Here is a 72,089-nt window from a genome sequence, read left to right on the forward strand (position 1 = left end):
TAGATTTATCCACATCAGGGGAACACGCAGTATTTTTAAAAGGGGTTTCCAAATGCATTATTTTCAAACCAGGTTATTTTTGCCACGCACCCGCTACCTTCTGGTATTTATGGGGGTGGCCTGCACTTATCTACCAGCCTAGGCCTTTATATTACAAGCTGTAATAAAAAGAAAGGTCTAGGCTAGTGGACATGTGCTGACCACTACTGCTAGCATAAAAACCAGCGTAGATAGTGCCACTCTCAATGCCCTTATAAATAGTGCCCACACTGCTCCCTGTAGATAGTGCCACAGTGCCCCATGTAGATAGTGCCTCACACTGCCCATGTAGGTAGTGCCACAGAGCCCATATAGATAGTGCCACTGTGCCCATTCAGGTAGTGACACACACAGTGCTTATGTGGGCAATGCCACACAGAGTGCCCATGTAGGTAGTGCCACACACAGTGCTTATGTAGGTAGTGCCACACACAGTGCCTATGTAGGTAGTGCAACACACAATGCGAATATAGGTAGTGCCACAGTGCCCATGTAGATAGTGCCACAGGGCTCAAGCAGGTAATGCCACACACTGTGCCCATGTGGGGATTGCCACACACAGTGCCATGTAGATAATTCCACAGTGTCTATATAGGTAGTGCCACAGACAGTGCCTATGTAGGTAGTGTCACAGTGCCCATGTAGGTAGTATCACAGTGCCCAGTTACATAGTGCCGCAGTGCGCAGGTATATAGTGCCACACTCCTGAAGATAGTGCCATATTTCCCCGCCGTCCTTGCCTCTAGCGTTGCAGACCTGGTCTCTTCTGACCTCGTCTGCTCCAGAGCAATGAAGTAAGTGACACAATGACATCAATGCATTGCCTGCGTTACAGAAAAAGTGCAGAATCAAAAAGAAGGAAACTGATGACTCCCTTGCCTCACAACAGCTGTGAATTGTGTCCACGTCCTAATACGCAGATACAATTGAGTCCCTAAGTATGTGAGGGCCATATGGCCCTGGTCACAAGGGCGTTTCGGGCAACTGGAAACACTCCCTGCGTGCACCCCTGCACATTAAACTTAATTTGCTATTTTTCTGTCCACGCCTCAAGCTTCCCCAAATCTCTCTATAATATAGTATTATCCTCCTCTGTGTTAATTACTTTCCAGAGCTTAGTATCATCTGCAAATATTGAAATTATACTCTTTAAGCCCTCTGCAATGTCATTAATAAAAATATTAAAAAGGAAAGGTCCCAATACTGACCCATGTGGAACCCCACTGGTAACTGAAATTCAATCTGAGGATATACTATTAATAACCACCCTCTGTTTTTAATCACTGAGCCAGTTGTTCACCCAATTGCACATGCACCAACCTTTTATTCTGCACAGTAGCAAACGCTTTTGCAAAGTCTAGATACACCACATCCACAGCATTGGCCAGGTCCACTCTAGAACTCACCTCTTCATAGAGTCAAATTAAATTAGTTTGACAGGACCGATCCCTCATAAACCCAGGCTGATGGTGCGTTAACAGTTTATTTTCATTGAGATACTTGAGAATTGCATCTCTTAGAAAACCTTCAAAAATATTACCCACAATGTTGGTTAAACTTACTATAGTTTCCAGGCTCACGTTTTGAACCCTTTTTAAATATTAGCACCACATTTTATATGCGCCAGTCCTGTGGAACAGACCCTATCATGATATAATCCTTAAATATTTTAAATAATGTTCTGTTTCTCACGGTACTTAATTTCTGCAGAACTCTGTTTTTTTATGCCACCCGCACACAGTAATTTGTCTATTATAGAGTTTTTAAGGTGCTGCTGCACTTATTGCTGGGTTAAGCAGCTGACATTTAATGCAGAATTTACTTTACCCCTAATCATGACATCTGTTATTGGAATTTCCTGTATAAATACAGTCAAGAAGACATACATAATTAGTATGTAAATAACTGTTAAACTCTTCATACAGGTGACATTTTTTTTTACCTCTGTCATGCCAGAGGTTTTCAGTGGTCTATAAGCTGGGATCCCCATCAATAGCCAGACTAAGGGGCCCATAGTAGTCTTTTAAGCACTATGTTTATTTGGCTTTTAGCTCAAAGATCTTTGTGTCACTGAGATATCGCTGAACGCAGAGGCATAAAAGAATAAGGTTGTAGATCTCTAAAAGATTCCAATAGCTGCAGAAAAAAAATGTTGTTTTCCTTCTTAATTCAATATATAATATATCCATTGTGTTAATTTTTATATAAGAATTCATTCTTTTGCTTATGTTGCCATTTTTACTATTTTTAGCTTGCATTATGAGATGTGCCATGTGTTACATAAACGACTATTATATAACTATCTATTAACCTCGCCATTAGAGATGAGCAAATCGATTCTACACAAATCAAAGTCTTTAAAAATTTCCCAAAAGTTTCGGATTTTAGTAAATCTGACTTTTGGGATTGTCCGCACAAATCGCTCAAAATGGCGGCTGCCATTTTACAGATCAGAAGCAGACAAAAAAAACAGAAAACCAGGATCACTATGCCCCTTATGATTGGCTTCACTAGAGGGAGGTCTGCTTGCACGGCATTATGGGTAAGTCTGCCAGGTCACCACACGAGGTCATGTGATCCTTCTATGTGTTTTCGTCTTTTTCTGAACTGTGAAATGGCGGGTGCCATTTTGAGCGTTTTGTGTGGGACGAATCGCAAAGTTGTGGAGTCGAGAGAATCCAAAACTTTGTTACAAATTCGATCAATTAACACAAAACCTATTGCTACTACACATTGATGATTTGTTTTGGACTGCTTGTCATTGCTTCTGCCGATACCACCATGTGTATAAACACCAGCAGGCATCTGCCACCAAAAAGGGATTCTTTTTGGATCTCTTGTTAAAAAGCCATTGGTGGGCATTCACTTTAAAACAGACTATGAATCTAATGTGAAGACAAAAAGTTAAGGCAAAATCCTTCTCATATTTAAACTTTAGGGGAGTTTGTCATGACTTCTGTCATTCCGCACTGCCAACACCATTCGCAGGGGCGTAGCTAGGGGGGGGGGGCAGGCGGGGCACATGCCCCGGGCGCAGTTCAGAGGGGGGCGCCAATGCCCCCTCCTCCTGCACTATAATTGTACCTGTGTCGCAAGAACATAGGTACAATTAGAAGCAATGAATGACCGGGCACGTTCCGTGCCCGGCCATTCAGCGCCTCTCCACGAATGAAGCGACTGGTACCTTTTGTACCAGTGACGCTTCCGTCGATGAAAGGCGCTGACTGACTGGCAGGGAAAGTCATCCTGCCCAGCCAATCAGCGCCTTTCATAGACGCCGCGTTCAACCCCCTGGAGACCTGCGCAGAAGAGAGCAGGTCTCCATGGCTGCCGGACGGCGTGGGAGCGGGAATAAGGTGAGTTTGAATGTTTTTTTTTTAAATGTAATAGAAGTGTGCGGCTGTATCTGCGGGGGGAGGGGGGACTTTGTCTACGGGGGGTGTCTATCTACAGGGGAACTATATCTACAGGGCTGGGCTATCTACAGGGGGAATATATCTACAGGGGGGCTATATCTACAGAGGGGGGCTATATCTACAGAGGGGGGCTATATCTACAGGGGGGCTATATCTACAGAGGGGGGCTATATTCAGGGGTGGGCTATATACAGGGGGAATATATCTACAGGGGGGCTATATCTACAGGGCTGGGCTATATACTGGGTGACTATATCTACAGGGGGGGCTATATACTGGAGTGGGCTGTCTATAGAGCACCATATACAGGGGTGGGCTATTGCTACAGGGGGGCTATATAGTATATAGCCCCCTGTAGATATAGCCCACCCCTGTATATGGTGCTCCATAGATAGCCCACCCCAGTTTATAGCCCCCCTGTAGATATAGTCACCCAGTATATAGCCCAGCCCTGTAGATATATTCCCCCTGTATATAGCCCCCCTCTGTAGATATAGCCCCCTGTGTATAGCCCACCCCTGTAGATATAGCCCCCCTGTGTATAGCCCACCCCTGTAGATATAGCAGCCCTGTGTATAGCCCAGCCCTGTAGATATGGTCCCCCTGCAGATATAGTCCAACCCTGTAGATATGGTCCCCCTGTAGATATAGTCCCCCTGTAGATATAGTCCCCCTGTAGATATAGCCCCCTGTAGATATAGCCCACCCCTGTATATAGTCCCCCTGTAGATATAGCCCACCCTTGTATATAGTATCCCACAAATAGCTCCCCCTATAGTGCTCCACAGAAAGCCCACCCCTGTATATAGCCCCCTTGTACATATAGTCCACCCCTGTATATAGTGCTCCACAGATAGCCCACCCTTGTATATAGTATATACAGGGGTGGGCTATCTGTGGAGCACTATATACAGGGGTGGCCTATCTAGTGGAGCACTATATACAGGGGTGGACTATATGTGGAGCACTATATACAGGGGTGGACTATATCTACAGGGGGGCTACATACATGGTTGGGCTATGTGTAGAGCTCTATATACAGGGGTGGGCTATATCTACAGGGGCTATATACAGGGGTGGGCTATCTGTAGAGCACTATAGGGGGAGTTATTTGTGGGACACTATATACAGGGGTGGTCTATATGGGGGCACTATCTACAGGGGGCTCTATGGCAGGCACTATCTACAGGGGGCACAGTGTGTGTGTGGGACACGGTGTATGGTGCTATTATAATTAGAGGTGCAGTGTATGGCGCTATTATATTTCAGGGCGTAGTGTGTGGTATAATAATAACTTTATATTTATTTATAGGTGCAGAAATGTTGGAAAAGTGAGAAGCTGAAGACATCTGAGCGGCAAACTGCAGAAATGGGCTGTGACCGGGAGAAGTCATCATAGAGGTCTGGAGCGGATGGAGAGAAAGAACTAGAATCTGAGACGTCACCGGTGAGTCACTTAATGTAAATGTTTATTCTGCCTCTAATCAGTAATGTAGTCACTGTATGATCTGCAGCGAGATGATTATGATAGGATTTATTTTTTGTGAAACGGCATCTCCCAGCATATTTTCATCATTGTTCGGGCCATGCTGGGAGTTGTAGTTTTACGCCGTACACACCTATGCGGCAGGGGTTGCACTAAATTGAGCTGTATTTGTTCTGGGGCTGTATATATGTACCGAGCTTGGTTCTGGTGTTGTGTATAGAACCATATTGCTTGTGAAATGTACAAATATTTTTATGCTCGCGTTACATAAAAAGAAATGACACGTCGATTGGTAGAGAAAACAAACACGGCGAGGGGGAAGGAGATGTCGGGAAAGAGGTTGAGGGGGGGGGGGCGCCAAACTGAATATTTGCCCCGGGTTCTGGGGAACCTAGCTACGCCTCTGCCATTCGATAGGGTTAGTGGAGACAGGTTTAGGCATACCTACTGTATGTTGGTATTCAGAAGGAAAGCAACAATCTGGAAATTAAGTTTTAATCCTCATGCGCCGAATATAAAGTGACCGGCTTCCCGCTGTAATCCTTCTTTCTGCTCTTGAATGATGGCTCTACTGGTCCTCAGCCCCATACGTCATGCGATCTTAAGAGCTGTCACTCAAGGTCAGAGGGGAGGGGTTACAGTGTGACGCCAGACACTTCACATTCGGCACATCCGGATTAAAACTACATTTCTGTAGTGGCTTTCAGCCGGAATGTCAGCAAAGGTTTGCTTAATCTTGTCTCTCCTACCCCTATCTAGTGGTGTTTGCTGTGTGAGGGGGACAAAAGTCATAACAGACTCCCCTTATGAAAAAAAGCACATAACAAAATCAGTTTCCCAAAAAGTGTAAAAATGTATTTACACTTGCTTAATTTACTGTGTTCTTTATAAGCTTTATTCCTAGAACACATAAAGAATAATTTGTTTCATATCTACTATGTGTCTTCCTTGCATACTGGTGTGATTTAGTAACTTGATTTATGCTAAAAACCAGTTACAAATGTAGAAAACAAGACATTTAATATTTTGATTTCCGCTAAAGCTATAATTTAATTGGTCATAAATATATTGCAATGCAGTAGCATGACAGCATTGCTTTCATTGTTCATATCAAAGTGACACATAGTTAAGTTTTGCAGAAAATTTCATTTCACTGAACCATGAAACATGCCAATTACACTGCCTTAAATTTTGTTACAATGCATGTCAGCAGCAGGTGACAGGAACAACTGCAATACAATGAAAAGGAGAGAAAAAGGAACAACAATGGGAGGAGAAAGACAGTGGGAGACAGGAGACTTTTTTTTTCTTTTTTAAAGAAAACATTCTATAAAAGAATGGAAAAGTTTTTAACTTAGTCAAATCTTTAAAGTATGTGGGTGGTGTTTACTTCCATTAAACTTTAGCAAGGTTGTTCAAGCTGTGTTTCAAGTACCTGTTGTCAATGTGTGGGTTAAATTAGTATGCGTGTGGGCTAAGGTGATGAGAACAAGCTGCTAGACAGTGGGACACAGGTGGAAGACACCTCTCTACTGAATTCTACGTCCACTTGTAGCAATGAAGAATGTTGCATTTACCGACCCTGTTTGTCATCTATTTAATAGTCACTTCTGCATGTAACATCCAATTTCAACATTGTTCTAAAATATGTAATACATTGTAAATGCTGATTTTGTTCAAAGCCATAGTAAATTCCTCGAAAGGTTTTTCTTGTTTTAGGAATCTGTCATATCATGTCAGTAGTTTGCATTAGTAGCGGACTATCAATATCCCCATGAATAGCTAGAAAAAAGGGCCATTGGTGCTCTTTTGAGCACTGTGTCCCAATGGTTTTAAGCTCAGAGATCTCTATATCTCAGAGCTAATGTTAAAAACCATGCAAGACATTAGCTAGAAAATCTAGAGATCTCCAAATAAAAGCCAAAGAGGTACAGTGTTCAGAAGAACACATGGGCCTATTTGTTGTAGCAATTGGTGCAGATCTCAAGTCACAGACCTCAACTGATGTAAAACTTTTAATAAGTCTCTATGGCATTTTAAATGTGTATTAAAGAGGCTCTGTCACCAGATTTTGCAGCCCCTATCTGCTATTGCAGCAGATCTGCGCTGCAATGTAGATTACAGTAACGTTTTTATTTTTAAAAAACGAGCATTTTTGGCCAAGTTATGACCATTTTTGTAGTTATGCAAATGAGGCTTGCAAAAGTCCAAGTGGGTGTGTTTAAAAGTAAAAGTCCAAGTGGGCGTGTATTATGTGCGTACATCGGGGCGTTTTTAATACTTTTACTAGCTGGGCGCTCTGACGAGAAGTATCATCCACTTCTCTTCAGAACGCCCAGCTTCTGGCAGTGCAGATCTGTGACGTCACTCACAGGTCCTGCATCGTGTCGGACACATCGGCACCAGAGGCTTCAGTTGATTCTGCAGCAGCATCGGCGTTAGCAGGTAAGTCGATGTAGCTACTTACCTGCAAACGCCGATGCTGCTGCAGAATCATCTGTAGCCTCTGGTGCCGATGTGTCCCCGCTCGTCTGACACGATGCAGGACCTGTGAGTGACGTCACAGCGTGATCTCTCGAGAACACGCTGTGTCTGCACTGCCAGAAGCTGGGCGTTCTGAAGAGAAGTGGATGATACTTCTCATCAGAACGGCCAGCTAGTAAAAGTATTAAAAACGCCCCGATGTACGCACATAATACACGCCCACTTGGACTTTTACTTTTAAACACACCCACTTGGACTTTTGCAAGCCTCATTTGCATAACTACAAAAATGGTCATAACTTGGCCAAAAATGCTCGTTTTTTAAAAATAAAAACGTTACTGTAATCTACATTGCAGCGCCTATCTGCTGCAATAGCAGATAGGGGCTGTAAAATCTGGTGACAGAGCCTCTTTAAGATTGGAGAGAAACTTTACAAGGGGTTTCTCAAAATTATCATTTATCACCTATCCGAAAGATAGATGATAAATGTCCGATCGGTGATGGTCCGACCACTGGAAAACCCACCTATGCTGAGAACTGGGGTCCCTGAGTACCCGATGTAAATGAAGATGTACTGCGCATGTTCGGCCACCATTTAAATTTATTTTCTAATAATGCCACAGATAGTCGAGCGACCACAGCACCTTTTAAAGCAGCCAGAGTACCCGGTAAAGCCACTGGTGTAGCCCCAGTGACGCCGACACCTCCCTGGGATCCCTTTACCCTACTCCTCCCTGTTGCTACTGCACTGACTGCAGCTACAGTGTACCTCCCTCTGTGCTGTCAGAACAGTGTCAGGTGATGGGATCCCGATGAGCAGTGTCAAGTGAGCTTCCTGACGTAAACTTTTAACGGAGGCCAATGAAACTTATACTTTTTGTACTGGATGCCTCTGAACAAAGTAGCGTAGTTGACTGCGCTATTCTATCCAGCAAAAAAAGGTATACCCGACATATACTATCTGACAGAGACCCAAAAAAAACACTTTGTCCACCGTCGATATAATTTTAGCCCACGTATGTGCATTTGACATATGGAGAGGAAATAATTATGGCCACCATCCTATAGAATTGTACTTATAAAAATATTATATATGGCATTAAAATTAAATATAAAATTGTATACCAGGTAGATTTTTGATGTGGGGTTTATTTCCACTGAGCTATGCTGCAAAACATGGACAAGTGATAGGCCCAATATATTGCAATTTGCCTGCTGTATATTTGATTACATAAACTGCATAGTGTGACAATTTATAAAGGATTCAATAGATTGACATAATTTATTGGCTATTGCACAATTTGCATGAATGCTATACATATTTAAAGGAGTATATCTCAACCATGTTCGTTCCTGTTTATACACCGTTTAGCCATAACATTAAAACCACCTGGCTAACATTGTGTAGGTCTCCCTTGTGCCACCAAAACATTAGCGTCGACAGCCGGCTCCACAAGACCTGGTCGTGTGGTACAGTATCTGGCACCAAGACATTAGCAGCAGATCCTTCAAGTCCTATAAGATGCGAGGTGGGGCCTGTATAGGACTTGTTTTTCCAGCACATCCCACAGATGCTTGATCAGATTGACATCTAGGGAATTTGGAGGTCAGGTCAACAAGTTAAACTCTTTGTTATCTTTTTCAAACTATTCCTAAACTATTTTTTCAATGCGGCAGGGTGCTTTACCTTGTCAAAGAGACCATTCCATTAGGTAATACTGTTGGTCTCCTACAATGTTTAGGTAGGTGGTACTGTATGTGTAAAATCAATATCCACATGAATGCCAGGATGCAAGGTTCAGGATGCAAGCTCATCTTCTAGTGCATCCTGGTACCATTTCTTCCCCAGGTAAGGGACCCGGCCATCCATATAATGTTTAAAAAAAATGGTTCAACGAATTAGGCCACCATATTCCATTCCTCCATGGTACAATTCTGATGCTCACGTGGCCATTGAAGGCACTTTCAGTGGTGGTCAGGGGGTCGGTATTCAATGGCCTGCGGCTATGAAGCCCCAAATGCAGCAAGCTGCGACACGTTTCTATCATAGCCAGCATTAACTTTTTCAGCAAGTTGGGCTACAGTAACCCTTTTGTGGTTTTGGACCCGATCGACTAGCCTTCACTTCACACATGCCTCAAAGAGCCTTCGGCGCTCATGACTTTGTCACTGATTCAATGGTTGTATTTCCTTGGACTACTTTTGATAGGTACTAACCACTGCATACTGGGAACCCAACACAAACCTTGGCGTTTTGTAAATGCTCTAATCCAGTCGCCAAGCCATCAAAGTTTCTCAAATCCTTATGCTTGCACGTTTTTTCTACTTTGAATAACATCGACTACAGAAACTGACTGTTCACTTACTGCCTAATATATCCCAACCCTTGACAGGCGACATTGTAACGACATAGTCAATGTTATTCACTTCAACAGTCAGTGGTTTGCCTGATAGGCAGGGGCATCGCTAGCACCAGGCCTCCGGCGACTGCCACATTCGGGTCGCAGTGGTCGCAATTGCGACCAGGTCGCAGCGGTCGCAATTGCGACTGGGCCGCCGCTGCCCGTGCCACATCTATAAAAGTTACTATAGCAACTGGGGCCTATGTAATAACATACACGGGCCCCTGTTACTATTGTAACGACACATACTTACCCATCCTGCTTCTCGAGTGCAGTGAAAGTCCTGATGTCTTCTCGCATTATGACGTCACGAAGCTGTGCGCCGCGGATGACGTCACGATGCTAGATGGTGTCGGTACACCCGGAGCCGAAGAGGAGGGTAAGTGGAACGTTACAGTCTGCTAGTGTCCTGTATCTAAGTCTGCCTTGTGGTAGGCTTAGATACAGGCTCTAACAGACCGTGTCACACAAGGACCATAAGCCTACCACATGGTATTCTTAGATACATGGCCCATGTCTAATCCTGTCTGATATGCCCTGTATCTAAGCTTACCACATAGTAGGCTTAAATACAGGGCCCCAGCAGATCGTAATCTTATACAGTATAAGATTACTGTCTGCTGGGGCCCTGTATCTAAGCTTCCCCTCTGCTAGGCTTAGATACATAGCCTAACAGACAGTATTACACATGGGCCCTGTATCAAAGCCTACCACATGTGTTACTAATGGTTTTTTTTGTGTTTGTGTTTTTTTACAGGTACAGTTGTTGGACTACTTCAATGATGTCTTTTTTTATTTTTAATAAAATGGTTAATGAGGGTTGTGTGTTTTGTTGATTTAAATAAAGTATTTTATCTATGTCTTCGTATTTTCTTTTAAACTTTATTACTACTGCTTTAGTAATGGCTGCTGGCTGATTGACAATGTCCATTACTAAGGCAGGGCTTAGTGTTAGCCGGTGCAGAGGCCAGCACTAACCCCCATTATTACCCTAGTACCCACCGCCACCTGGGGTGACGGGAAGAGCCGGGTGCGATCCAGCAACCGACCATCTGTAGTGATGGACCGGTACTGGGGTGGCCGCAGTCTGGTATTATTAGGCTTGGAAAGGCCAAAAACCTTCCCACCCTGGTAATGCTAGGCTCCTGCTGCTGCTATGTTGTATCTGGCTGGTTATAAAAATTGGGGTGGAACAAACTTCATTTTATTTATTTTTTATTTTTTTATTTTTAAATAAATAATTGGACAAAACTACATGGTCCTCCCCGATTTTTCATAACCAGCCAGATACAGCCTGCGGCTGCTCCATATCCCGACCATCCCTAGAGATGATCGGGTACTGGATCGTACCTGGCTCTTCCCTGGACACCTGGTGGCGGTGGTTACCAGGGTAATAATGGGGGTTAGTGTTAGCCTCTGCATCGGCTAACACTAAGCCCCGCCTTGGTAATGGACGCTGTCAATCAGCCAGCAGCTATTAATAAGGCAGTAGTAATAAAGTTTAAAAAAATCCAAAGACACAAATATTTTATTCAAAAAAAACAAAAACCCACACAACCCTCATTAACCATTTTGTTGAGAATAAAGAAAGCCGTCATCGTAGTAGTCCTCAAATCCGACATAGTCCAATGACCGAACCTGTAAAAAAACACAAACACAAAAAAAAATAGTAACTCATAAAAAAGCATAACAATTATTATTCTTACCTTTCCTGGGTCCAGCGCTGTAGCCGCAATGTGAGCGAGCTGGGCCCTATGACTAATCCTATCATGTGTAAGACTGTCTACTGAGCCACTGTATCCATTGCTATTGGGTCAGAGTGCTACAGATATGCTGTCTCATTTGCATACACACATACATATACACACATATACATACACGCACATTTGTTTGGGGGGATGGACATTTATTAGTACAAGGATACTAATAGCTGGGGCCCTGTATCTACGTCTATCATATGTGATACTGGACCATGTATCTAAGTCTATAATGTGTGATACTGTCTGCTGGGGCCATGTATCTAAGCCTATCATGTATGATACTGTCTGCTGAGACAAGGTGGGTATGTGGGACTACTTACATGGGACTGCATTGTACTGTCTACAAGGGGGATGTATGGCAGGGGGACTGTGTGTGGAAACATACAGAGGGGTTTGTGACACTATATACAGGGGGCATTGTGTGGGAAACGCTCTTATGGGTATCTTTGATTAGAGCCCCGAGACATAACTTTGTTTGGGGCCCCAGAAATGCCAAATTTGCCCCTGAGGGTTAGTACAAGGATACTTACTGCTGGGGCCTGTATATAAGGCTACACATTGCGTTTTGCATCAGTGTTATTTGCCTGTGGCATGTGTTTTTACGCACTTGCAAGCAATTCTTTTTTTTTTTCAACGTGATTGATGCGTGAACCACGGACAGCACACGGATGGTTTTCATGCACCCATTAACGTCAATGGGCGACTAGGTGCGTGAAAACACACCAATGTAGGACATGCAGTGAGTTTCACGCAACTGACACTCACTATGTGAAAACTCACGCAAGTGTGAATAGCCCCATTGATATGAATGGGGCCGTGTGCTGTGCATTGTTTCAACGCACAGCACACGAATGAGAATCACGCTTGCCTGAATGAGCCCTCAGCCTATCATGTATGATACTGTCTGCTGTGGCCCTGTATCTAAGCTTATCATGTGTAATGTGTGATGCTGAGACAATGCATCCAACTCTATCCAGCAGTGTAGCTATAAGAGCCTTAGTCTTATAGATATGCTATCTCTGACATCTATGTAGAATAATATATATTTTCCGTGGGGGGGGGGGGAATATGTGTCTCGGGGCTTGTGCCCTGATCTTTTAAAACCCTACTGATAATAGGGATTGGGAAGATACAAACATTTTTTTATTTATTTTTTTAAACAAAAAGGCAGCCATGTTTTTAACCCCTTCCCGTCATTTTTCGTAAGTATACATCATGGAAAGCTAGTGCTTCCCGCAAAATGTTGTATATTTATACTGATCAGCTGTAAGTGTTAGCTGTATGTTACACCTGACACCCTGCTGTAACGGCAGGGACCAGTGATAACTCCGATCCCCGCCATTAACCCCTTTGATGTTCGAAAGGGACTGTGGCATCTAAGGGGTTTGTAGCCGATCAGTATCTCTGCGACACATCTGTGGGGTGCCAATGGCAGCTATGGTAACCACTGGACTGACAATGACATGGCTGCCAAGTACGGAGGCCGATTAGGCCCCACTAGAGTCTAATAATCCTGCTGTTAGTGTGAGGGTATGTTCACACGGCTTCTTTTTGGCTGTTTTTTGGGCCATAAGCGGCCGAAAAACGGCCGAAAAATCAGAAGCAGAACGCCTCCAAACATCTGGCCATTGATTTCAATGGGAAAAACTGTGTTCTGTTCTGATGGGGCGTTTTTTTAAAAAAAAACGGCTGCGGAAAAAAAAGCACCCGCGAAAAAGAAGTGCATGTCACTTCTTGAGTCGTTTTAGGAGTTGTTTTTCATTGACTCTAGAGAAAAACAGCTCCAAAAACGGCCGTAAAAAACGCGAGTTTGCTTAAAAACAGTTGAAAATCAGGAGCTGTTTTCCTTTGAAAGCAGCGCTGTATTTTCAGACTTTTTTGCTAAGCTTGTGAACATAGCCTAAGACTGACAGTTCTAATGCATTGCATTATATAGGTAATGCACTGTATTAGAATAGAGATCAGACATTGGGCCTTCAAGTCCCCTAGTGATACTAAAAACAAAAAGTGAAAATAATGTTGTAAAAAAAATAAAAAATTAAATTTCAAGTAATAAAATAAAAAAATTGCCCTTTTTCCCTTATCAAGTCCTTTATTATTGAAAAAAAAAAGAAACTATACATAAGTCATACGGTTGCATCCGCAATTGCCTGAACTATAAAAATATTATGATATGTATTCCGCATGGTGAACGCCGTAAAAAAAAAAAAACAACTAATAAAATATGACAGAATTGCTTTTTTTGGTCACCATGCCTTCCAAAAATTGGAATAAAAAGTGACCAAAAAGTCGCATATATCCAAAAATGGTACCAATAAAAACTATAGCTCGTCGATGAAAAAATGTAAAAGTTATGGTTCTCAGAACTTGGCCACAGAAAAAATACATTATTTTTACAAAAAAGTAATTTTATTGTGCAAAAAGTTGTAAAACATAAAAAAGCAATAAAAATGTGGTATTGCCTGAATCATACTGACCTGCAGAATAAAGTTAACGTGTCATTTATAATGCCAGGTGAATGCTGTATGAAAAAAAACAACAAAATAAAATATGCCAGAATTGCTGTTCTTTGGTCACCTTGCCTCTCAATAAATAGGATATAAAGTTATCAAAAAGGTGCAAGTACTCCAAAATGGTAACAATAAAATCTACAGCTCATCTCACAAAAAACAAGCCATCCCACAGATCTAAAAAAGTTATGGCTCTCAGAATATAGCGACCCAAAAACATAATTTTTTCGTAAAAAAAAAAACGTTTTATTGTGTAAAATAGTAAAACATATAAAAACGATACTGATTTGGTATAGCCATAATCGTACTGACCTGTATAATTAATATGTAATTTATACGGATTGGTGAACATTGCATAGGAAATAAAAATAAAACTATGCAGGAATTTTTTATCATTTTGCATCCCAAAAAATAGGATATAAAGTGATCAAAAAGTCGCATGTGACCAAAAATGGTACCAATAATAACCACAGCTCGTCATGCAAAAAACAGCCCTCATATCACTACATCTATGAAAAAATAAAATAACTTCTGGCTCCTATAAGTCAGGAAAGAAAAAATATGCAAATGTGCAAGTCCGAGGGGAACATTTCTTTTGTTTCAAGAGACGATTATCAGGGCCCTAATATTAGGGAACCAGGAAGGGGAGGATATATCTACTGGAAGCTAGAGTGGCAGTATTATACCAGGACAACACTTTTCCAGCAAAATTCCCCAAACTGCAAAAGTGCAGATTGTGTACCCAAAGGAGAGATATAAAAGGACACCATTTATCAGTGCAACACTGGTCTGTGCATTAAGGATTGCTTTAAAGCATAAAACAAACATAGTTTTATTATTTTTTTACCCCACTCTTATACCACCTTATTATGCCCTAATGTACTCTACCCAGCTTACATATGCACCCACATTATAAACTGAAATACCAGTAAAACTCTGAACAAAACTACTACCAAGCAAAATCTGTGCTTCAAAAATCAAATGGTGCTCCCTCCCTTCTGAGCCCTACATTGTGCCCAAACAGCAGTTTACTTCCACATATATGACATCGCCATACCCAGGAGAACCCTTTAAACTATTTTTGGTGTGTGTGCCTCCAGTAGCACAAGCTGAGCACAACATATTTGCCACTGAAATGGCATATCTGGGGGGAAATTAGAATTCTTACTGCACCATCCGCAGTGCATTAATTTCTGTAGTGAGCATTAACCTGTGGAGTTAAAATGCTCACTACACCCCTTAAGAAATGCCTTGAGGTGTACAGTTTCCAAAATGGGGTCATTTCTATTGGATTTTCTTTTATTGTTTCACATCAGGGCCCCGAAATTGTGAACCAATACTTAAACGCCAAATTAGGCCTCAATTTTGCATGGTACTCTTTCACTTCTGAGCCCTGTCGAATGTCCAGGCAAAATGTAGGGTGTTTCTAAAACCAGGAAACACAGCATAATAATTAAAGAGCTGTTTTCTCAAGGTGGTACAAGCTGGGCACAACATATTGGATACTGAAGTGGCATATGTATGGGAAAGTTGCCATTTTCACTCTGCAACACCGAGTGCACACCAGTTTTTGGGAAACACCTGTGGGGTTAATAGGCTCACTACACCCCTACAGTAGGTGAGTACCTTGAGGGGTGCAGTTTCCAAAATGAGGTCACTACTCAGGGGTTTCCACTGTTTTGGTCCCACAGAGTCTTTGCAAATGCGACATGGGGCCCAAAAACCAATCCAGCAATATCTGCACAAAAGCCAAATGGCACTCCTTCCTTCTTAGCCCTACCGTGTGCCCAAACTGCAGTTTATTACCACATATGGGGTATTTTCGTACTCTGGAGCAGTTGATTTACAAATGCTGGGTTTCATTTTCTCATTTATTTGCTGAGAAAGTGAAAAAATTTTAGCAAATTATTGGAAAAAAATTTAATTTGTTTTTTCACTGCCCAATTCTAATAAAATCTATGAAACCCCTGTTGGGTCAAAATGCTCATTGCGCCCCTAGATAAATTTCTTCAAGGAGTGTAGTTTCCAAATGGAGTCACTTTTGGGGAGTTTCCACTGTACTGGTACCTTAGGGGCCTTGCTAAAGCGAGACCGTGCCGAGAAACCAATCCAGCCAAATTTGCGCTCAAAAACCTAAATGGCGCTCTTTCCCTTCTGAGCCCTGTCGTGTACCCAAATAGCACTTTATGACCACATATGGAGTATTTTCGTACTCAGAAGAAATTGCTTTACAAATGTTGGGGGGGTGGCTTTTTCTCCTTTTTCCTTGTGGAAAGTAATTTTTTTAAGCTAAAACAACCTATTTTTGGGGAAAATTTTTATTTTTTATTTTCATGTCCAAATTCTAATAAAATCTATGAAACACTTGTGTGGTCAAAATGCTCACTACACCCCTAAATGAATTCCTTGTGGTGTAGTTTCCAAAATTGGGTCTTTTTTGAGGTGTTTCCTTTGATTTGGCACAAGACCTTTTCAAACCTGACTTGGTGCCTAAAATATAATCTAATAAAAAGAAAGCCTCAAACTCTACTAGGTGCTTCTTGGCTTCTGAAGCCTGTGTTTCAGACCGTTAGCACACTAGTGCCACATGTGGGATATTTCTAAAAATGTCAGAATCTAGGCAATAGATGTTGACTTGTGTTTATCTGGTAAAACATTCTGTGTTGCAAAAAAGAATAGATTAAAATGGAATTTCTAAAAAAAAAAATTAAATTTGTAAATTTCCCCTCCACATTACTTTAATTCCTGTAAAACACCTAAAGGGTTAATAAACTTTCTAAATACTGTTTGAATACTTTGAGGGGTGCAGTTTTTAAAATGGCATGATTTATGGGGCTTTATAAAATTTACATCCCTCAAAGCCACTTCAGAACTGAACTGGTCCCTAAAAAATAGGCTTTTGAAATGTTCTTGAAATAGTGATAAATTGATGCTAAATTTATAAGCCTTGTTACATCCTAGAAAAATGAAAGGATGTTCAAAAAACGATGCCAACATAAAGTAGACATATGAGAAATGTTAATTAGTTAACATTTTGTGTGGTTTAATTGTCTGTCTTACAAACAGATACATTTAAATTTAGAAAAATACAAATTGTTGCAAATATTCTATACATTTTTGTGTTTTTCACAAATAAACACTAAATGTATGGACCAGATTTTATCTCTGACATAAAGTACAATATGTCACGAGAAAAAAATCTCAGAATTGCTCGGATAGGTAAAAGCATTCCAAAATTATTACCATGAAAACTGTCACCCACAGATTTGAAAAATGAGGCTGTCAGGAAGGTCAAATGTGGCTGCAGCAGGATGGGGTGAAAATAGTTTTCAGACTGTTAGCCTGATACAAAAAAGCAATGAACTTGTGATAATCTTTATGATTTTGGAAAACAGAAAACAGGACACCACCTCCTCAGGGATGCTGTCAGGGATGTCTATCTACTAGCACAATACCATGAGGTTATTTGACCCTGATGTCCAAACAATTTTTTCATAAAATGTTGCATATTTTTTGTTCTTTTATAGTAACCAGTTTGTCCCAGATTACTGAACTGTTAAGCTTAACGTTTGAATGACATTGTGCTAACAGCAGAAGAGAAGAAAAGAATCTTGGCAGCGGTCATGCTGTTCCCTATCTCAGCCTAAATTTGTTATCTGAAATATATGAACACAAATGTCATGGATGTTGCACTGTGCTTGTTTTTTTTATTAATATATAATATATATAACAAAAATAGTACAACTTTTTTAACACAAAATCTTTGTCTATTAAGCCTTCCATCTTCTCAATGTAGAATTATTTCGAATATATTGGCACCTTTGTATGTAAAATTGTTTATTTATATATATATATATATGTACAAATATTTAAAAGCAGTAATAAAATCTTAAAAAAATACAAAGTTTGAACGTGCTGTTCAAACTTTTGTGTTGTTTATGTAATTCATATATGTGGGTTTAGTGACTGCCTCCATTTTTTGATCATGCACTCCTCACATTCTGCCCTGGGAGAGTTTAATTAGTTTAATGCTGGTTCCTACCATCCCCAGATATATGTAGGCTTAGTCCCAGTTCTGGGTGTATGTGCAGAGTAGGTTCCCACCTATACAGGAAGCCTTGTTGTGGCAGGTGGGCCCACAGAATTTGATCAAAATGTGCGCTAAGAACCTCCCTATTGTAAGTAGATTTAGTAGTAATGCATATTTATTTATATTTTGTGGCTTAGGTGACATTTGTGTTCGCAGTGTGCTGTCGCTATTTTCTTGTGTGCTGTATAAATTTGCAGTCACAGGTGTTCCTGCACCTGTATACACGTTTTGTTTCATTTTGTTGGAATGTGCTGTTCAAACTTTTGTGTTGTTTATGTGATTCATATATGTAAGTTTTGTGACTGCCTCCATTTTTTGTTCTTGTACTCCTCCCATTTTTCCCTATGTGATTTTATGTGCAGAGTAGGTTCCCACCTATAGTGATCGCCTTGTCGTGGCAGATGGGCCCACACAATTTGATCAATATGTGCTCAAAGAACCTCCCTATTGTAAGTAGATTTAGCAGTAATGCATATTTAATTATATTTAGTGGCCTCGGTGACATCGGTGTACGCATTGTGCTGTGGCCACTTTCTTGTGTCCTATATATATATATATATATATATATACTACCGTTCAAAAGTTTGGGGTCACCCAGACAATTTTGTGTTTTCCATGAAAACTCACACTTATAGTTGCAAAACGACTAGAAAATATAGTCAAGACATTGACAAGGTTAGAAATAATGATTTTTATTTGAAATAATAATTTTCTCCCTCAAACTTTGCTTTCGTCAAAGAATGCTCCATTTTCAGCAATTACAGCATAGCAGACCTTTGGCATTCTAGCTGTATATTTGCTGAGTTAATCGGGAGAAATTTCACCCCATGCTTCCAGAAGCCCCTCCCACAAGTTGGATTGGCTTGATGGGCACTTCTTGCATACCATACGGTCAAGCTGCTCCCACAACAGCTCTATGGGGTTGAGAAATGGTGACTGCGCTGGCCACTCCATTACAAATAGAATACCAGCTGCCTGCTTCTTCCCTAAATAGTTCTTGCATAATTTGGAGGTGTGCTTTGGGTCATTGTCCTGTTGTAGGATGAAATTGGCTCCAATCAAGCGCTGTCCACAGGGTATGGCATGGCGTTGCAAAATGGAGTGATAGCCTTCCGAATTCAAAATCCCTTTTACCTTGTACAAATTTCCCACTTTACCAGCACCAAAGCAACCCCAGACCATCACATTACTTGCACCATGCTTGACAGATGGCGTCAGGCACTCTTCCAGCATCTTTTCAGTTGTTCTGCATCTCACAAATGTTCTTCTGTGTGATCCAAACACCTCAAACTTCGATTCGTCTGTCCATAACACTTTTTTCCAATCTTCCTCTGTCCAATGTCTGTGTGCTTTTGCCCATATTAATTTTTTCCTTTTATTAGCCAGTCTCAGATATGGCTTTTTCTTTGCCACTCTGCCCTGAAGGCCAGCATCCCGGAGTCGCCTCTTCACTGTAGACCTTGACACTGGCGTTTTGCGGGTACTATTTAATGAAGCTGCCAGTTGAGGACCTGTGAGTCTATTTCTCAAACTAGAGACTCTAATGTACTTGTCTTGCTGGTCAGTTGTGCAGCGGGCCTCCCACTTCTCTTTCTACTCTGGTTAGAGCCTGTGTGTGCTGTCCTCTGAAGGGAGTAGTACAGACCGTTGTAGGAAATCTTCAGTTTCTTGGCAATTTCTCGCATGGAATAGCCTTCATTTCTAAGAACAAGAATAGACTGTCGAGTTTCACATGAAAGCTCTCTTTTTCTAGCCATTTTGAGAGTTTAATCGAACCAACAAATGTAATGCTCCAAATTCTCAACTAGCTCAAAGGAAGGTCAGTTTTATAGCTCCTCTAAACAGCAAAACTGTTTACAGCGATGCTAACATAATTGCACAAGGGTTTTCAAGTGTTTTCTAATCTTCCATTAGCCTTCTATCACAGTTAGAAAACACAATGTACCATTAGAACACTGGAGTGATGGTTGCTGGAAATGGGCCTCTATACACCTATGTAGATAGTGCATTAAAAACCAGACGTTTGCAGCTAGAATAGTCATTTAGCACATTAACAATGTATAGAGTGTATTTCTGATTAATTTAATGCTATCTTCATTGAAAAAAAACTGTGCTTTTCTTTCAAAAATAAGGAAATTTCTAAGTGACCCTAAACTTTTGAATGGTAGTGCATATATATATATATATATATATATATATATATATATATATATATAAAATCCCAAAAAATGATAAGGCAGCACTCCAAGGAAATTGGTGAAAAAAAGTGGTGTGTTTATTCACCCCAGGCAGGCAACGTTTCGATCCGTCTCTATGGGATCTTTGTCAAGCAATGACCAACAATCTTAACAGGGTATATATAACCCAGTGTGGTAATACAATCAGTGATTCAACCTGAGTTAACAAGTAGGAACAGGTGATCCATTAGTGGTTACTGTGGTTACTACATAACAACCTAAGTGAGTGTGAGGCATCTGCGCAGAGAGCCCTCTGTTATAACAGTGTGTATAGCGGTACAGTGTATACAGTGTTAAGTAAACATTGGTGAAGTGGCAGATTTACAATAAAATGTACAGTACAGGAAAGATGATACTCACCGTTGGACAACAATCAATGAACAGAAACTCACTACATCAGCGTCCCCGGCTCATGTGATGCATAAGGGGAGGAAACGGGCGATGACAGTACGAACCGCTTATATGATGTTTTTTAGTGCGGCAGGGTAAAAGAGGAAAGAATAGAAGAAAAAGTACCAAGAACGGCAGATAACAGGACCAGGTAAGTAATCGTAACTGGTGCGTAACCAATTTTCAAGACAAAGTTAGTAACCGCTGCGGTATTACTGCATACTTAAGCAGATTTGCCATTCAGGAGTCTGGGAAAGCTGGATACTTAGGCAGATATGCCATTCATGGGTCTGGGAAAGCTGGGTGACATTCCCGTTTAAAACTATAACACTTATGTCCTATGAAAATAGCAAAAGGGGGGAACCCTAGGAAGGCCTAATACTAATTAAAAACCAGGACCCAATTGCACAGAGCACAACCCGTCGCAGGGTCCCCACGTGATGGGGTCCACTCCTAGGGGTACAAAGGAAAAAGGGATGACTCATTCGTGTACACACAAGTGAGTATCCCAACTTCCAGTGTCTGCATAGGGTGGTAGTGTAGATATTGTGGAGGCACTTCCAATTCAAGAATGCAAAAACACAGAGACATCAAGTGTAATAAGTATGCTTTAATTATTGAGTTACCGTAAACAGAATAATAATGATAATGCAAACTATTTGGTCCTGGTACGGCATATCTGGTGACAAAAAAATGAATACAGTTGCCAGACTGAAAAAAGGGGAAACATAATTTGTATGTGTGTCCAACGGGGGTGAGGGTCAAACTCCCGGAAGCAAGCAGGGAAAACGAATCCCTAGAAAATAATAGAGAAATATTATTGAATAACAAAATACAATTTGATAAAAGCAATGTAAAGAATGTCAGTACATGTCTAAAACATTAGCGAGCGAAGGTAAGAGAGCACATAAGTGGGATCCAAAGGAGTCCTCAACCTAAACCAGCAGCGCCCACCTTGAAATCAACATTAAGGCCATAGGGTCTAAGGGTATTCAGCCTGAATATCCATTAGAGTTCCCGTTTTTTTTAAAAAGCCACTCTGTCACCACCTCGACGTAGGGGTGGGATGTGGTCGATTATCCTGAATTTTAACTGTTTCTCCGTATGGTTCATTTCAGCGAAGTGCTTAGAAACAGGCAAGTCTAACCTTTTATTTCTAATGGTGAAACGATGGTTGTTGAGTCGCACCTTTAGTTCTAGGGTGGTCTCCCCAATGTACCACAGTCCGCAGGGACATTCCAGTAAGTAAATCACAAATGAGGAGTTACAGGTGAGATAATGCTTGATTTGGGTTGTCTTGTCCGTAATGGGATGTGTAAAGGAGCATCCTTTAATCATATAGTGGCAATTCACACAGGATAAACAGGGATAGCACCCTGTGTTACTTGCTGTCAGGAAACGTTGTCCTGCTTTTTTGACCTTGGGCTCAAAGGATGCCCTAACCAGTCTGTCTTTGAAATTCTTTGAACGTCTTTAAGAGAATAGTGGTGGAATCTCAAATTCAGGTACATATCTAAGGCTGCTGTGAAGAATAGGCTAATGTCTCCTTATGATGTTAGCAATCTTGTTGCTTTGTTCAGTGTAAGTGGATATAAATGGGACTCTAGTCAATCGTTTAGTCACTGCAGTAGTTGTGTTGTCAGGGAGGAGTGTGTCTCTAGAGATGATAGTGGTTCTATCCATGTTGGTTTCTATAATGGATTTCGGGTAACCCCTCTGCCTAAAATGTTTGCCCATCTCCCTGAGTCTGAGCGTGGCAGTTGAATCATCAGTGACTATCCTTTTCACTCTGAGTAATTGGCTGTAGGGGAGTGAGCGCACCATGCCTCGTGGGTGACTACTTTCGAACCTCAAAAGGTTGTTCACATCTGTGGGTTTAACAAATAAGTCAGTAGATAAATGATTGTCAGATATGGAAACCAAGGTGTCCAGGAAGGAAATTGAAGAGGATGAGTGTACTAGTGGGAATTTTACACTTGGGTCTATGGTGTTAAGGAACATGTGAAAGGTAGATAACTCGTCAATGGAGCCTGTCCAAATCAGGAAAATATCATCAATATAGCGCCACCATTGCTATACTTGAGAGAAGTGTGGAGAGGGGTAAATGAATGATTTTTCTAGCATAGCCATGTAAATGTTAGCGTATGTAGGTGCGATATTAGAGCCCATGGCTGTTCCCTGTTGCTGTATATAGAATACATCTTGAAATGTGAAGTAAATGATGGCCAGGAGAGAGAGAAAAAAACCTCTAAATTTTTCTGAGAAGCTACTATTCTGCAGACATTGGTCAATAGCATTGAGGCCCCTCTGGTGTTCAATAGATGTATATAGACTGACTACGTCGAATAAAGCTAAAATGGCTCCTGGGGGGACAGTCACCTGTTTAATTTTGAGTAAGAAGTCACTAGTGACTCTGATATAGGAAGAGGTGTCCGTTGCAAAGGTCCTGAGATTCCTATCCAGAAAGATGGCCACATTAGAGAAAATAGACCATATACCCGACACTATTGGACGTCCTGGTGGATGTACAAGTGTTTTGTGTATTTTGGGTAAAGTATAAAGAGTGGGAGTCACTGGATGGTCTATAGTTAGACATTTTTTAGTTGGTTCATCAATTATGCCTTCAGAGATAGCATTATCAATAACTGTCTCAAGTTTCTTGGTGATCTCGAATTTAGGATCTTGATCAACCTTCTGGTAGATCGTATTATCCAAAAATCAGCAGCACTCCAAGGTATAAGCAAAATAGAAAAAGGTGCTTTATTGGTCCATATACACACAACGTCTCAGCTCAACACAGGAGCCTTTCTCAAGTGAACAGATTCATGTCATGACCACACATTTGTAAGAGAACCAATATTACAAAAAAGTAGTGCCAATAAAATGCAACAGCACATATAAGGTTGCCAAAAGGTACATAGTGAATTCATATATGTAATATTAAACGAGTGCGGAATTTGTTATAAAGATACTATCACAACAGGACTGTAATACATAAAATTATACATTACAGAAACTTATATAGTCTAACAATCTTTTAATTGTATATAATTAGATGGGATCGTGCACATGTGCAGACATCACTACACTTGAGAGACTCACCGAGAGTAAGGATCCGGCTCAAAACGTAAACAAAAAACATGTGCTGTAATCACCATTGTCGAGCTGCTATTACGCAGACTCGTAAATGTAAGGCTGTCGGAAGCATTAGCATTCGTGCTGCGCATGTCACGCATGCGCAGTCACGAAGAGAACGCCAATCAGCCATACCCAAAAAGGGCATGCCGATTATAGACATGCAAAAAAAATCCACAATAAGAGATGGAGTTTACGAGTGAAGGGAAAAACACCCTTGTCACTCCTATTTAATACAGAAAGACAATATGTACTAGAATGCCAAAAATGTATTTGTATATATAAAGAAACTATGCACAACTATGCAATATGTACAATTTTTGCGTTATATGTGTATATATATATATATATATACACGGAGTTGATTTATCTTTTCAGAATACCCTTGATTTAGGGTTCTATATTTAATCCTCTATGCAGTAAACTGAGGTTTCTTTATATATACACATACATTTTCCGAAGATAAAAAAATAATAATTATAAACTCACCTAACCCCCTACCCATGATGAGCAACTGTGTCCTATTCCTGCTTCCTGCAAGCTGCTGCCCACGGCCCAGCACAAGCAGCTCGATTTAGTGATGTCACCGTGAACCTGTAAGATGACGCTGACGTCCTTTATGTACTTCCGATCTCTAGTAGGCCACAGATCTAAAAAAAATGTGGCTTACTAAAGTAAGTGGTGGGGCAGGGAGCCCCTTCCACCATTAAAGGCTATGTACACCTTTGAAGGCATTTTTTTTTCTTAATACATGGCTAGGTCAGTGTGATTAGTGTAACCGTAAATAGTTTTTATTAAAAAATAATTTCGCTTTGGAGATATAGCTGGTTTCATTCTCTGTACAGAGCAGCTGTATCGCTCGTTTTACACTGAATTTGTCAGTCCTGTGGATATCGCAGGTTCAATGTTGGTGGGTCCTGTGTGTCACAGATGCGCAGGATCCTCCTGTAATCAATCACATCTAAGTTATGAACACAGTCCCGTTATTAGTCCCAGTTCTTTATAATTCCTTCATTAATGACCTTGTGATTATGCTGATGATTATGTGGCATGTGGTATGTGGTATGTGGTAGTAAAATTTGGTCAATACATTCAGAATTTAATAGCAAAAAACACCAAAATTGAGTGAAAAATTGCAAAAATTTGCATTTTTATCAATTTAAATGTATATGCTTGTAGGACAAATAGTTATCCCACACAAAATAGTTGCTAATTAACATTTCCCATATGTCTACTTTAGATTGGCATCAGTTTTTAAACATCCTTTTATTTTTCTAGGATGTTACAAGAGCTAGAACTTTCTCACATTTTCAAGAAAAATTAAAAAGGCTATATTTACAGGGACAAGTTCAGTTGCGAATTGGCTTTGAGAGGCCCACACAATACAAACCCCCATGAATCACCCCCATTTTAAAAACTGCACCCCTCAAAGTATTCAAAACAGCATTCAGAAAGTTTCTTAACCCTTTAGACGTTTCACAAGAATTAAAGCAAAGTAGAGGTGAAATGTACTAATTTCATTTTTTTTGCAGAAATTCATTTTTAATTCATTTTCCTCTGTAACACAGAAGGTATTACTAGAGAAACACACTTAATATTTATTGCCCAGATTCTTCCATTTTTAGAAATATCCCACACATTGCCCGGGTGTGCTAATGCACTGAAACACAAGCCTCAGAAGAAAAGGAGAAGCTAGTAGTTTTTGGGGCCTTCTTTTTATTAGATTATATTTTAGGCACTGTGTCCGGTTTGAAGAGGTCTTGAGGTACCAAAACAAAGGAAACACCCAAAAAAGGACCCCACTTTTGAAACTATGCCCCATAAGAAATTAACCTAGGGGTGTAGTGAGAATTTTGACCCCACAGGTGTTTCATAAATTTTATTTAAAATTTGGACTTGGAAGTTAAAAATGAAATTGTTTTCCCAATAAGATGTAATTTTAGCTAAAAAATATCAATTTCCACAAGGAATAAAGAAGAAAAAGACACCCAAAATGTGTAAAGCAATGGAAATACCCCATATGTGGTCATAAACTGTTGCTTGGGCACACGGCAGGGCTCAGAAGGGACGAAGCTCCATTTGGCTTTTGGAGCACAGATTTTGCTGGATTGGTTTCTTGGCACCATGTCGCTTTTGCAAAGCCCATATGGAACCAAAACAGTGAAAACCCCCCAAAAGTTACTCCATTTGGGAACTATACCCCTTTAGGAATTAATCTAGGGGTGTAGTGAGCATTTTGACTCCACAGGTGTTTCATAGATTTTATTAGAATTGGGCAGAGAAAATAAAAAAATATTGTTTTTCCAATAAGACGTAGCTTTAGCACAAAGTTTTTCATTTTCTCAACAAATAAAAGTAGAAAAATCACCCCAACATTTGTAAAGCAATTTCTCCCAAGTACGGCAATACCTCTTATGTGTTTATAAACTGCTGTTTGGGCACATGGAAGAACTCAGAATAGAAGGAGCGCTATTTGACTTTTGGAGTACAGATTTTGCTGGATTGGTTTCTGGACGCTATGTCTTATTTGCAAAGCCCCTGAGGTACCAGTACAGTGGAAACCCTGCAGAAGTGACCTCATTTTGGAAACTACTCCCCTCAAGGTATTCACATAGGGTGTAGTGAGCATGTTAACCCCGCATTTGTTTTCCAGAAATTTCTGTGCTAAGCAATTATTATACTTACTGTAAAGGATCTGCCAGGCACAGCTTCGGGGTTAACTCCCAGAACTAATCAGTCAGCACCTGAGAATACATCCCTGAGACTGACTCCTGCTTCCACCATTCAGGCTGGCAGGCTTAGGAGTGGGAGAGCCTATCGTAACCTGGCCAGACTCAGCTAGCTCCCGCCCTCGGTCTATTTAAGCCTGCACTTCCTGTCCCTCGGTGCTTGTTATTGCTTGTGTTTCCCTCCTTGTGGTTTCCTGGCCCAGCTACAGCTCCTGCTATTTTTGATCCTGCTCCATACAGACCCTGGCTTACCGACTACTCTTCTGCTTTTCGTTTTGTACCTCGCACACTCCTGGCTTGACTCGGCTCGTTCACCACTCTGGTTGCTCACGGTGTTGCCGTGGGCAACGGCCCCTTTTCCTTGCTTGTGTTCCTTTGTATGTTTGTCGTGTTTGTCGTGCACTTACTGAGCGCAGGGACCGCCGCCCAGTTGTACCCCGTCGCCTAGGGCGGGTCGTTGCAAGTAGGCAGGGTCAGAGTGGCGGGTAGATTAGGGCTCACTTGTCCGTCTCCCTACCCCCTGCCATTACACTTACCTTTCCAAGATTCAGCGCAGGAGCCGCAATATCAGCGAATTGGGCCCGATATCTAATCCTATCATATATGCTCAAGTCTGCTGAGCCACTGTATCTAATACAATCATGTGTAAGAAAGTCTGCTAAAGCCACTGTATCTAATCCTATCCATAGCTATCGGGTCATATAGATATGCTGTTAAAACATGTATATATATATATATATATATATATATAGAGAGAGAGAGAGAGAGAGAGAGAGAGAGAGAAACAAGAATACACAACCAAGGACACCCAAAATATATATTTTTCAAAAATCAGGCAGTATTCCAGAAGTGTAGCAAAAATAGAAAATGTGATTTATTCCATCCGTCAAAAATTGCAATGTTTCAGCTCTTCAATAGAGCCTTTCTCAAGCTAGTGAATACATGTTTTAACAGCATATATATGTAGAGAAGAGCTTCAATCAAGAAGAAAGTGCTTACATCAAGTGATAATTAACCAAAAACAGTGGATATGGCAAATAGCAGATACATAATAATAAAATAGTGGTACAGATAATGCATGTAAATTTGTAACACTCACATATACAGGTTTCGATTTGCAAATAGCATAGTGTTAATAAATGTATATCCGTGATTGTACACAATTAGACATAAACAACACCTGTGTATAAATTAAGAGTAACATATAGAGATACTCACCATGATGATACCGGCCATAGAGATTCAATACAACCGCTCTATTCACGGCACCCCCTGTGCGTTACTGAGCATGCCCGGGGGACCAGGTATGTCAGAAGTGTATCAGTCTACTGCGCATGTCCGCGCATGCGCTAATGTAAGAAGCGTGCCTAAATCGCCATATTGGATGTGGGCAAGCAGAAACCGGCCGTCAATATCGCTACATGCCAAATGGTATAGGAAATGTAAGGAAAAAGCAGGGAAATGTGGTGCAAGCTGTAATCATAAGATTTACCAAACCCAAAGCATGATCTGGAAAGGTCCACCGTTAAGACCAAAATATGCACCTTTTAACCCATAACGTGACCCATATATGCATATACAATTCTAACATGTAGGAAGGCAACCTAATCTTTTTATGTGCATGCGTGCAGCCAAATTCATACTTCTTGAGCCAATGTACATACATAGAGACCCACAGGAGCGCACCATAGACTTACCCCTCAATGAAGAAGGAAGAGTCAGAAGATGAACGAGTACGAAAAATGCATACTAGCCACATTTATAATATGGATATATTATAGACGTACCCACTCAATCCTTTATAGGGTCTCTGTTTGAGAGATATATAGTTAGTCCCTTGGAAAGAACTATTCAAAGCTCATGGTTGCTATGAAGAAATGCGGTTGCCACTCTACATTTAATAAGGTCTAACAGACCAAGAATCAATATAAGGAAAATATAAAGGATGTAATATCCTCCTGCTTAATTCTTACTAATTCCGACCACATAATCCTAGAAAGACACAAAAAATATGATATCTGATGTATACACCACTGACATATGTAGATAACAGCATAGTATATTAAGATATTGTAACGACGGGGGTAGGGAAACGAACAAGTGAGCCCTAATCTACCCGCCACTCTGTCCCTGCCTACTGGCAACGACCCGCCCTAGGCGACGGGGTACAACTGGGCGGCGGTCCCTACGCTCAGTAAGTGCACAAGACAAACATAAAAGGGAATACAAAGCAAAGGGAAAGGGGCAGTTGCCCACGGCAACACCGTGAGCAACCAGAGTGGTGAACGAGCCAAGTCAAACCAGGAGAGCACGAGGTACCAAACGCAGAGCAGGAGAGTAGTCAGTAAGCCAGGGTCAGTATGGAGCAGGATCAAATAGTTAGGAGTTGTAGCTGGGCCAGGAAACCACACGAAAAGAATCACAAGCAAAGGAGGAACAGGAAAGGCAGGTATAAATAGACAGAGGGCGGGAGCTAGCTCCGTCTGGCCAGGCAGCGATAGGCTCTCCCACTCCTAAGCCTGCCATCCTGAGTGGTGGAAGATGGAGTCAGTCTCAGAGACGTAGATTCAGGTGCAGACTGATTACCTATGGGAGTTAACCCCGAAGCTGTGCCTGGCAGATCCTTTACAGATATACTATTAAAAAATAGAGAACAATCATTATTAGCCAGTTACACTTCTGGTGAGTTCATCCATTATTCTCAATATCATGATCTGTAGATAAACAGAAAAGTGAAAAAATTAAAATTAGACAAACAATATAAAAACAGAATCTTACTGAGGCTGCATTTAGCACGGTATAAGAGGGATATGTAGAGACATTCATATAGCATTACTCAAAGGGAAATCAACATTTAATCCATATGGTCTTAGAGTCTTATGTCTATGGATCCACTGTAGTTCTCGTGTCTTAAGTAATTCAATCCGATTTACTCCACGTCTGAGCGGGGGTATGTGATCTATTATGCAGAATTTCAGATCCCCGTCATTATGTCCTAGGTCAGAAAAATGCTTCGAAACCGGAATATCCAGCCTCTTCTTCCATATTGTATATCTGTGCTGGTTTAAACGGGTCTTAACATCAAGTGATGTTTCACCCACATACAACAGGTGGCATGGGCATTGCAGTATGTATATAACAAAAACTGTGTCACATGTGAGAAAATGGTTAATCAGAAATTGCTGATCTGTATCTGGATGTTTAAAACAGTTCCCTTTCAACATGAGTGTACAGTTCATACAACTAAGACACGGAAAACAACTTTTTTTTTTGGGGGGGGTGGGGGCTATAGAGACGATTGTTGACCAGCTTTAGTGGAACCCATATCCGACTTCACTAGCCTATCCTTAAGATTTGGCGGTCTCCGATAGGAGGACATAGGCATTTGTTGGAATTCCACCACCGTTTGAAGGCATCTACCTAACATAGGCCAATGTCTTCAAATGATGTCATTACTCTGACAAATCATTTGCGAAAATGTAGAGATAAAAGGAATACATTTATCAGGGGACTTATGGTTCCTATTTTTTAGCAGATCTGTTCTAGGAATTAATTGAACCCTTTGTTTATGTCGATCTAATATTCAACTGGGATAACCTCTAGTTTTAAACTTTTCGATCATTCCCTCAAGGCCATGTACAAGTCTATCAGGTTTGTCTACAATTCTTTTAGTGCATAATAGTTGACTAACCGGTAGAGATTTGATTAAATCCCTTGGATGGGAACTCTCATAACGTAATAGCTTATTCCGGTCAGTCGGTTTAACAAAAAGAACCGCTGTGAATGTTGTACCATCTAACTCCACCAGGACGTCCAAGAACTGCAATGTCATCTTTGAACTGACTAGAGTAAACTTAACAGTCCAATCTATAGTATTAAGAAAATTGTGAAATTCAGTCAACTCTAGTAATCCCCCTGTCCAGACAAGGAAGACATCATCTATGTACTGCCACCACCTCAGCACATGCCAAAAGTGGTGGGATATATAGATAAGATCCTCCTCAAGAAAATGCATATAGATATTTGCGTACGTAGGTGCTATGTTTGAGCCCATTGCGGTCCCTGGCGTTGGACGTAGAATTGATCACAGAACAAAAATTTTTTATTAGTCAATATAACACTCAATAGTGATAGTTATGGTATGTTCACACAACCAAGTTTTAGACGTAATTCGGGCATCTTACGCCCCGAATTACGTCTGAAAAAACAGCTCCATTAGGCCGACAAACATCTGCCCATTACTTTCAATGGGTTTTACGATGTACTGTGCCGACGACCTGTCATTTTACCCGTCGCTGTCAAAAGATGGCGCGTAAAAAAGACGGCTCATCAAAAGAAGTGCAGGACACTTCTTGGGACATAATTGGAGCCGTTTTTTATTGACCCCATTAAAAAACAGCTCCAATTACGTCCATAATGGACGCCGTGAAAAACGCTAGTACGAGCAATTACGTCTGAAAATCAGGAGTTGTTTTCACCTGAATTTCAGACGTATTTTGCGCTGTCCTGTGAACATACCCTAATAGTGAACTACATTCAATCAAATATTCTGATTTAGTCAACATCCTCTCAACTGCTCTTAAACAACATTCATGTTGAATTGATGTGTATAAATATACCACATCAAATGAGGCCAGGATAACCTCACTGTCCACTTACAACTCCAAACTCTGTAGTTTGACCAAAAAATCAGTAGTGTCCTGAATGTGTGATTGGGCATCAGTAGCAAAACGTCTGAGGGTTCTATCCAAGAATATAGCGATATTGGATAAAATCGACTCTGTACCAGAGACTATTGGTCGTTCTGGTGGGTTAAGTAGTGTTTTATGATTTTTTGGTAATATATATAATACTGGGGTAATAGGATATTCAACCAGCAAAAATCTTTTTAAATCATCATCAATGAGACCACCGCCCATTGCTTCATCAAGAATTTTTAGGATTATTTTGGAGATACTAAATTTAGGATGACAAGGGATTTTCATGTAAATATTGGTGTCAAGAAGTTGTCGGTTAACCTCCTGTACATACATAGTTGTATCCATGACAACAGTTGCCCCGCCCTTGTCTGCAGGATTTATGGTTAAACAGTCGTCATGGATGAGTTCGTTCAGAGCTGTTATTTCTTCACTAGACATAATAGCATATTTAATTTTAATACCTTCATTTGTTGTTCTCAAATCACCATCATTCCTGACTGCGTTTATGAATGCATCAATGACCGGTGCATTGGAAGGAGGTACAAAAGAGCTCCTATTGGACAAGCCAAAGTCCTTCAATTGTAGCTCCATGTCCCTAAGTTTAGATATCACAACATTATTAGAAAACCAGCCCTTAAAGAGGCTCTGTCACCAGATTTTGCAACCCCTATCTCCTATTGCAGCAGATCGGCGCTGCTATGTAGATAAGAGTAACGTGGTTTTTTTTTTTTAAAACGAGCATTTTTGGCCAAGTTATGACCATTTTTATATTTATGCAAATGAGGCTTTCTAAAGTAAAACTGGGCGTGTATTGTGTATGTACATCTGGGCGTTTTTACTTCTTTTACTAGCTGGGCGTTGTGAATAGAAGTGTATGATGCTGACGAATCAGCATCATCCACTTCTCTTCACAACGCCCAGCTTCTGGCAGTGCACAGACACACAGCGTGTTCTCGAGAGATCACGCTGTGACGTCACTCACTTCCTGCCCCAGGTCCTGCATCGTGTCGGACGAGCGAGGACACATCGGCACCAGAGGCTACATTTGATTCTGCAGCAGCATCGGCGTTTGCAGGTAAGTCGATGTAGCTACTTACCTGCAAACGCTGATGCTGCTGCAGAATCAACTGTAGCCTCTGGTGCCGATGTGTCCTCGCTCGTCCGACATGATGCAGGACCTGGGGCAGGAAGTGAGTGACGTCACAGCGTGATCTCTGGAGAACACGCTGTGTGTCTGTGCACTGCCAGAAGCTGGGCGTTGTGAAGAGAAGTGGATAATGCTGATTCGTCAGCATCATTCACTTCTATTCACAACGCCCAGCTAGTAAAAGAAGTAAAAACACCCAGATGTACATACACAATACACGCCCAGTTGTACTTTAACTTTAAACACGCCCAGTTGTACTTTAGAAAGCCTCATTTACATAAATATAAAAATGGTCATAACTTGGCCAAAAATGCTTGTTTTTAAAAAAAACAAAAAACGTTACTCTTATCTACATTGCAGCGCCGATCTGCTGCAATAGGAGATAGGGGTTGCAAAATCTGGTGACAGAGCCTCTTTAAGTTTAATATTTAAAAAAAAATGTATATACTGTAGATCCGTCTCCACTGGTTCCGTGTGCCCCCCCCCTTGAGGAAGCCACGTTGTGGCGATACGCGTGGGGTGCTTTATACCTCCATAACCCCTCTGTTTGGACACTTCACTACGCCGTCAGGACTCATTTATTCAAATGGTCTGATGCAATATTCTTTTTATCTGTGTCCATATCTTTGTCATAATTATGTGAGGGTTATTTGAGGTACATTCTTTTCTGGGGGAGTTAGTATTGGGCTGCTTATCAGGGCAGTATCTCCCAGTTTAACCAGTTATAGCAGCCATCTGCTTTTTTAAATGTTTTTATCGTGTTTGTGGAGTATTTTTTGTTAATAAATTTATACGCTTTATTATATATTCTTTGTGTCTATAGACTTTTTGCCATATACATACCCGTATGTGTTCTTTGTCTTCATACATTGGCTTAAGAAGTATGAGTTTGGCTGCACGCATGCACATAAAAAGATTAGGTTGCCCTCCTACATGATAGAACTGTATATGCATATATGGGTCACGTTATGGGTTAAAAGGTGCATATTTTGGTCTTAACGGTGGACCTTTCCAGATCATGCTTTGGGTTTGGTAAATCTTATGATTAGAGCTTGCACCGCATTTCCCTGCGTTTTCCTTACATTTCCTATGCCATTTGTCATGTAGCGATATTGACGGCCGGTTTCTGTTTGCCCACATCCAATATGGAGGTTTAGGCACGCTTCTTATATTAGCGCATGCGCAGGCATGCGCAGTAGAGAGATACACTTCTGACATATCTGGTCCTCCGGGCATGCACTGTAGCGCACAGGGGACGCAGAGAATAGCGCGGTTGTATTGAATCTCTATGGCCGGTATCATCATGGTGAGTGTCTCCATATGTTACTTCTTATTTATACACAGGTGTTGTTTATGTCTAATTGTGTACAATCACGGATATACACTTATTAACACTATGCTATTTGCAAATCGAAACCTGTATATGTGTGTGTTACAAATTTATATGCATTATCTGTACCACTACTTTATTATTATGTATCTGCTATTTGCCATATGCACTGTTTATGGTTAATTATCACTTGATGTAAGCACTTTCTTCTTGATTAAAGCTCTTCTCTATATATATATGCTGTTAAAACATGTATTCACTAGCTTGAGAAATGCTCTATTGAAGAGCTGAAATGTTGCAATTTTTGACGGATGGAATAAAGCACATTTTCTATTTTTGCTACACTTCTGGAGTGCTGCCTGATTTAAAAAAAAATAAAAATAAATAAATACAGTGGCATAACAACCGCTGTAGCAGCTGTAGCGGCTGCTACGGGCCCACGGCATGAGGGGGGGGGGCGTACCGCTTGCTGACACGGCCCCCCCATGCCCACTACGGGGTCCGCGCCGCCCGGCCTCTAACATTTATGGCCCAGGCGGCATGGGCCCCCTCATGCCCGGTGGCGTCGCTAACCCCTGACCCCGGTGCTAGGGACAGCCACATTCACTTGTATCTGCGTCCTCTGGACGTAGATACAAATGAATATTATAGTCTGCTGCTGCCTTTCTGAGAGGGCGGTCGCGCAACTGAAACCAGCCGCCGCCATTCCCTCATGCAGTAATTGTACCTGCGTCTATAACACGCAGATACAAATACATGCATTAGAGCTGAATGGCCGGGCCCGTTCCGTGCCCGACCATTTAGTGCCTTACAATGACGCTGATTGGCATGGCAAAATAACTCGCCCTGCTAATCAGCGCCTTTCAATTACACTACCGGCGCGATGACGTTATCGCACTACTTCCGTTGTTGAAAGGCACTGATTGACGGGGCAAATCATTCTGCCCTGTCAATCAGTGCCTTTCAACGACGCTAGCGGAGCGATGCGATGATGTAATCGCACCACTTGCGTCGATTAGCCCCAGCAGACCTGCTCAGAAGAGAGCAGGTCTGCATTCCCACCGGACGGCGTGGGAATGGGATCATGTGAGTATGTAAAAAAAAAATTCTAATAAAAGTGTGAGTGGCAGTATCTACAGGACGGGCTCCATCTACAGGGGGGTCTATATGTGGGGATGTGGAGCACTATCTATAGGGGGAGTGATTTGTAGGGCACTATATACAGGGGTGGGCTATATGTGAAACAATATATACATGGGTGGGTTACCTGTGGGGCACTATCTACATGGGGGCTATATGTAGGGCACTGTCTACAGGGGTGGGCTATATGTGGGACACTATATACAGCGGTGGGCTACTTGTGGGGCACTATCTACAGGGGGCTATATGTAGGGCACTGTCTACAGGGGTAGGCTATATGTGGGACACTATATACAGGGGGAGCTATATGTGAGGCATTATCTACAGAGGTGGGTTATATGTGGAGCAGTATCTATAGGGGAAACAATATGTAGGTCAGCACGGTGGCTCAGTGGTTAGCACTATTGCCTTGCAGCTCAGGAGTCCATTTGTGGGCACTATCCACAGGGGCTTCTATGTAGGGCACTATCTACAGAGGCTCTATGGGGATCACTATGTACAGGGGGCTATGGAGGCACTATCTACAGGGGACACAGTGTGTGTATGTGTGTGTGTGTGTGTGTGTGTGTGTGTGTGTGTGTGTGTGTGTGTGTGACACAGTGTATGGTACTTTTAAAATCAGGGACAATGTGTATGGTGCTACTATAATTAGAGATGCAGAGAATGGCGCTATTATAATTAGAGGTGAAGCGTATGGTGCTATTATAATCAGGGACACATTGTATGGTGCTATTATAATCAGGGACACAGTGTATGGTGCTATTATAATTAGAGGTGCAGTGTATGGTGCTTTTATATTTTGTGGTGTTGCGAATTTTATCTTCGTTTATAGGTGCAGAAATGTTTTAAAAGTGAGAAGCTGAAGACATCTGAGCAGAAAACTGCTGTTTCAATTTTCGCATCAGGCAGCCGAAAAGCTAGAATCGGCACTGAGGCTGCTTGCCACTTTAGGCCTGCAGCCTATAAGGTGCCGGGAAGACTCCCTGCGCAGGCCAGTGTTATGACGTCACTGCATCACGCTGGTCTGCGCATGTGTCCCGACCAGAGCCTGTGCAGCACTCCGTCCGACGCAAGAACGGGGCAAGGTAAGTGCAATTTTTTTTGGAAGGGGGGGCTGTGTGGCACTTTATAAAAGGAGGGAGCAGGGTAGCAATATATTCAAGGGGGCAGGGTGGCACTATATACCAGGGGGAGAAGGGTGGCACTATATACAAGGGAGTAGCAGGGTGGCACTATATACAAGGGGGGCAGGGGGGCACTATATACAAGGGGGGAGCAAGGTGGCACTATATACAAGGGGGGAACAAGGTGGCAGTATATACAAGGAGGGGAAAGGGTGGCACTATATACAAGGGGGGCTGTTTGGTACTATACAGCTGGGCTGTGTGGCACTATCTGCAAGGGGGAGCTGTGTGGCACTATATGCAAGGGTCTTTGTGGCACCACTGAGGGGGTCTGTGTGGCACTATCTACTAGTCGGGCTGTATGGCACTACTTACAAGGGGAGGGCTGTGGCGCTATCTACAAGGGTCTTTGTGTGGCACAATCTACAGGGGTCTGTGTGTGACACCATCTACTAAGGGGGCTGTGTGGCACGATCTACTAAGGGGGGCTCTGTGGTACTATATACAAGGGAAGGGGCTGTGTGGCACTTAATACAGGGGGAGCTGTATGACGCTATATACAGGGCAGGCTTTATGGCAATATCTACAGGGGGGCTGTATAGCACAATCTACAAGGGGGAGGTGGGGGCGCTATCTACAAAAGGGGTGTGACACTGTCTACAGGGGGGGCTGTATAGCACTGTCTACAGGAGGGCTGTATGGCACAATCTACTGGGGGTACTATCTATAAGGGGGGCTGTGTGTGGCATCCAGGGGCAGGCCCAGTCAAAAGTTTGCTATGGGGCCCAGTCTTTCCCGGTTACGCCCCTGTATATATATATATATATATATATATATATACACACGCACACACATTTTTTTGTGGGACACATATGTATTGGGGCTACTGCCCCTGACGTTTTAAGACCTTAGTGACGCCTCTGCCTGCTAGTGCTACATCTTTGGGTCACTTAGGAGACCCAACGATGCAGCTGAAAACTGAGAGCTGTCGGACATGTGAAGAAGTTTGGGGGGGCAAGAAGAACTTTTGCGCCGGGGCCCATGAGCCTTTAGCTACGCCCCAGCCCGTCGGTGATGGTGCGGGCTCAGCTCCTGAGCCCGCGCTATCACCGCAACATAACTGTACTGCGCTTTGCAGGAACCACTTCCCAATAGCGCCTTATATATGTGGCGGTTGCCGGGAAGGGGTTAATCATTGTGTCATCACACATAGCAGATGTGTAAAGCATCAACAATAATGAAATTAATTAAGTGAAACAAGAAATGTTAAGAATAATGATTGCTTGTCTATTTGCAATATTACAAGATCTGAGTAGAAAGGTCATTGTGTCTTTAGAATATCTCACTATACTTTCACTACATCACAATATTTAGGCATGTGTTTATGGGTGAAGTATGATGACTTACTTGAACTAAAATAGAAATGTTATTTAATCACTCAAACCTGTCCGAGCTTCTTCCCCAATGTATTGTTAAAAATTAAGTGACAATCAATCTAATACATAATTTAATGTAGTAAATATAAATAAAAAGTAAATGACAGCATCAACATATAAGGGCCCAGGGCTACATCCCCAGTCAAATTTAATTATAACTTTAATAATAGGTATTGCCAGTCCTTCACTGCTTGGAAAAACAATCTGAAGTGGTGTCACTTTATCATTTGTTACTATTTGACTCTGCTTCAAATTTTTCAATTTTAAGTTGTTTGCCAAAAATATTTAATATTGTTATTTAAATGCTGTTTCTAAATCAGATAAATACAAATGCAATAAAACAATATCCTACATAAATGAGGAGTAGTACAATAATATTTATCAATCCTAATAAAAAGGGGCAAGTAGACAGGTGTGTCTGCAGCTAATGTCTCAAATGTCCTAGTTATCTTTGGAGCCATTTGCAAAGTCACTTTCATATAAAAAAATGTTTTAAAAAATTGCCATTAGAATAGGAAAGGACTTACCCCCTTGATTATTACCTGTACTGTGTAGATCAAATAATTAATCTAATGTGCTATACTGATTCATGTATGTTACATACATTTTACGAGACAATGTCCTTGACATCATTGAACACTGGAAGTTATTTATCTATATTGATCTATATCTTAATTTGACCCTGCCTCACTCTATTCTGACCATTCTCTTCCTGCACAATGAATTAACAGAACTTTCTATCTATCTATCTATCTATCTATCTATCTATCTATCTATCTATCTATCTATCTATCTATCTATCTATCTATCTATCTATCTATCTATCTATCTATCTATCTATCTATCTATCTATCTTTCTATCTATCTATCTATCTATCTATCTATCTATCTATCTATCTATCTATCTATCTATCTATCTATCTATCTATCTATCTATCTATCTATCTATCTATCTATCTGTTTGTCTTTCTTTTATCTATCTTTCATAGAACTCTTAATAATGTAAGTATTATGGTAAAAACATATTTCAGATTGGCTTTCATCTATTATATGGATATATAAATAAAAAATCTGCTGTAGAAAATTACAGATATAGGTAGAAATATATTTGGAAATGCTCCAAAAAGCCAATTATGTTGGCATGATAATCAAAAAACTAAAATAATTTGAGTGCTTATTCTGCTAAAATCCAATGTAAATGAGGGTTTGTAAATTGTAATTGTTTTGGATTACACCTGTACTCAATCACTATGGCCTTGCGGACAGTTAAACAAGCAACAGTAACAACAATGCTTTTCACTTCTCTGCTCATCTCATCAACTTTTTTACTAAAAAATTGTGCCCTATTGATTTATCAAAGCTTAGGCACTTAAGGACTTTTCCAATAAAGAATAAGTGGATAGCAGGTAACTCACAAAGCTGAAGAAAATCTTTTATAGTGATTAGCTCTGCGTTACAACCTATAAATTAATAATTTAGCTTTGTGACAATGACCATATATAACTTTGAAGTTAGATCGTATTGACTATTTTATTCTTATCGTAATTAAGAGTCTTAAATACAAAAAGTAATACAAAGTAATACAAAATACAAAAAGTAATGCACCTTTATTTTTAATACAGCTACAATGTTACAAAAAAGATAGATTGAGATACACCATGACAAACAGATATGCGGATGTAGAGAATTGCAAAGGCTAGCTAGAGATGGCTGGATAATGCAAAACACCGTAATCTGGGTAAGCCCTAATTTGTGTGCAGTCACATACAACAGACTTTGTTGCAGAAATTTCTGTGACTGAAAATCAGTTCCATTCATCTGAATGGAGTTGTTTCTGCAGCAGGTGCATGGATTTCTGCAAGATCCATTCAAATGAGTAGAATTGATTTACAATTGCAGAAAATTTATGCGACAAAATCTTCCACATGTGACTGCAACCTTTTATGTGCAGCCTTTAGATGTATCATAAGATCACCTTTAAATGACACTATGTCTTTGCCATATGTGTTTCCCTATAAGGTTATGTTCACACGGGCTAATTTCAGCTGTTTTTTTGGCCGTAAACATTACGAAAAATGGCTAAAAAATAAGAAGCAGAACGCCTACAAACATCTGGCCATTGATTTCAATGAAAAATATGGCATTCTGTTTCCGACGCCTCGTTTTCAAAAAACGGCACATAAAAAGATGCCCGCGAAAAAGAAGTGCATGTCACTTGAACTGTTTTTGGAGCCGTTTTTTAGGAGTTGTTTTCCCTTGCAAACAGCTCCGTATTTTCAGACGTTTTTTATTAAGCGTGTGATCATACCCTAACAATAACTGGTTTTACTTTGTGAAAATCTGGGAAATATTTCTACTGTACACAATCTCAAAAGAACCGGATTGGATATAACTAACATTAGTGCCATTCTCAGGAGGTAACAGAAAATCGAAAAATGATTAAGCATGAGTTTCATGAGATACAATAATAGATACAGAAATAGCAGAGTGAGGTTTTTTTCTGACACTTTGCAAGAAAAATGCATATAAAATCCTCAACCTGTGCTTTTTTGCTTTGCAGCTTTCGATTAAGTTGTGTCTGGACACTTTTCCATGTCAAGTCCAGTGTCCGTGATGGCTTCAGAATCTGTATCTGGTGTCCTTGTCAAGTCCAGTGTCCGTGATGACTTCAGTATCCGTGTCCATGACAAGTCCAGTATCTACGTCCAGTATTCGAGACCAGTTCTGCTTCCGATAATCCAGCACAAGATAGATTCCGATAATACAGCACAAACCAGCTTCCGATAATCTAGTACAAGCCCGCTTCTGATATTCCAGCACAGACCAGCTTCCAGCTATCTGTCAGCAGCCCGCCATCCAGGTACCACCGACCAGTGACTGTCCTATATTTATTTAACCAGCTGCTACTCGGTTATGATGGAGAGGCCCAGTGAGTACACAACCCAGGTGGACATTACACACTTATTAGGCAAGAATGGGTTGCCTGCAGTCAGGATTTGGCCCAGAAGCTGATATCCCCCATGCCAGGACGAATTGCAGAAGTCTTGAAAAAGAAGGGTCAACAATGTAAATATTGGGTCTTTGCATAAACTTGATGTATTTGTCAATAACATTTTAAAAATGTATGAAATGCTTATAATTCTACTTCAGTATATCATAGAAACATCTGACTGAAAGATCTAAAAATACTAAAGCAGCAAAATATGTGAAAACCAAATTTGTGTCAGTTTCAAAACTTTTGGCCAGGTCTGTACTGTGCAAAAGTTTTATGCAGTTGTGGAACCATGCTGCAAAGTAAGAATGCTGTCAAAAATAGAAGTGTTAATAGTTGTTTTTTTTTAAAACAATAAGCAAAATGCAAAGTGAATGAACAAGAGAAATCAAAATCAAATCAATATTTGGTGTGACTACCCTTTGCCTTCAAAACAGAATCAATTCTTCTAGGTACACTTACACACAATTTTTGAAGGAACTTGGCAGGGAGGTTGTTCCAAACATCTTGAAGAACTAACCACAGTTCGTCTGTGGATGTAGGCCTCCTCAAATATTTCTGTCTCTTCATGTAATCAGACTCAATGATGTTGAGATCATGGCTCTGTGGGGGCCATATCATCACCTTTAGGGCTCCTTGGTCTTCTTCACACCGAAGATAGTTCTTAATGACATTGGCTGTACGTTTGGGGTCGTTGTCCTGCTGCAGAATAAATTTGGAGCCAATCAGATGCCTCCCTGATGGTATTGCATGGTGGATAAGTATCTGCCCATATTTCTCAGCATTGAGGACACCATTTATCCTGACCAAATCCCCAACTCCATTTGCTGAAAAGCAGCATCAAGCTTGCAAGGAACCGCCACCATGCTTCACTGTTGCGTGCAGACACTCGTTATTGTACTGCTCTCCAGCCCTTCGGTGAACAAACAGCCTTTTGTTACAGCCAAATATTTCAAATATTGGCTCATCAGTCCAGAGCACCTGCTGCCATTTTTCTGCACCCCAGTTCCTATGTTTTCGTGCATAGTTGAGTGGCTTGGCCTTGTTTCCATGTCAAAGGTATGGTTTTTTGGCCACAATTCTTCCGATGTAGCTACTTACCTGCAAACGCTGATGCTGCTGCAGAATCAACTGTAGCCTCTGGTGCAGATGTGTCCTCGCTCGTCTGACACGATGCAGGACCTGTGAGTGACGTCACAGCGTGATCTGCCAGAAGCTGGGCGTTCTGAAGAGAAGTGGATGATACTTCTCGTCAGAAAGCCCAGCTAGTAAAAGTATTAAAAACGCCCCGATGTACGCACATAATACACGCCCACTTGGACTTTTACTTTTAAACACACCCACTTGGACTTTTGCAAGCCTCATTTGCATAACTACAAAAATGGTCATAACTTGGCCAAAAATGCTCGTTTTTTGAAAATAAAAACGTTACTGTAATCTACATTGCAGCGCCGATCTGCTGCAATAGCAGATAGGGGTTGCAAAATCTGGTGACAGAGCCTTTTTAAGTAAGTTAATTAAGATAATTATTTCTGGAATATTACATATCTCCTTCTCCACATTTTCCTTTGTACACTCGACTAAAAAACAAGGTCTGGTAGCTAAAGGACATTTGACTCACTACAATAATTAAATATCTTAGCAGGTATTTGCTTTAATGGAGCTGAAAAGAATGTCATGTCTCCTGTAATTCTACAGAATTCTTCAATTGTGATTAATGTAATAACATAGGCTGTGCTCACGTTTACAGAAACAAATGCGAGTTATTGTCTAGGAATGGGTTTCATATTTCATTGTGATTAATAGAATTACAGTTTGTAATCATATCTGTAATTGTAAATATCTTTCTTTTGTAGAAAATTTTAGATAATGATGGCATTTTTTTTTTAAAAAAACCTTTAACATTACTTATACTTATTATTACTTATGATATTTTAGAGACATGTTTTATATTTCAATCATATCCCATTTTCTAAAATAATTGTAGCTACTTGTGTGCACAATGTAAACAGGTCTGCCATAGTAATAATGATTTAATGTACTTATATTCTTGTTTTCTTAGTTAGTTTGCACCATATTTCATTTGTTAGAACTGAAATGTACCCTTTCTAGTGGTGTTTCCTTAGTGGAACACTAAGTACCCGCAACTCAAACAAATTACATCAAGGTTCCCTCTAGGCTATAATCACACACTGTGCTGCCTACTAAAATCCCAGCATAAGCATAAACCTGACATGTGCCCCCTGATGTACATGTACCACTGGTTGAGAATCTAGAGTGTAGGGTATCTGGCCATTAGTATGCACACAACTGACCATCTTACTTACAGTATAGAGGTTGTTGGACATCCCATTTCAAAAGCATGGACGCTAATATGGAGTTTGGCCCCTCCTTGCGACTTTAACAGCCTCCACTCCTCTGGGAAGGCTTTCCACAAGATTTTGGAGATAGCCTGTGAAAAATTCTGGTTTACTTTGAATCTCTGTGTCATTCACTGTATCCTTAGGCCCTGAACAAGGTATACCACAGTGTTTCAGCTGTGCTTGGTGTGTTGACGAAATAGCTAGCCATGATAAAATTGTGAGATTATCATGACTCAAGGATGAGCTGTGTTTTCCTAAGCTAATGTGAAGTTTATTTACACAATATTTGGAAAAAATACTCAATGTGCTCTTTTGGTTAGTATTTCTAAACTTTCAGACAGACAGGCAATGAGTAGAAAGATAATCAACTTATGCTTTTGTTTTAACACACAACAGCTGCAATGCGCATTTTTGAAAATATTATGCTGAAGGAGTAACACACACTGAGAAGCCGCCTTTAGAAATATCCTAAGTTGGATACAATGTAGGATAAAAATAAGAAAAATCCAGATAACTGCGTTACCTTTTGGATTAGCATATGGGACTCCATACAAAAAGTCTGCTTGGCAAACTTGAGTTATTAAAAATAAATGTAAACGTCAATTGATTTCTCGTTTCAGGGTAAGAACCTCTTCGTCAGATCAGTACAGAGGTAATAGACAAACATAGGGCCTTAAGTACATGCTTCTAAACCGCCAAAATGATGGATCAAGGAATGAGTCAAAGTTCCCAAATGGTAGAGCTTAACATAGCAAACTAACATCTCATATAAAATATCCTGGATTACATAACCTAGACTAAAAGCCGAAGAACTTGATTTTTAGGGAATGTTGGTCATGCCGATAGTTGTCATGAAAACACCATAAGTAAATTATCCTACAGCATCACGTACATGTGGTAGAAGCATTGTTAAATCTAATACTAGTTGAATTTAAAAATCAGCCTGAACACACATAGAGTCAAAGCTATCTAACCGCTATAATGTTAAATATAGGGAAAACAGAAGCGAAGGTGCCGCTGCATAAGGGGATTAAACATCAAGCTATTTAAATGAATATCAGTACAAAATATGTTTAAAAAAAAAACAAGCTAAATGTGGGCGCTCAACTACTGTATATCTAATCGGATGGGATCCTAAATGAGGGTCTGACCTTGATGGAATACACAAAAATGAATGCAAAAACGAATCTGAAGGTTGGGAAGAATGCCTAACGGATTTGCTGTGCAAGTGGATTAAATAAATTAAAAAATTAAAAAATAAATGGTAAAATTAAACATAAATTATAAGGGGTCAATATATTACTAAGCATAACAAGCCAAAACTAATAATGGTGATATTGAAATAAGCATAAAACTTGGTAAATGGGCCACATAATTCATGGCCTGCAAGGATCCAATTATTTAAATTAAACACAGTAGTAAACTTTGAATAGCCAACACTTTCATGCATATAAAGGGATAAATGGGGAGATGAGGAAGGGAGAGGGAAAGGGGATAGAGGATAAAAATTAATAATACAATCCATCTAGAACTCTACATTTGTAATGATCTTATTACTAAATGACCATAATAAAATATCATTATATTAATAATAAAGACATATAATGACAAAAAATATTAAATCATAAAAGATAAATAATATGAAAGCATAAAAGAGTGGCACAGTGAGCTACGCTGTTTCCATAGCTCTCAAGCCCTAGAGGTGGGACATGCATTTATTGAACATGTATGGCATGTCCTGAGGATATGCCTTAAATATCCAAGATGGGAAAACGCCTTTAATGTAGCCATTTGTAACATTCGACCTATGCTTCTTTATATGAGTCCGCAGATTCATTATTGTCCTCGCAATGTATTGCAGACCGCATCTACAGTCAAGAAGACATACCAGAAATCAGACAAACATTTAAGAAACAATGAAATTATAAAATTCTCCTTTATAATGTTACTCTGAAGTTTATGAACCCTATTGGTAATATATGTGCAATATTTACACCGAGATTGGTAACATTTACATCTTTCCATTATACTCAAAGAGTGAGCTATTGTGCCAACATGCTTTTTTGTTTTAATGGGGCGAAGTTTACTAGGAAACAGTAGGGTTTTGTTGTTTTTTGAGTGTAAGTCTATGGCGATTAGGGATATTAGGTTTTAAATAGGGGTCATTAAGCAAGACAGGCCAATGCTTATTTAGGATCTTACAGATCACCCTATAAGAACGATCATACATTGTCACAAAAATATGTCGTCTATTTTCTTTAGTTTCAGTCTTTTTGGCTTAATTCACTGGCCCATTTATGGGTGGCTGAAGTAAGATTCGATGGATATCCTTTATCGCTAAAAGTCTGAAGTGAAGTTTGTCCTAATAGAATGAATTCTGCCCTCGTGTGCAAGGTAGGCACTAAATGGGTAATAACACTGATAACCACGGTCCGAATCATAGTTACATAGTTAGTACGGTTGAAAAAAGACACATGTCCATCAAGTTCAACCAAGGGATGGAAAAAGGGAAGGGAAAAATGAATTACATACTGAAAAAGTTACTTGACAATTCATTGTATTTCAGACTTCATGTAAACAATACAGTGATAAGATAGGAATTCAAAATAATGAATTATCTGCAAAAAAGAAGAGCCATTTTGAATAAAAAGCATGTCTGTCTTATCTAAGTAGCACACATCATCAAATCTAACTTTTCCTTGCTTTGTGGATTCGCTCAAATGTTCTTAAAGGGAATGCATTAAAAAATGACATATCATTTAAATCAGGTTTTTATTATGAACATCGTTTTTTTGTGGTATTTTTTTTTCATGACTATCCGAATAATAAAAAAAAAAGAATAATCACGTTTTTACACTAACCGCTACATCATATAAAATAGGCTAATACTTCCTGTTTTCTCCAGCTTACTTGTTAGCTTACCTGTATACACCGTGTTCCAAATTATTATGCACATTGGATTTAAGTGTCATAAACATTTAATTATTAGTTTTTCAATTAAACTCATGGATGGTATTGTGTCTTAGGGCTCTTTGGATCACTGTAATCAATCTCAGACACATATGATAATTAGTTTGCCAGGTGTGCCCAATCAAAGGAAAACTACTTAAGAAGGACGTTCCACATTATTAAGCAGGCCACAGGTTTCAAGCAATATGGGAAAGAAAAAGGATCTCTCTTCTGCGTGAAATAGTGCAATACCTTGGACAAGGTATGAAAACATTGAATATTTCAAGAAAAGCATGATCATCGTACTGTGAAAAGATTTGTGGCTGATTCAGAGCACAGACGGGTTAGTTCAGATAAAGGCATAATGAGGAAGGTTTCTGCCAGACAAATTAATAGGATTAGGAGAGCAGCTGCTAAAATGCCATTGCAAAGCAGCAAACAGGTATTTGAAGCCGCTGGTGCCTCTGGAGTCCCGCGAACCTCAAGGTGTAGGATCCTCCAGAGGTTTGCAAGTGTGCATAAAGCTATTATTCAGCCACCGCTAAACAATGCTCACAAGCAGAAACGGTTGCAGTGGGCTCAGAAATAAATGAAGACCAATTTTCAAACCGTGTTGTTTACTGATGAGTGCCGTGCAACCCTGGATGGTCCAGATGGATGGAGCAGTGGATGGTTGGGGAAATGTCCCAACAAGGCTGCGACGTCAACAAGGAGGTGGCGGAGTCATTTTTGGGCTGGAATCATGGGGAGAGAGCTGGTAGGCCCCTTTAGGTTCCCTGACGGTGTGAAAAAGACCTCTGCAAAGTACGTAGAGTTTATGACTTACCACTTTCTTCCGTGGTACAAAAAGAAGAACCGTGCCTTCCATAGCAAAATTATCTTCATGCATGACAATGCACCATCTCATGCTGCAAAGAATACCTCTGTGTCATTGGCTGCTATGGGCATAAAAGAAGAGAAACTCATGGTGTGGCCCCCATGTTCCCCTGACCTCAACCCTATTGAGAACCTTTGGAGCATCCTCAAGCAAAATATCTATGAGGGTGGGAGGCAGTTCATATCAAAACAGAAGCTCTGGGAGGCTATTCTGACATCCTGCAAAGATGTTCAAGCCGAAACTGTCCAAATACTCACAAATTCAATGGATGCAAGAATTGTGAAGGTGATATCAAAGAAGGGGTCCTATGTTAACATGTACACTACCGTTCAAAAGTTTAGGGTCACTCAGAAATTTCCTTATTTTTGCAAATAAAGCACATTTTTTTTCAACGAAGATAACATTAAATTAATCAGAAATACACTCTATACATTGTTAATGTGCTAAATGACTATTCTAGCTGCAAACGTCTGGTTTTTAATACAATATCTACATAGGTGTATAGAGGCCCATTTCCAGCAACCATCACTCCAGTGTTCTAATGGTACATTGTGTTTGCTAACTGTGTTAGAAGGCTAATGGATGATTAGAAAACACTTGAAAACCCTTGTGCAATTATGTTAGAACCGCTGTAAACAGTTTTGCTGTTTAGAGGAGCTATAAAACTGACCTTCCTTTGAGCTAGTTCAGAATCTGGAGCATTACATTTGTGGATTCGATTAAACTCTCAAAATCGTTAGAAAAAGAGAGCTTTCATGTGAAACTCGAAAGTCTATTCTTGTTCTTAGAAATGAAGGCTATTCCATGCGAGAAATTGCCAAGAAACTGAAGATTTCCTACAACGGTGTGTACTACTCCCTTCAGAGGACATCACAAACAGGCTCTAACCAGAGTAGAAAGAGAAGGGGGAGGCCCCGCTGCACAACTGAGCAACAAGACAAGTACATTAGAGTCTCTAGTTTGAGAAATAGACGCCTCACAGATCCTCACCTGGTAGCTTCATTAAATAGTACCCGCAAAACGCCAGTGTCAACGTCTACAGTGAAGAGGCGACTCCGGGATGCTGGCCTTCAGGGCAGAGTGGCAAAGTAAAAGCCATATCTGAGACTGGCTAATAAAAGGAAAAGATTCATTTGGGCAAAAGCACACAGACATTGGACAGAGGAAGATTGGAAAAAAGTGTTATGGACAGACGAATCGAAGTTTGAGGTGTTTGGATCACACAGAAGAACATTTGTGAGACGCAGAACAACTGAAAAGATGCTGGAAGAGTGCCTGACGCCATCTGTCAAGCATGGTGGAGGTAATGTGATGGTCTGGGGTTGCTTTGGTGCTGGTAAAGTGGGAGATTTGTTCAAGGTAAAAGGATTTTGAATAAGGAAGGCTATTACTCCATTTTGCAACGCCATGCCATACCCTGTGGACAGCACTTGATTGGAGCCAATTTCATCCTACAACAGGACAATGACCCAAAGCACACCTCCAAATTATGCAAGAACTATTTAGGGAAGAAGCAGACAGCTGGTATTCTATCTGTAATGGAGTGGCCAGCGCAGTCACCAGATCTCAACCCCATAGAGCTGTTGTGGGAGCAGCTTGACCGTATGGTACGCAAGAAGTGCCCATCAAGCCAATCCAACTTGTGGGAGGGCTTTCTGGAAGCATGGGGTGAAATTTCCCCCGATTACCTCATTAAATTAACAGCTAGAATGCCAAAGGTCTGCAATGCTGTAATTGCTGCAAATGGAGCATTCTTTGACGAAAGCAAAGTTTGAAGGAGAAAATTATTATCTCAAATAAAAATCATTATTTCTAACCTTGTCAATGTCTTGACTATATTTTCTAGTCATTTTGCAACTCATTTGATAAATATAAGTGTGAGTTTTCATGGAAAATACAAAATTGTCTGGTTGACCCCAAACTTTTGAACGGTAGTGTAACTTGGCCTGTTAAGTTTTTTTTTATTGAAAGAGCTTTTGATTTATGTAAATATGACCTCCTGATGCTGCAAATTCAACAAATTACCATTTTAGTTCTCTTTACATTCTTTAAAATGTTTTGATCTCTGTTGTGCATAATAATTTGAAACAGTGCATTTTGAGTTTTTTACTTCTTAAAAAAAATCTGTTATCATTAGGAGATTTGTTCAATAAAATTCGCATTATACTCCAACGGTTAATTGCTTGAAGATTATACTGACTGTCATTTGCATCAACTATTTAGGAATATCAGCGAAAAATAGCATTTGCATAATAATTTGGAACGCGGTGTAGTCAATGTCAGCCGAGGACTTGATTTTTATAGGATAGCAACACTATAAATACACATGCCTCTGTATACATCTCTCCTGTAACTCCCTGGTCTCTTGGGAGAGGGTCGTACACCTTCACTACCAGGAGACTATATTCGTGGCATTATGATATTTTTGTCTGTTACCTCTCATTAATTGTAGTTGCGTTAAACCAAGTACCCACACTCCCCAGCACTGACAATACAGACGATACAGGAAGGAAGTGTGTGTTTTCAATGTGACAGCCCAGATAAATTTTTATTTAATAAAACGGACAGATAAGTACATGAAACATATTGTGGTTTTATATTTTCCTTTGTGTTTGATTTAAATAATAAATAAATGACAGTGGAAAGAAGAATGTGAAGAATGGAATAGATAATACAAGCGTACATTCCCCTATGATAACTATTTTTCCAATGATTATATAACATACTACAATATGGAAAATTTGAGGTCCTGGTTAAATAAGAGATCAAGTGGTATTCACTGATTGACATGCACGTTACATTGCAATACTATAATATTCTGCTCTTTTCCTGCAGCGTGGAAATACCATACAATTTCACCACCTCAGAATAGGTAAGGGATACTATTTGCACAGTGTGCATCAGGATACAGCACATTTTCCTATTTACATCTGATTTTCAAGCTCTTTTTCCTGATCTGGCCTTTTCCTTTCTCTTGTCATTTTTACTGGTAATCAGTTAAGAATAATTCTGAATGTGAAGCATGTGGAAGGAAATAGGTAACAGATACACTACTATCATTTCAATATAAAAAATATAATTAAGTCATTATATTATTCAAGTAATAATGACTTTTAACACAATGTCATTTTTAGGTCCAAAATTCGGTGCTGATTAATTTGTGAGTATATCTTTATAGTTGTCAGAGCTCAGTTTCTCTGATACAGAGCTACAATTCCCTGCATAGTGCTAAATTATAAAATTCTGGCTTTCTGCAGCCAACACTAGTCCCAAGCAGGGTACCCCCCTCTATGACATTTATATTCCTGGATACTTTAACCCTATACCTATCCAAGGAATTGGCGCTCAGTATAAAAAAACAAAGCTCTGACCACTTTAAAGGTATATTATATATATATATATATATATATATATAATCAGCACCACATTTTTTACCTATTTAGAATTTTAAAAAAATGGTTTTCAATGATGGACATCCTGGGTTTAAAGCTATACTTAAAGGGGTTGTCCGAGATTAAATAACTTTGTGTTAATGCTTGTAATTTATAAATGTAAATACATTTGTAATATACTTACATTTTCTAAAGTGGCCCCGTTTCCAGATTGTGCCGTGGAGTACTTGACGGGTGACATCCCTCTCTGCTCTGGCTCTGGCCACTTTGTTGATCTTGAATTCCTTTCCGGGTATACGACACGTCACTTGTGATGTGGTGTATATCGCCTTGTTCTGTTGTAATGCTCATGCGCGGCAACTGCTATTTCGAGAACAGCAGGGACCGCGAGAACAGCAGTGACAGCGCATGCGCGTTACAGGCTGTGAAGCAGAACAGCCCATACACGGCAAGTCACAAGTGACGTGTCGTATACCCGGCAAAGAATTCAAGATCAACAAAGCGGCCAGAGCCAGTGCAGAGAGTGATGTCACCCGTCAAGTACCCCACAGCAGGATCTGGAAACGGGGCCACTTTGGAAAATTTAAGTATATTACAAATGTATTTACATTTATAAATTACAAGCATTAACACAAAGTCATTAAGTCTTGGACAACCCCTTTAAGGACCAGTACTTTTACTGTATAAAATTTGGAGAAAGATTATGGACACTTGAATACACTTAAACATTATACTTTTACTCTCATATTGGATCCCCAAGGGGAAATTAAAAATATTGTATGCTATGTAAAGCACTGAACAATTGTTGCTGCTTTACTAGGTTCTGTGTTCTCACAGAAATTTTCACATTCATTTTATGACATGCCATAAAATGTCACAAATAGTGGATTTCCATTTTATTTTTATAAAACCTGCTGTATTTTGCAATATCATAGTATATGACTTTTTATATAGGGATTACATATATAGTTTATATATAGGAATTACACATGTTCAGCATTCAGGTTATATTTTTTGCCTGCTGATTCACAATAACACATTCTCATAGAAAATTTATAGGAACTATATATATTTTGTATTATTTATTTGATTGCTTTTATAACTATAATTCAAATGTGAAAGACAGATTACATCTCAAACTCCTTACACAAACATTTCCTTTCTAGGGCTAAAGAAAAAAAGTCTTTAAGTCTTTCTTAACACAATCTTACCCCCCTCCCCACGGACATCTTATTTACTCCTCAAAGGTCTATTTGACCACTGAAGCTAAATTGTATGTCTTAGAGACATATCAGAAGTTTGGATCGGTGGGGGTCCGCGTGCTGAGATCCCCATTGTTGTTGAATTGGAGATGCAGAAGTGATCATCTGAGCGCCCTGCAACTTTGGCTGTGATTGGCACTCATATTAAAGATGGCCTTCACAGAACGTCTATGTGAGCTGTCTTCAGCCTGACAGGGCGCGCCGATCAAGCTGAAGATGGACAACGGTGGGGTTTCAGCACCCGAACCCTCAATGATCCAAACTTCTGATTTCTCTATGACGTATCAAAAGTTTTCTGAAAGTGCCTTCACTCTTTAAGATCTGGGATTCCGAAGACTGCACATCTGTGGGCTTTTATCTTTCTATTTATTCATGATTGTTCTCTATGCTATCAATAATCCTTTAAAGGGAAATATATAATTGTTTATAGACCCTTTTTTGAACCCAAAATACAGTCTATTGGATCCCTTAGTACTTTAATTTAAGTAACCTCCTCTATTCTACCAAATACCTTACTCCAATAGTGGTGCAGTCTGGGGCATCTCCAGGTCATGTTAATCAGTCGAGCCTTTGCTGACATAGCATAGTGAACAAAAATCCTGGGTCTCCGAATGGTCCAAGATTTTATAGATTCTGAACAATAACCCTGTCTTCTGGACTATAAATATGAATAATATGAATATGAATAAATTGAAGTGTATATTTTTTCACGTCAGGAAATATTTTAGTATTTTATCTTCTCTACTGTGTATATACTGCAATTGGGATGCCAAATAATAATTTGAAACTTAGGTAAAGCAATTTACCACTTGTGATTGGAAAGTCTGATTTAATGCATGGACACTTACGTTCCATAAAAATTCCCTCATAATCCTTTTAAGTGATGTAAATAAGTACCTCAGTAGCTATATAGGGCAATTCTGCAACACGAAAAGGACCTGCAGTAGTAGAATCTTTATGAGCACAGCTTTAGCTGCCAAGAAAATTTACATCCTTCTCCATACATTTAGTCTTATTCCTAATCTTTCTTAAGAGGGGGAGACCATTCATCTCCAGATACTTGTGTGGATCATTCATTACTGTTATCTTGAGGTATTTAAATGAGTCCACCACTGTTAGTTGTCCGGTTACCCCACTTGGGATGTTCCATTGTTCCAAGGGACGACAAGATGACTTGCTGACATTTATTTTAATGTCAGAGAGCCTCTCGTTATTCTCAATTATTTTGATTACCCTCAGCAGGGCATGTTCTATTTCCCCCAACATTAGAAGCATATCATCTGCATGTAATAGCAACTTGTTTTCCACAAGACCACAAACGAAACCTGGGACCGTGGCATCTCTATGTATGAGACAACCCGTGGTTCAGTTGCTATTTGCAAACAACTGTCTAGACCCCTGTAGATTTCAAACAGGTGGGATACTTTTCCGTTAACATTGACTATCGCCCTTGTCCCTTGGTAAAACAGTCCAACCCAACTGACAAAACAGTCCAACCCCATTCTTTCCAAGGCAGCTTAATGTAATCCCACTCAAACTTTACTAAGTCAAGTGCGACCAGAGCCCTACTCTGCATATTATCGCATGGACATTAACATTATAATTGGTGTATATTGCAGGATATCAATTTCCCAGGTATTAAACCGTCCTGGTTTTCATGTATTATAGTAATAATAACTTTGGTTAATCTGCCATTCAATACATTATAATCAGAATTCAGCAGGGAATAAAGAAACATGGAAAATTTGATAGAAACATGTCCTGTGTCTATATACAGTTAGGTTCAGAATTATTTGGACAGTGACACAAGTTTTGGCATTTTAGCTGTTTACCAAAACATATTGAATATAGAGTTATATAATCAAAATGGGCAGTCTCTCAGCTTTAATTTGAGGGTAGTTTGAGGGTATTCACATACTAATTTGAGGAAGGGTTTAGGAATTACAGCACTTTAATATGTAGCTGCCTCTTTTTCAAGGGACCAAAAGTAATTGGACAATTATGTCAAAATCAGTTTAATGGGCTGTATGGGCGATTCCCTCATTAATCCATCATCAATTAAGCAGGTAAAAGGTCTGGAGTTGATTCCAGGTGTGGCATTTGCATTTGGAAGCTGTTGCTGTGAACCCACAACATGAGGTCAAAGGAGCTCTCAATGCAAGTGAAACAGACCATCGTTAGGCTGAAAAAAAAATGAAGAAATCCATCAGAGAGATAGCACAAATCAACAGTTTCCTGAAAAAAAAAAGATTCAAATAGTGAAAAAGAAGAAAATGATCACCCCTGATGGAAGTTGATCTTTCACTAGTAGATAAAATTCAACTAGAGTCACCAGTTGGGACAAGATGTCAAATAAGGGGATTTAAAAAAAAATAAATTTAAAAGACAAACATGCTATGTCATAAAATTGGAATAAAGGCTACGCGTTTCGACCCTGAACCAGGGTCTTCCTCAGGCTTGAAAAAAGTGATCACTTGAAAAAAAAGAGCGCACTGGTGATCTCGTGCACTCCAAAAGGCCTGGATGTCCACGGAAGACAACAGTGGTGGATGATCGCAGAATCCTTTCCATGGTGAAGAAAAACCCCTTCACAACATCTACCCTTAGTGAAGAACACTCTCCTGGAAGTAGGTGTATCAGTATCTAAGTCTACCATAAAGAGAAGACTTCATGAGAACAAATACAGTGGGTTCACCACAAGGTGCAAATCATTAATAAACCTCAAAAATAGAAAGGCCAGATTAGACTTTGCCAAACAACATCTAAAGAAGCCAGCCCAGTTCTGGAACAGCATTCTTTGGACAAATGAAACTAAGATCAGCCTGTACCAGAATGATGGGAGGAAGAAAGTATAGAGAAGGCTTGAAATGGCTCATGATCCAAAGCACACCACATCCTCTGTAACACATGGTGGATGCAGTGTGATGGCATGGGCATTCATGGCTCCCAAAGGCACTGGGTCACTAGTGTTTATTGATGATGTGACTGAAGACAGAAGCAGCCAGATGAATTCTGAAGTGTTCAGGAATATACTTTGTGCTCCGATTCAAGCAAATGCAGCAAAGTTGAGTGGACGTCACTTCACAGTACAGATGGACAATGACCCAAAACATACTGCGAAAGCAACCCTAGAGTATTTTAATGCAAAGAAGTGGAATATTCTGCAATGGCCAAGTCAATCACCAGATCTCAACCCGATCGAGAATGCATTTCACTTGCTTAAGACAAAACTTAAGGTAGAAAGAACCACAAACAAGCAACAACTGAAGACAGCTGCAGTAAAGGCCTGGCAAAGCGTCACAAAGGAGGAAACCCAGCGTTTGGTGATGTCCATGGGTTCCAAACTTCAGGCAGTCATTACCTGCAAAGGATTCTCTACAAAGTATTAAAAAAAAAACATTTTAATTATGGTAATGTTAATTTGTCCAATTACTCTTGAACCCATGAAATGAGGAGGCTGTGTAGAAAAATGGTTGCAATTCCTAAACGTTTCACAGGATATTTTCGTTCAACCTCTTGAATTAAAACTGAAAGTACACACTTCAATTGCATCTCAGTTGTTTCATTTCAAATCTAATTTGGTGGCATGCAGATCCCAAATCATGAAGATTGTGTCACTGTCCAAATAATTCTGGACCTAACTGTATGTTATTTATTATACATCACAATAAAACAAGAAAGCCAAGAGAGGCTTAACCTATACATACATTCTTGTCTAAAATAAATAAAGAATTAAATAAAGAATACTTAAAATGTTATATGATATAAACTTGATTATGCAATTCTGTTCCAGAATTATCTTTAAGAAATAAGAACTAACCCCTGATTGGACGATATGGGCAAGAAGACCAGTGTTTTTGTTAGACAGTTTTGATTAAAAAAAAGGTCTACAGTGTTCTGTCAGATTATTATGATAAAAGATTTATAAAGCACATAAAAATAGGAAAGTACAAAAGTTCAATATTACCTAAAAGTATATCTCCAGACAATATCTCCAGTTTTCCCTCTTGTAAACTCAGTTGTTTGTGCTCAGCATGTCTCCTCCTTTCAGTTTCTGGGACAGGATCTGTGAATAAAGTTTATTTGCCCATCTGATGTGTAAGGCTTCATTCACATCTGCGCCTGGGCTCCATTCCGACAGAACATCGGAGCTTTCCGTTGGAATGGAGCCCTGACTGACACAAACGGATACCATAGGTTTCCGTTTCCATCACCATTGATTTTAATGGTGACGGATTTGGTGCTAATGGTTTCCATTTGTCTCAGTTGTGTAAGGGTTCTGTCGTTTGGATGGAATCAATAGCATAGTCGAAACCTTTGGTTTCTGTTTGTGTCAGTCAGGGTCCCGTTCCGACCGAAAGCTCTGACAGAACATCGGAAAGGGGCAATGGCGCAGATGTGAACGAAGCCTAAGACAGACTAGAAACTTTAACCTCATTTAGGATTCCTTAACACATAGATTTTTTTTCTGCCATTTAAAGGAAACCTGTTACAAATATGTGAATCCCAAAAAAAGTATATAGCCCATACGCCCCACTGGCTTCACTGTGTGGCAGAGCATGTGCTGGGCTGCCATCACCTTGAATAATGAAAGCTTAAGGCATGCTCTATCAATCAGGAAAAGCCAGAGAGGAGTAGAGAGCTAGATTCTGTGCATGCGATGAACAATACCCTTAACGCTCAGAACGAGTTTCGGAGGACGTTGAGGGTGGATAAGGCTGTCACCTGGGTGGCAAGGTTACAGGATGAAGAGAGCTGCCCTGGTGACGTGTTATGGTTAAATCCCATAGTGGGCGGGAAAACTTTTAATGTGGATTGCACAGGCACATAAGCGATTTTACAAAAAAGAAAACAGCTTAGTATTTTCTTCAGAGCAACTTCTACTGAAAAACTATACAGTTTACTGTAACATCTGGCCGCACAAAAAAAATGAAATAATAATAAATACAGCTAAAACACCATTAAAAAGTGACAAAAAAACACACAGAAACACAGCAAAACGATGTATGTGAATCCAGCCTTATAGTCTATAAAGTTACAAGGCTTTGCTTCTTGTAATACATAAAACAAAAACATGTTGAAAAGCAAAGAATGATGGCAATTGAAGTTCAATGGTGACATTGGTGATGGAGGAAGAAATAGATATTGAAGCCGGTGGCATAACTGCAAGGTACACAGATACAAATACCCTAATCAGTTTTTATCCATATCTCCAAATATGTATTTGTACAGAACACATTCCTTATAGGTGATAACTTGCCATTTCCCTAAAAAGTTTTCCATACAATCCATACTTGCTAAAAAGTTAAGGGCTAAAATAATATATATGACCCTGCTTCCTTTTCAGAAAAAGATTTTTGATTAGAAAGATAATAATACAACCTATGACTGCATTCAGAGGACAGAGGAAGGCCTGTGCATTCAGTAATCTATCATTGTTTATTTACAGCTGTCCCTTTATATTTGCTTTTTACAGGCACATTTGGCAGATATATATTTAGGCAAATTGTTTGCAAACCATTGTACATAGTGATTTTACCTTTTTACATATAATATATTTTATTTCAATACTTTCATACAGTATATATGTATAACAGGATAAAAGGATAATAAATCGGCAGCAGATCAATGGTTTTCTCATACACTAACCTAACAATTATATACCTGCTGATAGGTTTGTTCTTAACATAAGCAGTATAATATATTATTATGTTTAATTCAAACAATGTTGTATTACACAGCTAGAAAACTGCTACAGTTGTATCACGCTAATAAACCAAAGGCTGAAAGTCTACTATATATATCATTAACTTTTATTACTTGAGATGCCATGTTTAGACATCATTTTGCTCTAGCGCTCTATACTTTCATTGCTGCCTTTTATTAGAAAATAAGTAAAAGATGAAGGTCTTACTTTTAGCTGCAGACTGACAATCTCCTTCATTGTATGACTTACGATCAGTCACCCATAATAATTTGCTAACCTAGGAAAAGCCACTTATACTAGGTGGTCATATCATGCATTTTTTTCTCTAGGGGATTATATATTATCCTAGGAATCATTACTGAGCCAAACATAATGCCTTATCCTGCTGGCTCAAGTACATTTTCATTTAATGTCCTTTACACAACAATGCTTTTCATCTTGTCTTCTTATAATGACAGTGTTCAGCCATTAAATAAATTGTAGAAGTTGAAAGGCAGAATTATCCCTTGAACCCCACAGAATTCCTATAGTGAAACTCCAGAAACATTCACGGTGAAAGAATCACTGATAAGCCAGATTGCCAACTGCCATTTGTGTTCCATGGCGTCTTCTAATCTTTCTTGATGTTTTATATAAAGCTTTTTTTTTAAAGAAGGTAAAACTTGAAAAGGGGTTTCAAAACATATTAAGGGCTAGCTTTACTAAAGAGGATTAAGCTATTGAATGCGACATTACAAATCTAATGTGACATTATTGTAAGTTAACACATATCTCACTGTTTTCTATAGAAATCTCCATGTGAGTCTTTGGTAAACTTCACGAACAAAAAAAAATCTGAATTTTTATCGCATCGTAGCATATGTGAATGGACAATAAACTATAAACGGCTATTGTTATTAGTAGAAAACTTTTATTATGTCAGGAATTCTAGAATTTTTTAAAAGACAAAACTGCAACGCAGCATGCTAACCACAACACGTGAACTTCACTTTTAAAAACCCATTGATTTTTATATACTTTTTTTTGCTGGCATTTTTAGGTGGCATAAACTGCAAGAGAAAAAAGCTAATTAAGCTGAACGTGTGAACATACCCTTGTAGCAATAATAAAACCACTCTCGGTTTGGCATAGAATACAACTGGTCATATGTGTAATTATTTTTGTTAGAAATTGTAGATAATGAGAGTCTTGGAGAGCAGGATAAGTCTAGGGACATAATGAAGAATACTGGGTACATGTAAAGGGGAAGAATCTCATAGACCTCAGTGGTATGGATGAAGATATGCTCTTTGCTAATAAATGAGCATAATTTGATATCTTGGTTCTTGTCCCCTTACTTTTTTGTAACGTGCGTTTTTTAGGTTGTGCTACTGTTAAAATAATAGCTCTCAGAAAATACATGATAGATTGCCTCTAGACTGGGGCTTATGGAGACTTTTTGTGGCACAACTTTCCAGGTGCAGTCCGCAGGGGTGCACTCAGTTGTGTGTGACAAAATTAATTCTGCTGTACTAACACATTATACACACTAACACTATTACTTGCAAAGTATGGAATCAAGTTAGCAGATTTTTTTTTTTTAAATATTAATGAAGCCTGTTCTCTCATCAAGACTTCAAGCTATAAATCCTGTCACTTTAAATACTAAATGCCATAGCACCACCTAGTGAGAAGCACCATGGCATTAACACAGTCTATTGTAACATGCTCAATGTTCAGATAGCAACGAGCATGTGTTAAAATGACGACTAATCCCTTTACATTAACTAGAATTTTGTATGCTTGGCGCATTCCAATTTAATAAAAATGTTTTTGCCCTTTAAAATTAAAGCCGTATGGTGCCGATGACAGCTAAAACTATGCTCTGAATGCATTTGTTTATGTCATTTATTGTTTATGGCAACACTCCTGCCATTCCAAATGGCTGCAAGGAACAGTATCTAGATCCCTGTGGCATTCTCTCACCATGCTGCTATTGTATATGCCTACCTACTGTGACTAAAAGTGTTTATGACTGCCTATTACATTCTAAGGGGAAAGTCAGGATGATCTAAGAAGTCATTTAAGTGATGATCAGCCCCCCGGAGGAGGGAAATACCTCCAATGTGTCTCTACCACTAGAGCATAAAATACTGTATTTTTTTTCTTTTTACATAGAGTTGGGCAACTGACATAAAGTCTACATTTGATAAAAAGCTATTGTTAGTATATTCAGAAAGAAAATCCTCCCTACTGTAATGATAATTCTTTAATTACATAGTGACAACTGCAGATTAAATAACATAGAATATTTCCAGTATGTGGAGTTGCAGTTTAAATTTATTTATTTATACATTTTTATATTTTTACTTGATTATTCTCAAAATAATAAATAGTATAGAAAAAAAACTCATCATCCAAAATATTTAACCAAGAATGCTGTGATAAAAAAAAACAACTGCTTGTTTGGGTAAATATTAAGATATTTCTGGAACAAGTGAAAGGCTCAATACTAAAAAAAGAAATTTTGCTGAAAAATAGAATAAAAAATAAATAAAATAAACTCTGTGTTGACATAGGTAGAGGTAGCGCCCGAAACGACACACAAAATCAGATAATATAGTAATTAGTGTTACTATTTAGAGTTAATAATAAACCAGTAAATAGTAAAATATAGCAAAGTCCATTTGACTGAAAACTGTAGTTACTTAAGACTTTGGCATATACGCCAGGGGATTATCTCGATGTACAAAATAGGTTTAATGTGCTCATAGACTTATATTAACCAGACGTGTCCTTTTTTAGCTTCTACCTGAAATTGAAAGATTTTGATATTATGATGCCCACTTTATCCATTAATTAAGCATGGCACCAAGAAGAGACATTTTCATGTATGGCCCTTATTTACTAGAATTGTCTAAATGACACATTTCTTTGAGCAAAATATACTTGGAAAATTTATTTTACATTTCATCATTTTATCAGCATCCTTTACATTTATAATAGACATATAAAACACAGTAGGTGATGTCAAGCAATTATAATACAAGGGACATATATTATATGGCAGAAATATAATCTGCAAGCATTTTACACAGATGGTCTTATGTTCTTCTAGATGACTCATCACTGTCGCTGGCATTCTCATCTCTTGTCCTTTACCACTTATTGTTTATTACACATTGCTAACCACTCATCACTTGCTGCTATTTACTATGAGTCACACACACAATCCTTCTTACTTAATACATTTGCATTTGTATGACAAATGATGCTTTTCAGCCTAATTCTGATGTTGAAAGATGATAGACACCATAGAATGAGGATATACCATTATGACTACATGCTTGGGTTCTCTTAAAGAAAAACCAATAGGTAAAAGATGGAGTTGTAATGGATATGGCTAGGCAAACAGTCCGCGAGAGATCTAAGAGATCTAAAGTCTATGGGATGTAGTGAAGAGGGATCCATCACTACCCTCCTTCATTTGATTACTGTTAAAACTTAGAAGAGAAACTGGAGAAAGCAAGAAGAACTTTCTCTAGCTGCATATTTCCACTTCCCTCACATGGTTATTGTCCCACAGTGTATGTAGTCTGCATGAAATCTGGATTTACACATAACCCTATTCCCTCTCTAGGTGTATATTTTCTTCTCCTTTGTATGCTATTTGTATACTTTTATATACTGTATTAAGGAACAATTGAATATGACTTTATTTTAAATTTCTTATCAGTGATTTTCCTTTTCTTTTTTTTTCTTTTCTTTTCAAGAAATATTCCAAAATTAAGCAATATCCCAGCAAAAGCAACAGAAGTAGACATTAGCCACATATACTATACTATTTGTTTAAATATAAGAAAAATAACTACTTCTAGTGAAATTCTCATTTTTACACTTATTTTTGTTTCGCTTAGTAATTTTTTAATTGGACAAGTGTCGAAATTCTAAAACTTAAATAAAAAAGAAGAAAATACAATTGAGAAATGCCTATACATAATAAAATACAAAACAATCCTTAACTGGGAAGTGAACTGTTTACTAGAATTTATTATTTAAATAATATAAAACATTTTCAAAATATAAAAGAAATATACTTCATAAAACCTATAATGTTTCTACTAAACTCTCTGTGTTTACTAAGCCAATAATATAGTGCTGCATAACTGGCCGAAATCCTGGAAAGAAAAGCTTAACTACAGTGTTGTTATCCAAGAACTCAATATTCTACTAAGTGGTGCCAAATGTATCTTTAATTCTTTATTCCATTTCTGTTCCTGTGAAGGGTCACTGCATGAGACTGTGACACAACTGAAAAGAAAGCTGTTAGATACGGTCTCGTAACCTTGTTTGTTGATTTTTGGCCACATGAAAACAGACATGACAATAACAGCTCTATTTCCCATAGTGGATGTTAAGTAGAGACACATTTTTGGCTTTTCTGCATCTCCTAGGCTTTATTTTCAGGCTACAAATAAAGATTAAAATCAAAATAATGTGATGAGTGCCTCCCGTTCTTCTGGGAGAAATACACACATCAACGATAGTACTACAATTTTGGTTCACGTTATCCCACTAGGACCGTTATAGCACACATCATACGCACAGGGTTAACATGCAATTTTCATAGTTCTTATCTGTTGCTACAGTAACAAAACTTAGAATGTGATCTTGAAATTAGAGATTTAGGAAAGCGGTGTGATATCTTCCCAGTGTCCAGCCCTCCTGTAAGGATACACTGTGCTAATGCACTTGCTAAATTCTGTGTGGACTTGTTTCTTTCTGTCTGTTATAAAGACTATTTTCAGAATCTGACAGTAATAATAAAACATAAACGATGGTAATTGTTCCTGGGGACAATAAATTAAACATAGAAGGTTATTATTTCAATCAAAAAAAGAAATACATTTTTTTTTATGCTCTTTTTTGCAGCTTATTTTATTTTAATGAAAATGTTTATGGAAATTACAAACACTAAATAACTGGGGACAAAAGAGTATAAAGTAGGAATCTAAACATCATAACTGGATCATTGTCAACAGTACATGTATAATATAATGTTATATACAGTGTTTAATGTTTTATAAACTCCATACATGTTATTGCTCTAGAAAAAAAAAAGTGCTAATACTAAGGAGCCCTCCTAGAAAACCACCATAAAATGCAATAGGGCTTATTTACATATTGTTCAAGTACATGGCACAAAACGTTTAACTCAATATCAATGGGATTAAAAATCAGTTAAAGACATTTCCTTATTAAGGTAAACAGAAGCGTAGCATAGTATTCTGAACTATTTTCCGATTTTCCTGATATCACAGAATCATATAATAATTAACGTAAAAATATATCAGATTTGGATTTGTTTTTAAAGAAAATTCCTCATTAAAATAAAAAGTAGGTGGTTATTATGTTAAAAAAAGTTATAATTTTATTGTATTTAGAATTAAAGATTCCAGTCACCAATAAGAGAGTTGCACATATGTAGTAGATGCTGAGTACTGTGTGTGACGAGCAGTCATGGCCACTGCATTCCATACAGAACAGTGGATCCCAAGTCAGTCAGAGTCTGACACAACGTATAGACATTGATAGAGATTAGAAATCTGGGAAGGGACATATACATTGGGGTTTTGGGCACCCAGAGTTATTACAAGCTTCTTAGACAACACAGAGAACATTGTGTTGTCATGCCCTCCTAGAGAATGAGTACAAAGATATTTATTTCTAAAAAAGTGACTTCAACTATAAACATGCAGTTGTTTAAGTGCCGAAGTGTAAATTAAAAGGTATACAGGTAAAGGTGGAATTTTTCTTTAATAAGCTATATAGTAAAGATAAATGATGACCTCTTTTCTATTGTGTTTTTATTTTTTTATTTGTGTTTTTTTTCTTACAGCTGGTATTTCAATATTATAAACTGCAATCTAACACACGAAGGACCAGATTAGATTATCTATATTTTATGCGCCTTAACTACATTCAGAGACATTTTCTGTGCATTTCTGTTGTGTATATTCTGCTTCTGGACTCTCTAAATCTATTAATATTTGTGATTATTGAACTTCACAGAATTTTTTTTATCAAAGTTTCATAAATTATTTCAAAGTTCTAATTGAAAGATTAATTTGAAATTAAAAGGTATAGCTTGCTTAGTACACCAGCACACTCAATACTGTAAATTTCTAATAGGCTCGCTTCCAAAGCTCAGTAGTCAATTAAGTTTCATACAGACATAATAATTATGTCCAGTCCATTAGAAAGTGGATATTGAGCCATTTATCTTCTTTTTGCAGTTTTCTCTTCTGATTTTAAGTATTACAATAATGACAGATGGTGTTCATATTTCACAGTGAATTGCTGGCTTTAGCTTAACTATCCCACCTGTGGATTTTACTTGCTTTATAAAAGAAGCACATTCTGGCATCCCAAATTTTTGTGTAGTCATATAAATTGCTCACAATTTTATTGTTTTATATTTGGATTTAGTAAATTAATTTATATATTACACATTACCTAATTTAGTTTTAGTTTCTATGATATAAAAAAGAGTTATAAATAAGGTTGATTAAACAGTAGACACAAAGACAGACATGATGAGCTGTCTGTCTATCTGCTGGAAAGAGTTTGTAAATTTGTGCATGAATGTATGATATACTGTCATATATACATATATTATACATTAGATAGGTTGCTCTTGGACTGACACGACGGGACAGTAGCGCTTTGCTGTAAAACAAAATAGTAGGGGCTGTGCAGAAGTAAATAACTTTTGAAACTTAAAATGAATATGTAATTCTGGGCAGGAACTGAAAATGCCTTCCAAGCATTATTTAGCAAAACATCACTATTTTGGAGATTTTCCTATGCAATCTTCTAAGCTGCAGTTAAAGCCTATGCTGGCCATGACAGCATGACAATCAAGCAGTGCTGCCATAAGCCCCAATAATGCTAAAAGGATTCAATATTCCGTCCGAGGGAAATTGTTCAAGGATAGGGAAGGCCTTGTCATGAAACGAGTCATATTCACTAGCCTGGCACTAAGAGCTGTTAAAAACATGTATTTGTCTACCTCGAAGAAGGCGATCCTCTTATTGTTCTTACTCGACATGTGGAACGAGGCTTTCTCTACAGAAGCTGGTAGAGAAATTAAGGATTCTTATTTGTGACTGCTTGATTCAGGGCCACTCCACTAAGGAAAAATGGTGATTTTCTAAAGAGTTGGCGATAATATTCCTTAGCTCCTTATACATTTTAATATTCCTTATATTATAATAGTCCCAGGTCCTTCTCAAAAACCTGCACTTGAATATGCTAGGATGATGGTAATCAAAGATGCTGGTATATTTATGATGGATAATGTTTTCAAAGCATCCCAACATCCACATATTTTTCTATTTCAACAGATATTCAAATTGAATTAACACTTAGGAGTTGTCTTTGGACAACCCCTTTAATCTTCACCTTTTATGGGGATATCTCATAGAACTTTTCAGTTTATCTAGTCTAATCTACTCACTGCTCATTTCTGATTGGACAGTGTCACAGCCATAGTAACATGCCCCCTTGCCTGTACACGCCCCGTTGACAGTTCAGGGGGTTATTTAAATATCAGGCGCCAAATATAATGGCACCGATATCTAAATAACGGAGGGAGGTAGCAAAAAAATGTACCGTGCCCCAGGGTTTGTGCAGCCCTCCCCATTACATGCTGCACTCAGCTACACCTGTATGGGGAGGTGAAAGGTTCTCTTTAAAGTCTATGGGTGCTTGAAAAAAACAGATGGCACATGAATGACATACATGTGTTGTGTGCTTTTCATGGATCAGTTGCTAGAGAAATGCAGGAAAAAAAGAAAAGTGAAACCAGAAAGTGCTTGCAAAGGAGAAAAAACGGATGAGAAAAACAGATGACACACAAAAACCACACAGACACAATGCAGACATTAATTTGCATGAAAAAAGGTCAGTTTTTTGCAGACGCAAATCGGACGTATGAATAAGGCCTAATCGATTTTCGGGTTTAGAAAAATAATGCTTAAAGGATTATAAACAACAGATAAGGCCTAGTTTTTGACCTACGTTTAGCTTGTACATTGGGATAACTTATAAAGTACACGCTAAACATGTCCATAGTGCTCCATTAGTCCGACTGAGAACAAAAGAGTGTCCTTTTGGTCTCGATTGGTCTAGTATATGTCAGTGTACTTTTTTTTTTTGAAGGTTGGAATAATATAGTAGACTACATTATTCGATCCTGCGGGATCCCCCAAAAAAAGTTGTAAGCCGAGCAGTATCCATTTTTTTAACATGAGAGCCTACGGGTGACGAATTCCACTGTATGACATCTGTCACAAATACACGTTAAATGTATACGGTCGGGAAGCTCCTGACATCACTGTACATATATGGACAGTGATGTCAGGAGTTTGGCAATGCCGGAATCACCGGCCAGAGGTTTAGAAGCTCTCTACCTGCAGACTTTGGTAATGGGGAAGCTCCTAACATCACTGCAATGTCAGAAGCTTCCCCAGGGCCGGAGTTCCCAGCCAGGGTGCTTCCATTTCTTGGGCTGGGGACTCTGGCATTGTTACTCTCCTGACATCACTGTCCATATATGGACAGTCTTCTGGCTTGGATCTTTGGTATTGTAGCTCGTGACATCACTGTCCATATATATAAACAGTGGCTTCACCAAAGTCGTGGTCCCCGGCCAGAGTGCTTCTGACATTCTGGTCAGGGACTACGGCATTGCAAAGCTCTTGACATCCCTGTCCATATATGGACAATTATGTCATGAGCTACCCCAGGGCTGGAGACCCTGGCCAGGGCACTTACGAACTAGTAGCTACTGACATCACCGTCCAGATTTCAATACATAAAGATCAGTCTTTGACAGAAAAGTGCCTCAGCAGTGTGTATTAGGATAAAACATAACTTTTTTTACTGTTTTTGAAACAATTTATAAAAAAGTTATTAAATTGAGGGTTTCAACCTCTAGGACCCAACTGTTGCCGAGAAGGAAGGGGCCTTAGTGCCCATTCATGGCTGAAGAGTAGGACGAGATTGCACTATAACTCTTGATAGTCTTAAATGGTGGAATCAGAATTAGCTTGGACCATCACATTTCCTGTGAGCAAATTAGATTTTATTTTTGTAAAGAAGGTAAGGTTGCATACTGAGCATGTTCTGCTTACAATAAAATATTTTGCACAAATTAAGTAAAACATATATAAAAGTATCTGATGTAAAGAAGATGTATGTATTCAAGAAATGGGTATCATTTCTTTCATTTTCATTAAAGATAACCTGTCAAATACTGTGAACCCAAAAACTGATACTATTACATTTTCTTGTGCTCTATGGATCCTTAATGTCCCCACTGTTCCGCTATCCCCGCAACCTGAAATCTGTGTGCTTTATGCTAATGAGGCAGTCAAATAACAAATGGGCATTCCCATGCACGAGTATCAAAGGCACATGTACATGGCTGAGAGGAAATAGACTGAATAGATGCTGCAGATACAAGAAGACAGACAGATTTTGCAATATCTTGCACATATCATGGAATCTTGTCGAAGAAGTCGGTCTGACACGGTCTATGACAATTGGAAAGTGTCAGAATAGCTTAGGTGAATGCTTCTTTTACAGAACCCCTAAATACCTAGTTGTCAATTTACTGTCTCAATAACATATAGCGTGTTAATTTTGGTATTGGGGATATCTAGAAAACAGGTGACATTTGAGAAGGGATAAATTTCACAAGGAGGTATTACCTTTAGCTATCCTTTACTATATGTTAGTGTTACAGTTGAGAGGATGTGACAGGTTCTCATTAAAGGGTTTTAACTTTTTCCATTTTATGGCACATAAGTAAGTTACAAAACCATGATTGGTGGGGTTCTGACCGCAGTGATCTCAAGAGCAAAGTGTCCCAAACCCCGTTCTGAGCAGAGAGCTGGCAGCACGTGTGAAAAATGGAAACATCCAAGCCCTCTCAATGGAAGGCTTGTTACATAGTCTAATCAACAAAGTGTATACAAAGAGGGTGGATAAGCTCACAATGTTCCGCATAGGAATAATATGTTGGGTGAATAAAAAATATCCAGTATCCAGATCAAAACCTGCAAAAAGATAAATGCCATCCAGTACTCCGCAACAATATGTTACATATGTTGCATTTAAATTCTTCGAACAAAGAATCTTTGAGATTAAAAATATTATTTTCGTAATGAAGTGAGATTTTACAAATCCTTTGTCAATGGTCAGCATTTAAGCGGAAAATAATGCCCCAGTTGAACCTTAAATATTAACTGTCATTTCATAACACTTTTGACATGTCATAGTGACATGTCAGAAGTTTTGATTGGTGGGGGTCCGGATGCAGAGACCCCATGGATCGTTGAAACAAAGGGGCAGAAGTGCTTAGCCGAGCGCAGTGCCCCTCTGGCTGTAATGGGATTGATTCAGCTCTCCTCGGCTCTTTTTGGAGAGGCAGGGTTAGCTGAAAGCTGGCTCATAAAAGTCTATTTGCAAGATTGTGTTACGGTAACATAATGTCAGTGACACCTATGTGAGGGGCGAGCCATAACTTCTCAGTTTTATGATTGGTAGGATGGAAAGTGAAAGTGGTAGGAGGGTGCACAGAAATATAGCAAGAAGAAATTAAATATTGATAGATTTAATATTATACTTACTATTGAAGGCTTGTGTCTAATTTTCTCATAAATATACTGTATCTTACCTAGTTTTTTCTGTCACTTTTTTTGGCAAGTAGTATAATTGGGTTGTTTGGATAACAATAGTCTCTAGCTTATGGAAACTTATTTTTTGTTTAGTCTCCAGATTCAAACTTAATTTTGTTTAGCTGGTCAATGGTCGATCACTGGGGCAGATGTACTAATGCTTAGATTCAGATAGCATAAGTTTAGACCAGACAGGTAGAAGATCTTCCAGACTTTTCACAGTGGTGCATGCTAAATGATAAATTTAGTGCATCTTGCTTGATCTGCTAGACACTTTTCTTCCTTATGCCACCTTTGATTTGTCTTATTTTGCGCCACTATTTTGTGCCAGATTCTTGGTACTATTTTGACGAACTTAGTCACATTTTAAGCTAAGCTACTTTCCACTAAGCCATGCCCTTTTTTCAAATCACTTTTAAAAAGTATCTAGTGAGGCACAAAAATCAGTCCTTTTTGGTCAATTTTCTTATTAACTATGACTAAATCTATGTTTTGATTCAAAAGCAGTTAATATTTTTTCCTAAAAAGGTGGGTAATAAGTGTGCAACATATATGTACTTTTTCTATGTTTTACTCAAGTGTTTCTGAATGTGCCTACATGTGTTTATGCAACTCATGTCACTTTCAGAAGGGAAGAAGAGGCCACCTAAATTCTACATCTGTTTTACCCACTAAGATATAAAGATAATTTGATATCCTTCCTATTCAGCAAAAAATAAAAAATAAATCTTTGGTAGAAGTTTTATAACAGTCAGAAAATTTGTATCCTAGGAAATTGGACATAAAGATAAGAGCGGATGTATTGAAGGAATCTATAATTTTTTTTTAGAGCTGGTCTTATTATAGCAAGGTATTGGATGGCGAATTAGGTTTCAACCATTAATATGTGCAAAAATTAGGTAAATAAGAGAATGCAATATGAACAATGCTGGTAAAAAAAAAGAGGGTTAAAATGGATAGCTTTAGGCAAATATGGAATCTTTTGCTGCAGTATTGGGAGAATGATTAATGATTTAAAAGTTTTTTGTTTGTTTTTTCCAATATACTCTCTGGGCCACCCTATAAATAGGTGGGTGGGGTGGGAGTTTTAGTAATGATTGAGGGAAAGGTGGGATAGGGTATAATAATACTTTTTTTTTTGTATTAATTTGTTGACTTCTGTCTTTTTAAAACTTGGAAAATTGAAAGAATATAGAAATTATTTTGAATACATAACAAGTTTTATATATTAATTATGCATATACAGGGTGGAATTATATAATTGTTAAGCAGTGTATTATGGTTTAAGAGTATATAATGGTTAGAAGTGGTAGGAAACTTGATGAGGCTGCTGAGGAAGCCATTTTTTCTATCCGCAATGTTGTTTTAAATATATTCCCCATGATCTTTTATGATGCTCCATTTTGCCATATAATTTCATTTTTATGTGCTTCTATTTAGATGAAGTTTGGTTTTAAGAAAAATAGAGCATGTGTTCCACTGGTGTATTTATTTTGTGCACTTTTTTGGATAAACCAATATCATTATTGTGGGTATTATAATTCAGCCAATGTTGTTTTAGAGACTATGGATTTGCCATGAATTATAGGTTATAACAAAAGCAAGTGTGAAAATTTGTACAAACGTATTTATATTTTCGAACGTTTGTTTGAAGCCCGATTTTTCATTGGTTTAAAATCAGGGAATACCTATTTTTGATTGGACACGCGTTCCCCAGGTAATGGATTGCACTGACAGGCTCCACCCCTATTGATGACGTGGCAGCCCATAATTGGTTTCAACGTACATCATTCGATGACTTCTGGGACCTACAGTAAGGACTAATCCCTATCACTGGTCATTTATAATCAAGCACCGCAGTAATACCGCATGCAGATCACACAGCGATGTCAGTGACACCTGTATAACGTATTCTTATATAAAACACAGTTGCCGCAGAACCTCTTATTCAGACGTACAGAACTGTAGCTGTCCCATTCATATGTCGCAAAATCGCGGCAAAACGCCACGACCGCTACGTCTGAATAATCCCGTCAGAGATGAGACCCTCATTATTTTTAACTCCGAAAAAAAAAACGCATTGAATTTGTACCTGACACTTTTGTTCCCAGGCTGTGCCCTCCATCATTGTGTGCAGCCGCCTCAGCTCCATCTTGCAGCCGCTTCTCATGCGCGCCAATTGTGTCACGTGACGTCCCCAGTTTCCCTGTCGTGTCCTCACAGGAAGCGGGCGACTCGGGTGAGTGGCCGCCGCCTCAATTTTGGGGTCACATTATGTTTGGAGTTTGAGGTACAGCGGGGGCTCCGAATCGCCCTCCACTGCCGATGAATGTCATATCACTGCAGGACGCGGTCTGGACGGTGAATCCCGGAGGAAAGTATTACTAGGGGGAGTAGTGGTTACCCCGAGTGCAGTAGTCCTCTATGTATCCTCTCACTGAGGGCATGCTGAGGGTTGTAGTACCTCCTCAGGTGCAGAGCTGCTTATCTATTAAATAGACACATCGTCTGTATCATGTGAAACTACAACTCCCAGCATGTGGCCGCACCACCCGTAGAGACCAGAAATACAGTGACAGGACTGCAAAAACTCATTTTATTAAGAATGAAAAAAAAATATATAAGGTGATGACGTATATAACATAAGTGAAATATATAATAAATGGTATATAATATATACATAAAATACCTGCAACTGGTGTATAACGATACATAACTGGAATATAAAACATATAATATAACTAATATAAAACATATATAATATAACGAATATAAAACACAATATAACTGGAATATAAAACATCAATGCCAAATGGGCATGAATCAGAAATCCCTGCCCCTCATCCACTACTTCGTAGTTTAGTCTAGGAGCACTGGCTTAGGACTTTTATTGCCCATGTGATCATGGTGTTAAGGATAATTAATGGTGCTTCCAATAACACCCGTACTTACGAACCCATTTTCTCTACACTAATCAGCAGCCCCTTCTCTCTATCAGTGCTGGAAAGAGAGAAGGGGCAGCCCTTTCGGGCAGAGTGTCTGCAGCGATTGAAAGTAAAAGAAGTTCATACGTACCGTTGTCTTGGTGACGCGTCCCTCTTGACATCCAGTCTGACCTCCCTGGATGATGCGGCAGTCCATGTGACCGCTGCAGCCTATAATTGGCTTGTGATTTGCTGCAGCGGTCACATGGGATGAAACGTCATCCCGGTAGGCCGGACTGGAGGAAGGAGCAGGTAAGTTAACTTTTAATACTCTCTAATTATTATGCGGGTCGTGCTTCCATATAAAGTATGGGAGCAATGTCCGTAAAAAGCAAAAACAGGACATGTCCTATCTTTTGCGGAGCCTTTCTACGGCACGGACACCTTCCTGTAAATATACAGGAAGGTGTCCATGGGCAATATAAGTGAATGGGTCCGTAATTACAGACGAATTCTACGGTCGTTTGCATGGGGCCTTACAACACATAATTGGGTTGTAATGATAGGGGTAGGGAAACGACCAAGTGAGCCCTAATCTACCCGCCACTCTGTCCCTGCCTACTTGCAACGACCCACCCTAGGCGACGGGGTACAACTAGTCGGCGGTCCCTATGCTCAGTAAGTGCACGAGACAAAACTTACAAGGGAATATAAAGCAAAGGGAAAGGGGCAGTTGCCCACGGCAACACCGTGAGCAACAGAGTGGTGAACGAGCCAAGTCAAACCAGGAGAGCACGAGGTACCAAACGCAGAGCAGAAGAGTAGTCAGAAAGCCAGGGTCAGAATGGAGCAGGATCAAATTGTTAGGAGCTGTAGCTGGGCCAGGAAACCACACGGAAAGAATCACAAGCAAGGAGGAAAAGGAAAGGCAGGTATAAATAGACAGAGGGCGGGAGCTAGCTGAGTCTGGCCAGGCTGCGATAGGCTCTCCCACTCCTAAGCGTGCCAGCCTGAGTGGTGGAAGCTGGAGTCAGTCTCAGAGAGATAGACTCAGGTGAAGACTGATTACCTAAGGAAGTTAACCCTGAAGCTGTGCCTGGCAGATCCTTTACAGTACCCCCCCTTTTATGAGGGGCCACCGGACCCTTTCTAAGCGGACCTGGTTTACTGGGGAAACGAAGGTGGAACTTCCTGACCAATACCCCAGCGTGAACATCCCGGGCGGGTACCCAAGTCCTCTCCTCAGGCCCGTATCCTCTCCAATGGACCAGGTACTGGAGGGAGCCTTGGACCATCTTGCTGTCCACAATCTTGGCCACCTCGAATTCCACCCCCTCAGGGGTG

The sequence above is a fragment of the Rhinoderma darwinii genome, chromosome 4 (assembly GCF_050947455.1).
Source record: "Rhinoderma darwinii isolate aRhiDar2 chromosome 4, aRhiDar2.hap1, whole genome shotgun sequence".
NCBI lineage: Eukaryota > Metazoa > Chordata > Amphibia > Anura > Rhinodermatidae > Rhinoderma > Rhinoderma darwinii.